The 68127-nt window shown below is 52.6% G+C and overlaps 4 protein-coding genes across 11 annotated transcripts in view; 2 read left to right on the forward strand and 2 right to left on the reverse strand.

The window, feature by feature from the left end:
* Positions 1-14024: 14024 nt before the first annotated feature.
* Positions 14025-22738, reverse strand: GRB7 (growth factor receptor bound protein 7). 4 transcript variants are annotated; one of them, XM_055579971.1, is made up of 15 exons: positions 22562-22738; positions 18059-18215; positions 17799-17952; positions 17461-17617; positions 17245-17366; positions 17076-17153; positions 16698-16835; positions 16247-16357; positions 16005-16103; positions 15632-15712; positions 15408-15524; positions 15166-15226; positions 14951-15038; positions 14754-14847; positions 14025-14561 (listed from the first exon to the last, which is right to left on the reverse strand). In XM_055579971.1, the coding sequence occupies exons 2-15, from the start codon at positions 18208-18210 to the stop codon at positions 14415-14417; spliced, it is 1599 nt and encodes a 532-aa protein (XP_055435946.1). In that variant the 5' UTR covers positions 18211-18215; positions 22562-22738; the 3' UTR covers positions 14025-14414. The 4 variants fall into 4 exon arrangements, with proteins under 4 accessions (XP_055435946.1, XP_055435948.1, XP_055435947.1 ...); XM_055579973.1 differs by lacking the exon at positions 22562-22738 and adding an exon at positions 22451-22517; XM_055579972.1 differs by lacking the exon at positions 22562-22738 and adding an exon at positions 20123-20568.
* A 4834-nt stretch (positions 22739-27572) lies between these two features.
* MIEN1 (migration and invasion enhancer 1) lies at positions 27573-28980 on the forward strand. 2 transcript variants are annotated; one of them, XM_055575984.1, is made up of 4 exons: positions 27573-27703; positions 27808-27905; positions 28339-28415; positions 28503-28980. In XM_055575984.1, exons 1-4 carry the CDS (start codon positions 27615-27617, stop codon positions 28584-28586), a joined length of 348 nt encoding a protein of 115 aa, XP_055431959.1. In that variant the 5' UTR covers positions 27573-27614; the 3' UTR covers positions 28587-28980. The 2 variants fall into 2 exon arrangements, with proteins under 2 accessions (XP_055431959.1, XP_055431960.1); XM_055575985.1 differs by lacking the exon at positions 28339-28415 and having other exon boundaries at positions 28466-28980.
* An 850-nt stretch (positions 28981-29830) lies between these two features.
* On the reverse strand, positions 29831-54303 carry ERBB2 (erb-b2 receptor tyrosine kinase 2). Its single transcript, XM_055575983.1, has 27 exons — positions 54005-54303; positions 47073-47224; positions 45746-45959; positions 44885-45019; positions 44531-44599; positions 44255-44370; positions 43989-44130; positions 42973-43092; positions 42599-42725; positions 39501-39574; positions 39323-39413; positions 38871-39070; positions 38341-38473; positions 38155-38245; positions 37413-37573; positions 35950-35997; positions 34211-34349; positions 34006-34128; positions 33612-33710; positions 33150-33335; positions 32876-33031; positions 32704-32779; positions 32247-32393; positions 31816-31913; positions 31428-31616; positions 30894-31146; positions 29831-30754 (listed from the first exon to the last, which is right to left on the reverse strand). The coding sequence occupies exons 1-27, from the start codon at positions 54075-54077 to the stop codon at positions 30399-30401; spliced, it is 3768 nt and encodes a 1255-aa protein (XP_055431958.1). The 5' UTR covers positions 54078-54303; the 3' UTR covers positions 29831-30398.
* An 11452-nt stretch (positions 54304-65755) lies between these two features.
* PGAP3 (post-GPI attachment to proteins phospholipase 3) overlaps positions 65756-68127 on the forward strand; it is a 14126-nt gene continuing 11754 nt past the window's right edge. For 3 of the 4 annotated variants that reach the window (XM_055575987.1, XM_055575986.1, XM_055575990.1), the window contains exons 1-3: positions 65756-66017; positions 67199-67296; positions 68097-68127. The exon at positions 68097-68127 is cut by the window's right edge and continues 122 nt beyond it. In XM_055575987.1, coding sequence (XP_055431962.1) covers positions 65837-66017; positions 67199-67296; positions 68097-68127 — 310 coding nt within the window. In that variant the 5' untranslated portion in view covers positions 65756-65836. The remainder of the gene's footprint in view (positions 66018-67198; positions 67297-68096) is intronic. The other variant, XM_055575989.1, reaches the window with a different exon arrangement.

A 68127-nucleotide genomic window follows, 5' to 3' on the forward strand; every position in this document is an offset into this window, starting at 1 on the left:
TTCGGAAGCAAGGATTAGCAGAAGAGAAAGCTAGGGAAGGCGAGTATTTCCACCAGATTAGTGGGAGAGTCTTTAGAGAAGACATCGTCTTCTGCACCTTAAGATAGTGAAACTAAAGCCCTTCCCACCAAGATGGGGACTCTGTAGCTATGACCCTGGTTTTCTCTGTGACTAATGGATTTTCTGAATGATTTCCATCGTTCTGAGGTCAGTTTTATGAGTGAGGTGACCCCTCACACAGGCTGCACATTCATTGTTGCATTTTGAGCCTTGGATTGGGACATGTCAAGTCCAGAGAAAATGTGTATGTGGAAACTCCACATTCTTAAATCTTGAAATGGAACTGGGTGGAATGTAGCAGTTGCCACAACACAGGTAAACACTTCTGCAGACACTCCTTATCCTGCTTAACCCTCTCCCTCGCTTGGGGTGGGGAAGAAGGTGAAGAAGAGCCTTAGCAAGATGCCTAGAGAGGAGGGCAGGTTAAGATGTACATCTGACCCTGCCTTACAATGAGGTCTTCGTCAGCTTCTGACAACACAGTTCTTTTCACAGCCAGAGTCCCTGTGACTGTGAGCTGTGTAGGTTTTCTCTCTCCTTCACTTTCCCCAATCCTCTTGTTAGCCAGGTCCCCACCGCACACCCAGGAGGCTGAAATCTGAGGAGCAACCAAACCTGTGAAAAATTCCCTTACAGCCAAGGTGGTAAGAGTGGAAAAGGAAGAGAGCTGTTCCCCAAACGTTCTTGATTGTTATTGGAAGTGTTGCCTGTGTTCCCTCCTTCAGTTCCCTGGTAGAAGTGTCTCCCCCATTACACTCCACACCAGCACCAGGAAAAAATGTTAATAAATCCACCAGTCTTTAGATTCCTTAAGTCATTCTTCCAAGAAGATATTAACCTTGACACAGATAAGCTAGCTAATGTTATGCTTTGTTATCCATTCTAAGCTGTTCCTGACTCAGCTTCCAACTTTATCAGTGACAAAATGTCTCACCTTTTAAAGGCAAGGTTTATTTAACATTTTGCCAGACCCAGAAGTAAAATGACCTCAGATTTCTTTTGCAAAGAGAGATGTTTAAAAACACAACATTTTATTCAGTTGAAACACTGTGTTAGTAACAAATCTAACATCAGCATAATGCTTTTTCCAAGGAGCTTCTGTATCACTGTTTTATTCCCCTCCTCTGCTTTTTTCCCTCAGCTAAATGTGAGGTTTAGAATGTTTTTAGGGGGAAAAAGCAATACTTCTGATATATATCCTAGGACCAGCAGTAAGACTGCAGTGTAAATGTTAAATGTTTAGTGTTTGAAGTCCTGACTTTAAAGTGTATGCCACTATGAATAGGTATGTTGGTCTCTAGTGGAGATTTGGAAACACTCAAGATTTGAGTCCTCGGAGGGTCCAGGCTCTTTGACAAAGAGAATTAGAAGTTTGAGCTCAAGAAGAGAAAAGAAAGGGGAGTGATGAAAAGTTTGCCCTAGAAAATGGACTCAGGCTGTGCAGAAGATAAGAGATATGCAATGATCTTCCTCATCTTTTAAAGAATTTTAAAGCTATTTTTGTGCTCAGACAGAAAGTACAGTTCAGAGACTCTCTATAGGCAGAGTTCAGGAAGCAGAATGATTGGGGATTTAAGTGCCTGTGAAAAGGACAATTTTGACCTGAAACCAAAAGCCAAACCTGGGCCATCCCAGGGAAAGGACTCGTCTCTAAGCCTAACCGACTGAAAAGGTCTGAGAATGATCAGTGAACCCAGGGTTGGAGACTGTGGACCTGGAAGAGCCTAGAAGAGAGGTCTAGACTTTCGACTTGTGTAGCTCCTAGCACAAGACTGTACCTTTGTTGACCCAAGCTGTATATAGCCTGTCCCACACCATGTCATCAACATGAGAAGCAGGTCTTTGCACTTTGAAGAAGCTGGATGCAAGTTTCCTCTGAATATTACAATAGTGAACTGTCATATGCTGATATTGAATTGTTATTTGAAACTGGAATGTTAATGTTTTGATTTTTAAAAATGTAAGGACATAACCATATCTACCTCCCAAGGATGTTGTGAGGTTTTATGTAATTTTGTCTATTAGGTAACATTACTTTGTTTTTTGGGGGGAAGGGGGTGGATTATGTTGGGTGGCTGTAGATTTTCCACATATTTCTGTATCTGGATTTAAAGACATGGAAAATATTCAAAAATCATACTAAGACCATGATAGAAATTCACTTGCTGTTAGAGGCAATTGATCCCAAACACACAGTTTGCTTCATATTGTTTTAATGCCTAAGAGTAAAGAATATGCTGAACCTTAGAACCAATGGGTATGAACCACACGGTACAGAAACTTCATGATTTTGCTGTCAGATAAGTAGACTGGCTTTGCTCCCTCACCATCTTATGAGCCCTCCACCATTAATTCTCCCAGCGATTTAGTTCCCTCAAGTGGTCCTCACCATCCATCTCTCCATCAATCCCACTCTAGAAAGCCCAAGAGCAGTCCCATGATGTCACCCACCTTCTCCCAAGCCCAAGTCACACATCTGTGGGGCCTACTTCATTTTCTGTATGTGGGGGCAGCTTTGCTTCTTCCTCTCCTAAGAAGACTGAGAATAGACCTTTTGACATGTTAGGAAAATGGGGCAGCCTTAAAAATGACTGATCCCATTGCCAGTGACTCATTTACACAAGGACTTTTCCAGGTTAGCAGACAAGGCCCTTTTCAGTGGGCCTGCTTCTGTGGGTTCACAGAAACCAAATTACTGTGGGTTGCAAAGAATTAGCAGGTCATTTGAAAAGCAGACATCCCTTTACCCAGACTGTGGTTTTGCATGCTCAAGTTCTCAGTCTGTAAGCTTTGGTGAGGGATCATTTTGGCTACTGGAAAAACCGTAGCTTATTTTTAATTTCTTGCTGCCAAAGCCACCACACGTGTGGTCTGTGGATGACCCTTGTCTGCAGAATGACGGGGTGGGGGAGGGGGCGGAGAAGGGAACGTGGTTTGGGGCTCAGGGTTGCCTTCCCACCAGGAGTGAGGGAGGGAGACCTTGCCGAGCAGTTTTGACACAGCCTGTGCTCACAGCACTCTCGTCTGGGTTTCTCAGAAATGCCCTCCCTGCCCAGCAGTGACCTTCCCTCTTGACCTGGAGTCTGACCCCTTGGAGCACTGTAGCGCCCTACTCCTCTGTAAAGACTGTACAGGTTCAGCTTCTGAAATGTAGCAATGCTCACCTTGCCAGAACCCTAATGAGTGCATTCCCGCATTGAAAACAACCCTGCTGATAGTTTTCAAAGTTTCTTTCTTATGTTTGATTTTTACATTGAAAAATGAAATAAAAAATACTGGTGTGTTTAATCCTCGAGCATGCCTGTCACTTGTTGTTGCTGTTGTCGGAAAATGGAATTCCTTCTGCCCCTAGGTATATTTTCTTAATTTAGCCCCTCTGGCTCTTTCTTAAAGTTCAGATACTTAGATAAGCAGAATTATCTTTGAACTAAAACATCTTGCCTGATGTCTTGCTCAACCTGCCGCTGGTGTCCTGCCGCTGGCCCCGTGTGCCCATGGTGGGACTCTGGGTCCACTGGCCCTTAGTTCACTAAGGGGATCTGAGGAGGTTGGGGGCCTGGACATGGCAAACAGACACACTGGGCATGGTGTCTCCCAGTTCCAAGACACAACCCCGCCCTCCCTTCCCAGCAGGGATCCTTCCTAAAGGATAGGCAACTCCTGATTTTTCCATCTCTGGGGTCTCAGACACATCCACTTTGGGAAACTCAACTTGCAGTTGAACTCAGCCACCACATTGAGATGTAGTCTGTAGATACTTGGAGGCCCAAGCTGGGTGCCGGTGGGGCTAACTCCTAGGAGAATGGTGCCGGGATCATGTGGCTCTCTTCCTGTCTTGATATCCTCTATTCTGTCTCAGAAAAGAGTCTGAGAGCTGGTCTGGCCTTCTGCTCAGCCTCACCCAGAGCACTGTTCCCTTCCTCTGGGGAAGAGGTGGGAGGAAGACGCTGCTGAAGGTCAGAACTAGCTAACTTGGGGCCAGGTTGGTGGCAGCTTTCATGGCTCTGTGTTCAGCACCATCTCCCTCCCTTCAGCATCACCAGACTGTCCTGAGGCTCTCCAGCTGGTTTTCCAATCTCAACACTAAGGCCAGGGAGGGAAGAACAGCTTTGCAGCCTGCCCGTGTTTGGGAGCATTGAATACATTTAAAAATGGCCACTCGGTAGCCTTGGAGAGGATGGTCTGTGGCCTTCCCCATCCTCACTCCCTTCCCAAAGCCAAAGCAGCTCAGAGAGAAAAGGAGGAGAGGGAGGCAGGGAGACTCCCCTTTGGCTGAGGAGCCAGCTGGGCAGCTGACTGGTGCTGGGGTTGGGGCTGAATGGACTTTCTTCCAGCCTGCGGATAGCTCCCTTTACTAATTCTTAGGAACTGAGTGGATGCTTTAGAGGCGGTGGGGTGGGCCTGGCCTTGGAGGCCACCCCACACCTGCACCCTCCCCCTCCCCCATCTCTCCACACAACCAGGCCATTCACCCTGGCTGCCGGCTGCTGCGGTGCAAACCTCCACCTGCAGGCAACTGTCACCCCAGGGCAGGCAGAGGGCCGAGGACCTGGCCTCCTGGCCTCCCTCCCATCCCCTGGAATCCAGAGTCTGAGGGAGAGTTGGGGGCGAAGGGTGAGAGTCCTGGGAAGGCCAGGCCGGCTGAGGGCTGGCAGAGGAGCTCCTGCGGCAGGACACACAAGGTCAGGCTGCAGAGCATTCCCAGTCAGACGGTTGTTTGCATAAAAGCCAAAAGCCACTGCACCTGGGGTGGGGAGGCCCTCTGGGGAGGTACTCCCTGGCTTGAGGGGAGAGGGGGAAGGAAGGTGTCATGGAAAGTCCCTGAAGGACACGGGGTGTTGAATTTGCTGCGGTTTTGTTTTTAACTCTGTCTTGACCTGTGAAGTAGGCAGCTGCCTCCCTTCCCCCCAAATAACAGACCTTCCCCCAGAATAACTGAACATACCCAAGGAAAGAGCCTGCAGTGGAAAGAATGGGGTTAGAGGGCCTGCGGGTGATGTCAAGCATCCCCCTTCCCCAGGACTAAGGGGGCAGGGAGCCCCAGAGCAGCCTTTTCCCATCACCTCGCCTTTCCCCTCAACCCCCCAGTGCCCCCCACCCCCGGGCCCAGAAGGGCTGCCTAGTCAAATAAACCACAGCCCTGGGGGCGGCTGGTGGATGGGAAGTAGGGGGGCAGATGCTGCCTCCTCCCCCAGGCTCATCCTTCCAGGGGTTCCATCCCCATGCCACCCCCACTGGAATCACATCCTCAGCACCTCCACCTCCCTCTCCTAACACAGTGTGTGCGCCCATGATGGGGGAAAGCGGGAGAAAGCAGGCCGAGTCACTGAATCCAGCAGAGACCTGAAGTCTCCAAAAAACAAATGCCGGCCTCACTGACTCCAGCTGAGTGTCCAGACTCCTGGGTTCCAACCTCAGCCCTGCCGCTCTCTGGGTCACCCTGGGCACTTGGGTTTCTCTCTCTGCACCTAGATTCCACCCCGACCCTACCCCGCCCAGAGTCAGGGGTTTCTGAAGTTCTTTCCAACAGACTCAGCCTGGCCTCAACCCCACTGCTCTAGCCAGGGCCTTCCCATTGAGCAGAAACAAGAATAGGAGAGAAAGAGGGTTTTGTCCGCTCTTCCGTCTCTCCCCCAAAACTCAGGCACTGGGAGGGAGGTGGGGCACTGGAGCCAGGAGACTGGAGGCCTAAGATTTTCCCAAGTGGTCACAGGAACCCGTTCTATAAAATTCCAACCCTGGCCCACAAGCTGGGGGTGTGGTGGGGACAGGGCAGTGGCATGGTGGGAGGCTCGGAATATGAGCAGAGAGGTTGGGTCTGAACCTCGGCCCTGCCCGCGCCGTCCTCTCTCAGGACCTTCTCTTAAATCTTCGTGGACCCAGACACCAGATTCCCGGGTTGGGGTTTCCTGGGAGAGGACAGCGAAGGCCGGGGCGGGGGCAGGGAGAAGGGGTGCGGTGCGAGGTGGGAGCTGAGGGGGGTGTGAGGGGAGGGGCAACTGCACTTCTGAGAAACAGCTCGGCGTCTCAGCCGCCCGCAGCCTAACCCCCTGCCTGCGGCTTCACAGCTCGCTCCTCCTGCCGCCCACGCCGCTCGGGGCCTCTCCGGGGGTCGGCAGCCCCCGCGGAGGCGGCGGCTGCTGGGGAGGAGCCGTAGCTCCGGGGACAGCGGAGTGGAACCCGTGGGGCGGGGTGGAAAATGGAGGAAGGCGTGGGTCGCGTGACACCCCAGAAGTAAAAACCCATCCTTTACTCGGGGTCCTGAGCGCTGGACCTCGGCGACCCGTGTGTCCCCCGCCTCCTCCCCCAGCCCAGGTACTCTCCCATCACACCCCAAGCAGGATCCAGAAGTGAAACTGCTCAGGGTCACAGCCCAGCGCCGCCGCTGCGCCCCGCCCCGCCCTTCCGGGCACTGCAGCCTTGCAGGATCTCCCAGTGCTCGGCGACTGCAGGGGAGGAAACTGGGGGAGGGGAAAGGGAAGTGCCCCGTGGGGCAGTCTGCAAAGCGAGGCCTTCTCTCCTGGGGGTGCCCGCTCGTAACCACGAGTGGGAACCTCGAGAGGCGCGGACCTTAACAACTGCAGCCGAAGGACAGGCGCCTGCACTTCCCGCCACCGCCACTGGGTGTCACTGCAGCCGCGCGGCTGAGCCGGCTCGGAGCCGTCGGGAGGACCCGGCAGATCCGAGCCTGCCGCGCCCGCGGGGTCCTGCCTGGCCTTCGCCCCTAGAGGCCCCGTGGTGCTTGGATGCGGTGTTCAGACCTCCCTCCACCCACCCGATCTCTCAAGGCCTTCACCCAGCCCACCGACTCTCCATGAAGAGCAAATTAATAATCCCCTTGCTCCGCGACGGATGGGTTCATTGCTGGGGCGCCGCGCGAGCCTCCTGCTGCTGGACCCGGGATAAAAGGCGCATCTTCGATGGCTTCGGCGGGGCCCGGTGAGCTGAAAGTCAGCCCTCCCCAACCCAGCGCGCCCCCTGGCAAGGCGGGCCGGCCTTTCCGCCGCAGAGGCGGAGGTGGCTCTCTGGAGTTCTCCGAAACCGCGAGGGTTCGGCCCGTCAGGCGCCAGAGATCCAGAGGAGGCAGGGGAGAGGGGAGAAGGAAGGGCGGGCGGTAGGTGCAGATCACGTGTTGCGGAGCCAGAGCTACTGCTGGATGGGTCCCCGGATGACTCCTACTCACCCAGCCGCCCCTTCCCACCCCTAGCTCATCCCTTGGATGTTTGGGACAGACCAGCTTGGGAGAAGGTAACCAAAAGGTGGGAACCTGTATGGGACTGATCTGATCCGTGTAAGAGGGCTGTAGGTGGGCCAAGGCTGGGAGAGAAGAGAGACGCTGGAATCTTTTGGAAAACTGAGATAGGAATGCCCACGTCTACTCTGCTGTGGATCTAACTCAGGGCACCAGCTGGGCACTAGATGCAGAGGAACATGCCCATTGGCTGCAGGTTTGTGGGGTGCAGGTGGCCCATTCTGTTCCTGCCTACAGCTTCCCCTCAAACTCAAAGGTCACAGGGCCCAGCTCCACTGCAGGGACCCTAGAGGGATCCATGGGATGGAAGGAGTAGCATTGACCTCCCACTCTTCCTCAGTCTCCCCCAAACCACCTCGCGGTAAACCCAATCCAAGTAAAAACAAACTGCTTACCATGAAAACACAGTTTTTGATAAACGGCCCTCCGGGTGCCCAGCAAAGAAAAACTGGCCCCTTCAGTGGGACAGACCTGGGCTTGTAAGAGGACGCTAGAGGCCATCACAGCTCAACCCATATGCAGTTGAATTTCAGGCCTCATTAGGGCCTGGTACAGCACAACACTTCTCAGCCCAAGTGGTACCCCCACTTCCCAACACCCCTTTCTGTATAAAGATCATGGGGGACCCCTGGGGGCCAGCCTCAGCCCCCAGGATCACCCACTCCCCTGAGGCCCTAGATTCCAGTCTTCAACACCCAACTTCCCTAAGATCCAGTTCCTCCTTCTCCCCCCACCAACTCCCCACCCCAGCTGGAAGCTCTGTGGGAAGAGACTACTGCACACCTCATACCCCAGCCCCAAAGCTGAGGTTCTCCCACTGACCCCTCATCCCACCCCTTACCCCACCCCACTGCTGGGCAAGTTGGACCAATCCCTGACCTCTGGGTCATCTTTTCTGCCTGCCAGACCAGATCAATGGTTCAGTCTTGAAAACTTTTTCTAAATACACCATGACGTCAAACTCCCAGATAGAAAGACAGTGCTCCCCCCAAAGCTCCCCAGCCTGCCCTAAAACCCCTACTGGAACCCTTGGACTCCCAGACACTTGTTAGAAAAGTGCTCATGTAGCTGGTTCAGAAGAAAGGATCCTTCCCAGTGGCCTTGGACTCCCCGGCCTGTCTCTTTTCCTCCCTCCCTCCCTCCTCAATGTGCCTGGCACTGGAGCAAGAGGAAGGAGCCAGGCAGGGCCACTGAGTCGAAGCTGACCCCTTAGGCCTGCACAGGGAGGTCCTCCACCCATGAACTTGGAGGCTGCCTACATTTCATTGACCAGGGTGTCTGGGGAGCAGGGAGAGAATGAACTGGCCAGAGCTTTGTCTGTCTGGACGACCCTCCCAGAACATCCTAAGAGAGGTGGGCTCCCCTAGAATCCTGGACATCTGTTCCCAGAGTCCAGAAAGTTGGCACCAGCCCTCTCTGACCTCCATACGTGAGCAGGCAGGGAGGCCCACCCTGTGGCCACACCCTCCCACAGGTCCAGGTGTAGCCAGGACAGCTCTAGACCTTGGTGCCCAGCTCACAGCAGCCACACTAGCCCCAGGAGCTGGTGTCTATGATGCGTCCATGATGTGCAGCAGGCCTTTCAGGGCCAGCCCCCTGCATAGGCCCCACATCACCCTCTCTCAGTGCCTGCGTCCTCTTCAGCAGGGGGAAATATGGGGAATTTCCTTTCCTTTCCCAAAGCTTTTTTCTGATTTCTGAAATGTTCTTTAATAAGCATGTTTTTAAAGATAATCAAACCAATAACTTAATATTGAAAAGACATTATCTGAGGCTCTAGCCTGTACTTCCTCCACCTTCTTCCACCAGCCCAGATTTCCTTATAACCACAGGCCTCCGCTATCCGGCACGGCAGCCCTCCTTGGCAGTCCCTTCTGCTGTCTGGCCTCTGCAGGTCATGCTGCATCCTTGGAGCTGGGGAATCTTGCCCTGAGTCCCTCTGTGAGCTGAGGGTCCCTCGTCCCCCACACTGTCAATTGCTGGCTCTCTTCCAGGAAGCCAGCGATCTCAGCCAGTCACCAAGGACGTCCAGCTGCTGATTTCCAGTATCCAGCTCAAGGCTGAGCCAGCTACCTCTAAAGGCCCCCAGCAGCCCAGGTCCGTCAGAGTGGCCAGTACTGAGAAGAATAGGGACAGAGAACAAAGGACAAGGCAGGGAAGGACTGTGTTCACCACTCATGAGATGGGCTGAGCCTGACCTCTGTCCCTAATTGTATCTATGACCTCAGGGGGCGGGGGGACTCTCCTTGAACCTCAGTTTCCCATTTGTAAAATGGGAATGATATCTACCTCACATATTCCAATTAGCTGATTGACATAGAAAGGCTTGGTCTCCTGCCCTGTGCCTCAGGCGATGAGAGGTCACTGTGTCCTATCTTTATGCAGCCTAAATACCTGGACATGCTTAAGAGGTGACTCGGGGACTTCTCTGGTGGTCCAGGGGTTAAGGATCCACCTTGCAATGGAGGGGACACAGGTTTGATCCCTGGTTGGGGAACTAAGATCCCACGTGCTGTGAAGCAACTAAGCCTGCACACCACAACTGGAAAGTCCATGCACCACAAGGAAAGATCTTGCGTGCTGCAACCAAGACCCAACCCAGCCAAATAAATAAATTTTAAAAAAAAAGTGACTCATTCTAACCCTTTAACTCTCATCCCAGCCTGGACCCCTTGCACCCATACTTTGGAAGTTGGTGCTGGGCATCCATGGCCAGCACATAAGCCAGTACCAGCCAGCTCGAGCCCAAGGAGCAGCCACTGATGAGATGGTTCTGGGAACCATGGCAGGTGGCAGGTTGCACTGGTCCCTGGCTCCTCAAATCTTGCTAAAAAGAAACAAAATCTTCACCCCTCTCATTTCTGGACTTGCAGTACTTTCTTCAGGGTAAATCCCCAGCAGGTTCCAGGCTGAGCATGGATGGATGAAACCTGTCTGCCCATCTCTGTCCGAAAGGCCTGACTCCCCGGCCTCTCCTCTCCTCAGGATTAGCCGAGGTTGGGGTGCTTCAGTCACAAGTGGCCGCTGGGCTTGCCAAGTCCGGTCTGATGGCTGGCTGTGGTGGCTGGTCCTTCTCAAAGTCCCCCTAGGAAAATACCACTTGCCAGCAGGAGGGCTGCAGAGAAGGAGGGGCTCTCCAGGGGAGGATCCCCTACCGGTGGTTTAGGAATTCCACCTGGCAGTCAGGCCAGCTTGGAACAGCCAGGACCTGGCTCTCCCACTGTGATTTGGGGCCATTCTGAGGAGTCCGTTTCCTCACCTGCAAAATGGGATACCACATCGTGCCCAACCAATTGAAAAGACAAAGCTTATACAAAATTAAAGAATGAATCGCATGTACTGATTCATTGTACCAATTCATTCATGTACCGAATCACACGTATGCTCAGTCATGTCTGACTCTTTTCGACCCCATGGACTGTAGCCTAACAGGCTTCTCTGTCCATGGGATTTTCCAGGCAAGAGTACTAGAGTACTTGCTATTTCCTTCTCCAGGGGTTCTTCCCGACCCAGGGATCAAACCCGGGTCTACCGCATTGCAGGCAGACACTTTACCCTCTAAGCCACCAGGGAAGCGACCCCATGGACTATACAGTCCATGGAATTCTCCATGCCAGGCTACTGGAGTAGGTAGCCTTTGCTTTCTCCAGGGGATCTTCCCAACCCAGGAATCGAACTGGGGTCTTCCACATTGCAGGCGGATTCTTTACCAGCTGAGCCACAAGGGAAGCCCAAGAATACTGGAGTGGGTAGCCTATCCCTTCTCCAGTGGATCTTCCCAACCCAGAAATTGAACCGGGGTCTCCTGCATTGCAGGTGGATTCTTTACCAACTGAGCTGAGGGAAGCCCATCACCAAGTACCGATTACCCAGCTTCAAACAGTGTCAACGCATAGTCATGACTATGCTCACACTCTCTCCCCTAACCTCTAGGTTATTTTAAAAACAAAGTTGAGAAGAGGACTTAGGCCAAGGGGTCCCTTCCAGGATTGCTGCTGCCAGTGCCGACCCACACCTCCACAGGAGACCCTCCAACACTAGTAGAATGCACTTTCTTAGAATCCGAAAGCTATAATATGAGGAGCTCAAAGACCCTAGGAGGAGATTCAAATGCTGCTGCTGCTGCTGCTAAGTCACTTTAGTCGTGTCTGACTGTGCGACCCCATAGACGGCAGCCCACCAGGCTTCCCCGTCCCTGGGATTCTCTAGGCAAGAACACTGGAGTGGGTTGCCATTTCCTTCTCCAATGCATGAAAGTGAAAAGTGAAAGTGAAGTCGCTCAGTCATGTCTGACTCTTTGCGACCCCATGGACTGCAGCCTACCAGGCTCCTCTGTCCGTGGGATTTTCCAGGCAGGAGTATTGGAGTGGGGTGCCATTGCCTTCTCCAAGATTCAAATGAAGGAGCATCAAAGACCTTTGGTGAAAAGCCTCAGCTGCATTTCTAAGCAGCATGAGTACCAACTACCAGCCATAGTAAATGAGACTGTTTTGGGTCTCCCAGTCTTTTCCAGTGGTCCAGTCAAGATCATACAAAGCAGAACTATCCAGTTAAGCCAGAAAATCATGAGAAATAATTTTTTAAGCCCCCCAAAACAAAGCTGAGGACCTCCTTGGTAGTCCAATGTTTAAGAATCTGCCTGCCAATGCAGGAGTCTCGAGTTTGACCCCTGGTTCAGAAAGGTCCTACCTGCCATGGGGTGATTGAGCCTGGGCGCCATAACTACTGAAGCCCACGAACCCTGGAGCCTGTGCTCTGCAAGCAGAGAAGCCATCACAGTAGAAGTCCACGCGCCAAACTAGAGCAGCCCCCACTCTCTGCAACTAGGGAAAGCCCGTGCACAGCGATGAAGACCCAGTGCAGCCAAAACTAAAAATAAATAAGACATTTTTTAAAACTTTTTAAAAAAGCTGAGACATCGTTTCACTCATAAGTACTTCAGAATGAATCTCTTAAACGTAAAGACTTAAAAAAAAAACCCATAACCACAATACCACTATCACTCTTTAAAAAGTTAACCATAATTCCTTAATATTATCAAATATCTCATCAGAGTTCAAAGTTTCCCCAATTGCTCATAAATGCTTCTTATAGTTCACTAGTTTGGATTTGAATCAAATAGGTCAACACATTACATCTGCTTGATAAGTGTCTAAATTTCTTGAAACCTAGAGATTTCCCATCTTTTCTTTTCTTGTAATTTTTTGTTGTTGAAGAAACCGGGTTATCTGTTCTGTAGTTTCCCAGTCTGGATTTTGGTCATCGTATCCCCATGTGTCATTTCACATGTTCCTCTGATTTTTTATAAAACTCGTCATTGGATGCAGGGAGCTTGATTTCTTGGCAAAAATAATGCCTCAGTGAGTTTCATGTGTCTGGAGGGAGGTTCTCTCTCTTTGTGATCTGAAGATTGAGCAGCATTTCAGGGGTTGCCAATCTGATACCTTTCTTATAAAGTTTTCCCATCATGTAGGAGCTGAAACTATAAAGCTCTTAGACAAAAAGATAGACTGGCATGGGCAGAGGCCAGACCCTGCAGGGTCTATCTGGGCTGAAGTGGAGGCATGGTGTGGGGAGGGGCAGGGAGCAAGCAGAGTGCTATTTGGAAATACCACTCTGGATGTTGAAGGACAGATTGGAGAGGAAGCCAGACTCGGGGCTGAGTGCTGTGGGATTCCACCATGGCTTTCTGGAGAAAACAGAACAACAAACAGTACAGAGAACAGTGGAACCAACTATAAGGACAGAAAGCAGATCTTCGGTTGCAGAGGGAGGAGTTGAACACAGGGACCCACTGGAGGTAAGGCAATGGAGCCATTGTGTGACTTGGTGGTGATGGACTGTGTGTTTGTCAGGACTCATTACCCTACCAGGTAGCCCAGGACTTGCCGAGGACACGGATGCTGTCTGACCCATCTCCGGCTCCCAGCCCCTGTTAGAGTGACCTCCGTGGCTTTAGGTCCCATCAGGAAGCCTCACCTGGATGATAGTCCCCTGTTTGTTCATTCATTTAACAAGCCATCCTTGGGCACCTACTATGAGCCAGTAGGTGGTACCGAGACTCTACTGGGTACCGAGACTCTCTGATGACCAAGAGCTCCTCAAGAAACATCAGGCTTGGGGACTTCCCTAGTGGTCCAGTGGCTAATGTAGGGGGCCCAGGTTCGATCCCTGGTCAGGGAACTAGATCCCACATATTATAACTAAAGCGGTCACATGCGGCAACTAAGACCTGGTGCAGCCAAATAAATTTTTTAAAGAAAGAAAGAAACATCCAGGTTTGGCTTCATATGGCCTGGATCCATCTGACACATTTTCAAGACTTTGACTGGTGCCCATCTCTCCTGGTGGGCTTCCCTGATAACTCAGTTGGTAAAGCATCCGCCTGCAAAGCAGGAGATCCCAGTTCAGTCCCTGGGTCAGGAATATCCGCTGGAGAAGCGATAGGCTTATTCTTGGGCTTCCCTTCTGGCTCAGCTGGTAAAGAATCCTCCTGCAAAGCGGGAGAGTTGGGTTCGATCCCTGGGTTGGGAAGATCCCCTGGACAAGGGAAAGGCTACCCACTCCAGTATTCTGGCCTGGAGAATTCCATGGACTGTATAGTCCATGGGGTCGCAAAGAGTCAAACACGACTAGCAACTTCCACTTTCACCTCTCCTGATCACCCCCCAGCCCCAGCTAGCTGGGCCTTGCCAGACAGAACTCACAGGTGTACCAAAAAATAATCTTTATTGTCACTAGTATAAAACAGAGATCAACTGGCCTCTCAGTCTGTACAAAATGTGGGTGTAAAGACCACCTGGGCTGCCTCCATTTCTCCCATAGTGTCCTGTCCCAGAGCAGCACCCAGGAGCTCCGTGAAGGGGAGAGGGCCACACAAGTGCCTTCCCTGAAGGAAAAGTTGAGGGTGGACTGGGTGGGGAGCACCTTCTGCTTGAAGGAGGCAAGGAGCAGAGGAGAAAACTGGAGTAGGGGAGCTCCCAGCCATTCATGATGATCCTGGCCTCACCTTCTGCCCACTCTGAGCCCACTCCGGGGCGGGCCGCTCCGGAGGAGGGGGGCAGCCTGGGGTGGGCCGAGATGTGACCGGCCCATGCAGTGGTCAGAGGGCCACGCGGGTGCAGCAGTAGCGCAGCAGGCAGGGCAGGATGCCGCGGTTCAGCTGGTGGAACTCCACGAGCTGCAGCAGGTCGGTGAAGCGAGTCTGGCCGTCGTCCATGCTGAAGTACAGGCGCCCCTCCTCCTCGCTCTGGGGTGTGGCCACAGCGGGTGGGAAGTCAGGGAGGGGTGAGGGCCTGGAGGAGCGCCCTCCTGGGCCAAGGCTGAGGTCCCCATTGCTTGTGCAGCAGCAAGGAAAGAGGGGAGACCCCAGGCACCCTGGGGGCAGGGTGGGGAGGATGGGCTGCTGGGCGTTTCTGCGGCAGGAAGCAGGGATACTCACCGGCAGGATAAGGTAATGTTTGACTTTCTGCACGTGGCACAGAGAAAGCACAAAGCCCTGTGGGTTCCGCTGACTCTCTCGGACCAGGAACAGGCTGCCAGGAGACAAGGCAACGTGACCGGAGGACACGAGGCCACCACCCGGACCCAGATCTGTTTCCTCCCTGGTCTGCTGCCCTGCCCAACCCAGTCCCTTACCCATCAACCAGGCCCTGCTGCCCGATGAGCCGCTGGCTCTCCTCGCGAGAAATGCGTCCATGGAACCAGGGTTGTGTGCGGTGGATGGCTGGGGTGAAAGGAGGCAGATGGATGGTCACTCCGGGGCGGGGACCGTCCTTCTCACCACCCGCAACAGGAATGCTCAGAGAAGCCATACCAGCCCCTGCCCTTGAGGACACCGGGCCCTTACCCACCTGCACTGAGGCTCGTGCCCGAGCTGGGGGTGGGCAGGCTGAGACGGTGGTTCGTTTTTTTCTGCAGAACAGTGGGGGACATGGGGGATCAGGGCACGGCTGGAGCATTACCAGCCCCTCAAGAATATAGAGCCTCTTTCTGCAGCTGGGTGCCTCCCCTCGCCCCTCGCTCTCCTCTTCCCGCTCCATGGAAGCCCAGATGGAGAGCAGTACAGACACGCAGCTGAGTGTAGCCCCCTCACCCGCCAGGCCTGGGCCTCCTCCAGGGCGGCGCTCAGAGCTTCCCGGGGGTTCTCAATGACACGCCCGGCATGGCCGGAGAAGTCCATGGCCACCAGGGTGTTGTCTGAGACACTCCTCTGCAGGTTGGACAGGACGGGAGAGGGGTCAGATGGGACCTCAGTATCCCTGGCATGGGGCCTGGGTGCCTCCCCTCCCCCTCCCACAACACCCTATGAACACTCACCGAAGGTGGGGAACCCCCACAGGGGGGGCACAGGTGGCGGCACAGTGTGTGCTGGTAATTCTTATACAGCTGTACCCCAAACTGCGAGGTGGAGAGAGAAAGAGGCCAGAGGTCACACAGATGCTGGGGGCTCCGCTGTGGTGCCCCGTCCAGACCAGGACTCCCCAAGAATCAGACAACATCCCTGCCTCTGGCTGAGGGGCTTCCTGAAGCCAGAGCTGCAACTCCAGTCTTAGACCAAGGATTCTGAGACAGCAGGGCTATGATGATGCCCTCTCTTTCCAGAGACTTCCTGGGGGCAGAACTATAACTCCTCCTCACGCCAGGGATCCCGAGAGCTGGGTCAGCCCCCCAGCTAGTGCCAGGACCTCACCTTGAAGAGGCGGAAGGCGGCTAACCAGCAGGAGCGGCTCTGCTCATCCTCAGTGCAGAAGAGGCGAAGCCCCTTGTGGCCATTTCGAAGCTTGTTTGGCTGCGGGGAGAGGAAACTGCCTGGTCCCACATCTGCCTTTAGAACCAGATGCTGTCTCCCGTCTCCGTGGGGCAGGGCAGGGTGCAAGGAGAGGAGGCTGGGGGTCCCAGAAGCAGCTCAGAAGCCCCACGTAGGATCCTCACCTTGATACAGAAGCCGAAGTCTGTGGGCATCCCGTAGAGCTTGCGCCCCTGGGTCACCACGTACACATTGGACTCGTTCACATCTGCTACGTACTGCAGGTGCCTCGGATCCTGCGCAGCACGAGTGAGCAAGACTTCGTACAGGCAGACCCTATGCCCCTCTCACCATCCCCTCTCAACCAGCTGGGGAGAGTCCAGGCCCAGAGAGGAGCAGAGAAGTGCCCCAGGTCACACAGCACATAGAAGCAGAGCCAGGACTTGAACTCAGTTCGCCTGCCTCTCCCACTGCTACCTTCTGGGGCAGGTGAGCTGGGAGGGGAAGAGAGGTAGCTGAGGGTCTCAGGGCCTGGAGGGTGAAAGGTCTAGGAGTTCCCACAGAGAAGGGGCAGCTCCCAGAAGCACCAGGGATGGGGTCTCCCAGGGGCCGGGGCTGTCACCTTTAAGACCTCACCTTGGAAGTGCCCTTGGTGGAGTAATACAGGCCAGAGCGGCGCAGGAAGCAAAAAAACCGTTTCCAAAGCTTGCGCCCTGACCCCCGGAGCTGCAGGAAGCCCTGGATCTCTGGGAAGCTGCCTGCATTCAGGAAGTTCTGAGGACAGGAGAGCAAGGTGAGAGCCTAGAGGTGGCCACACACACACACACACGCGCCTTCCTAGCACCTGCCTTGGTGGCAGGGGTTTACATTTACTGTCATGTAACAGAGGAAGAAACTGATGCTTAGGGCGGTGCTGGGCTTTCCACCCCATAGAGGGACGGCACGAGCTTCAGGGCCAAGAAGCCCTGGGCGATCCTGGGGAGTCAAGGCTATGAAATGGGAGTCGGCCCTCACCTGGATGACGTCCTCATGGGACATGCCCGTGTGTGCATCCAGACAGCTAGAGACCATCTTTTCTGGGAATAGGGAGTGCTGGGGGCAAAAGGAGGCAGGAGTCAGGGACTGAGGATCCGGGTCGGGGTTGAGGTTTCTGGGCCCAGACCCCCCTCTTACACACACTCACTGGAGTGCTCTTGAACAGCTCGTATTTGGCAAAGTTCTTCCGGAAGACGATGCGGCTGTCTCCACCAATGGGCCAGGCAGCCTGCACTTCCGCCACTGACTCATGGTCCTCCAAGGCCCGCTCTGGGGTCAAGGGCAAAAAGCAGGGGTCAGTGGAGGCCAGTCAAGTGTGAAGCAGTGCCTCCCAGGCCAGGCAGCCCCCTGCGCCCCAACTTACCCAGTGCTAGGTAGGGGTGGCACTCCACCAGCCCCCAGTTCTCGTCACTCAGGGCGTGAGATCGCTGCACCAGCATCTCGCACACATAGCGAGCCGTGGCACCTGTCGCCACCTCCACCGAGCGGCAGGTCCCGTCTTCGCTGTACACCTTTATGACCTGCACGCCAGGAATGGCAGGTGACGCAGGGAAGGGCAAAGGGTGGTTCTCTCCCATCCCCCTCTGCTCTACCCTCTGGGATCCTTGACCAAATCCCCTCCACCCAGCCAAGGCGGCTCTGTATCTGCCCCATCCCCTAGCACCCCATGCTCCCTGCCTTCTCTTTCCCAGGGCAACTCACATGGGGGCAGCTCGTGTCTCGAGGGAGCAGCCCCCTTGCACTGGAGGACCCCCCAAGAATGGGGCTCTGTGAAGAAGGACTGCAGAGCTCAGGGAAGGGGTTGGGGATGGAGGGCAGAGAGGTTGACTGCAGCTCCTCCTCTCGAAGAAGTTTCCTGGGGCGGGAGATGGAGGGGAGGAGTTGACGGTAAGCTTCTGTGCATTACTCCAGTGCTGACCGCTCCCCCCAGCCTCCCTCCGTCGGCGGACGCCCCATTTTACCTGCTGGTTGGAATGGGCAGAGGCTGGGACCTCTTCACCTCCCCAGACAGAGGGGCATCGAGAGGCGGGGGAGTCCCAGGAGGTGTCCCAGAGGCCAGGTACAGGTCTTCTGGAGAGCTGCTGAGATGGAGCGGAGACAGACCCAGCTCCATGACCTCTGAGGAAGAAGAGGAACAGCTGTTCTTGTGCCCTGGTCCTGGGGATAGGAGCCAAGGGGACCCAGACCTCCTTCACCCTTCAGTCGGGTGCCCCTCAGAGTTTATCCGGCCCCTCCTTGATCCCCCCTAACTGGGGTTCCCTGGAGCCTCTGGCGAAGGGCAGAATGAGCCCCTGTTACAAAAAGGGACTCTGAGTCCTGAGAAAGAAGCATTCCTGCCTCATCACAGGTGAGACAGGGAGCAGAACTCAGCGTTTGGACTCCCAGTCCAGTGCTCTTCCTTACCCCAGGTTGCCCAGGGGAAGAGCTGTGAGGGTCCCCTCACCACAGGCCAGGCAGCAGCGACCGACTCCCTGACCCACACAGCCGGGCTCAGTGTCACCCTTGCACTTCCCAGCGTGGGGCACTCACTCCTCTGGGCTCTGCCCCAGGTTTTCCCAGGGCTTTGTTGCCAGAGCCTGTTGTGGCAACGCCTGCTCAAGTGCTGAGTGATGCACAGAAGGAGAGAAGGAGGTGGGGAAGGACAGGAACCAGGAGGGCAGGAGGCGGGCTCAGCTGCAGTGGGAGGGAGAAGGCAAGCCTGGGGCCCGCGCCCCAGCGGCCCCCAAACCTTGTGTGCCTTCCTTAGACCCCTCCCTCTCCCCAACTTTCTTGAGGCCTCAACGCCTCAAGCCTGAGAAGCCTTCCTGGATTTTCCACACTCAGACTGAAGGGCTCCCTCTCAGCCCTGTGCTGGGGCCTCCGCACCAATGACTGTGCACCTGTCTTATCCACCCAGTGGTCTGAAGATGCCCAGCCATCCCAGGCAAGGCCAGGGTCTTACCCATGTTTTATTGCCCATAGGCACTACATGGCATCCAGGAGATGGGGATGGCCACCAGCAGGTGGAGGCATCGCAAGCCCCTCCTCCCCAGGAACCAAGACCCTTTAGGCTGGGCTGAGACCTGGGAGGGACCTGGGAGGACCTGCCGTTCTGTCCCCTGCCTGTGCTCCAGATACTGGGCCAGCACTGTTAGCTTGCCTAAGGCGCCCAAGATCTGCCCCCTCTCCCCGCACCCAGGATGAGGCAGGTCCCCAACCTTTAAGTGAGGACATAAGGAGATTTGGGGGACAGGTGAGTCAGGGTGGGGCAGGACACACTGCCTGGAGCTCTCCATTCATCCTTGACTCATCTCCACTACTTCCTGGCTTAGGAGAAACACAAACAACCCTGCCTCTACCCATCCCCTCCACTCCCCCAGCTTCCCCCAGAACAGGAATGGGGAGGAGGAAGATGTGGGTGGTGGGGGGGAGGCTGAGGCTCCTCTGATATCATCTCCTCCTCCCCACCTTTGGCCTACCTCCAGACCAGGTCCAGGTGCAACCTGCAAAGGGCCCTTGGTAGCCACCACCCAGCCCAGGAGCCCCCTCACAAGGAAGGAGAGAAGAAAAGCCTGACCGGGATTCAGAAGCCCATCTGGAGTGGAGCTGACCTCACAGGGGTGCCCCTGGGGTACCTAAAGTAACCCAAAGAAACGTGCAGTGCTCCTTCTCCTGTCCGGGGCCCCCCAGACTTCCACTCTGCTGCTGCTGCCCACCCTTAGCACCCAGGACTCAGCTGGCCCGGGAGGGTCTCATCCTCATCATCCCTGGGAGATGAGGGTCCTTTGAATTCATATACTCTCCTGGGCATTCTGATCAAAGGCGTACTCAGGAGCAGGAGTGGAAAGTCAAGACACAGAGGAAGACAGACACAGACAGGCAGACAGGGGAAGGCCAGGAGGGTGAGCCAGCCATGGGGCTGGGGGTCCTGCCAGGAAGGAAAAGATCCACCCACGGTAGAACACCAAAGAGACACCAGCACATCAACACCAAAACACAAGGCCCCCACTCCCACCCCCTAACCTCTGACAAACAGCCCTGCTCACTTCATTCCAGGGAGACTAGGGGAAGGGCTGCAGGAATCACCCGCTCCAGGAAGCCAGAGACCAACAGTGGCGTGGTCTGAAACCAGGAGGACTGGATCCTCTCCCATCCCAGAGGGAAGGGGAATCTGGGCAGCGTTTGGAAGGGAAGAGGGTAGATTTGAATCAGACTAGAGTCTGGCCTCTGTGGGGGGCGGGAAGGCTGACTCTGGATGAGTTTAGCCTTCCTATCCCATCACCCAGCTCTCCAGAACCTTCTAAGGCAGGACAGGACTGGGGAGTCAGGACCAAAGAGAGGAGAGGTGGGAGAAACCGGTCCTCACTGTCTCCCCTGGGCAGCCCCCTCCACCACCCCGAGAGACCTAAAACTTTCAACCTGAGGCCCTGGGAAGGTTATATTGAAGAAATCGACCCCCACATCAATCTGTTCCCTTAGTATTGCGACTCCCTTCTGCGACTTCCCCGCCCCCGTGGCTCGGGCCCCACCCTCCTTCCCGCCCTCCCGCCTCCAGCCTCCTTGTTTACTTCCTGAATCTTGCCCCACCTGGCTGGCCCGGAGGGCGGGTGGCAGGGCTCAGGGTAGAGGGCCGGTAGAAAACAAGGCCACCTTCGGTACCGGGCGGGGTGGGGTGGGGAGGGGCTGGAGCTGGGGCCTAGAGGTGGCGGGAAGGCCCCCGCCAGGCCCAGGAACCCCACGCCCTGCCCGCATCGGGATTTAGTTAGGAGGAAGGCTTTACCTGCGGGGGAGCGCTTAGGGTGAGGGCTCAGGTGAGGAGGCGGGAAACCCCTAGCTGACCTGGAGTTGGGGGGAGGGCCCCCGGACCCTGCGGCCCCGCCCCCTCCCGTACTAGGGGAAAAACATCCAATGGGAATGAGGGGGGCAGCTCTTTTAAAGTTTAATTCGGGAAGAATGTTAGAGTGTCTGTGGAGTTAATCATTACAGCCTGCTTGCCTTCACGGGCCCCCCACCCCCACCCCAGCAGGATGGGGGGGGGGGCGGGTGCAGAGGGGAGAGCAGAGTCCAGGACAGGCGGACCAAGAGGGGGCATTCTCGAGGCGCAGTGGGGTTGGAAGGCCTGGCAAGGGCAGGCAGGTGCGTTCTCCATCCCCAGCGTGCCAGGAAGACCCCGACTGGGATCCAAGTCTTCCCCAAGACTATTCAGACGGACAAGGCATTCTGACCCCCTCCCGCACTGCGCACCCACTCTCCCCAGGCCCTACTGCACTGCAGACCCCCAGCATCTAGCCCTTCAGCCTACCTAGACCACTTCTTTCTGAAGCCGGAAGGGACCACCCCCCTCCGGGGCCTGTCCCACCCCCACCTTCCCACCGGAGGGCTGTGCTGAGTAGCTCAGTTCAGTTCAGTTCAGTTGCTCAGTTGTGTCCGACTCTGCGACCCCAAGGACTGTATGTAGCTCGCCAAGCTCCTCTGTCCATGGGGATCCTCCAGGCAAGAATACTGGAGTGGATTGCCATGCCCTCCTCCAGGGGATCTTCCCAACCCAGGAATGGAATCGAACTGGGGTCTCCTGCATTGCAGACAGATTCTTTACCAGCTGATCTACCAGGCAAGCCTGTATTGCTGAGAGGATGCAATCCAGAGAGACGAAGCTCTAGCAATTCAGAGAGTCTGTCTCCTTTACTGCCCTCCAAGTTGGAGGGTGCCCCGCTGCCCCCACAGAGACATCTGTCTTTAATAAAGACTTGGGGGAACTCAAACTGGGGTCAAAGCAGACGGAGCCTGGGAGACACCTAGGGCTGCCCCCTCGGCATTGGGACACCCCTCCCAGCTCTCTTTCTGGGGATGTGGGGAGGGGCTAGTTTCAGCGGGAAATCCGCCGCCTCTTGGGGAGGAGAGAATCTGGATTCCTGCTTCCCTGATCCCATCAGCAGGTTAGAGTGTGTGTTTGGGGCTGCTGGGGGTGGGGTGGAGAGGGACGAAGGAATGGGGAGAACAGGGAATGAGAACACGGAAAGACTGAGGGCAGATAGTGAGGAGGGGGCAGGATAGGAGGCTGGAGGAAAAGAGAAAGTGAGGCCGCCAGAGAAACACAGCAGGAGGCCACATCTTTCTCCATGTTCTCCAAAGATCTCCACATCTTTCTCCCGGATCTACTGGTGCTCCCCGCCCCCAAGACTAAGTGCCGCGCTCTGGTCCTTACCTGGACCCTGGGTGTTGGCACACCTGGCTGGGGCCACCGATTTAGGAAGGGAGATGCCAAGCTCTTAACTACCTGTCCTCTCCCACCCCAAACCCCCATCCCCGCCCTTGGCCTGACATCACTGAAGGGGGGAAGGAGGGGGAGCCGGGCGGCCTCCTGTCTTGCCCACCTGGGCAGCCATCCAGTCAGCTCCTGGCCCTGAGACTGGCACAGCCTGGGGCCCTGGTGCGGCTGGGAGTGGGAGCAGATTGTCGTCTGCGACCGATGTCGGTCGCCTTACCTAGAGGAGCCCCAGCTGGAGTAGCAGGACACAGGGTCCGAAGTCCGGCGCTGTCTAGGAACCTCAGGTACCTGGGCTTGATCTCAAACCCCCTCCCTCTTCTCTACAGGTGGTAGGAGAGTGTCCCAACTTTGAACGTAGGAGTCGGGGGAGGTTGAGCTCTGTTGTCCAGGCTTCTGACCCAAGGAAACAAATTATCTTGGGCAGGTGGGGGCGGGGCCTGAGGGAGGGGCATGGGAGGAGGAAGCACCAGAGGAGGGGCGGGGACTCCCTGACACTCTAACCTGGCTGGGATTGTTTTTGTTCTTCTGTAGCAGGTGCCAGGGGAGAAACAGTCCAACTGTACAGCACCGAAAGCGAAGATCTAGAGTCCTCATGACCTGAGATGGAGGAGCAGGGACCTGGAAGATCAGAGAAAAGGGACTCACCTGCTCTTCCCCACGCCCCTTCCCAAACCTGGTCTGTTCATTGGCCAATTTAGGGGGCCTGTCTGCTGCTTAGGGTCTTACCCCTTGGGGCAAAGGGCACTCTATGAAAGAGGGAAGCCAGCCAGAAGGATGTCCAGCAACACGGCCTGCCCCTTGACCTCCAGCCACAGTCTGACCACCCAGGCTGCACCCTGGCCCCTCAGGGGCACCCAGCATATATCCTCCCTTCTAAGCAAAGTCCATGGTCTCAGGTTTTCCTTCTGAAATCGAAGGGGTTAGGCAAGGTCTCCCAGTAGCAGAAGTGGTTTGGGGAAAGCTTTGGTCAGGTGCCAGGGGACTCCCCTTAGCACTGGCCTTCAGCAGTAGGCAAACACAAGGTTGGAGAGAGGGCCTGGGAGACTGAGATCAAAGGCAGCAGCCGCCTTCCAGCCCAGCCCAAGTGGGTGACAGTTCAGTAAACAAATAATTCATAGGGGTGATAAAAGATCTGCCCTGGGGGACCTGGAGGAGTGACTGGATGCTCAACTTTCTCCAAACTCAGTTTTCCTTGAAAAAACCAGAGTGGACTAAGTGAAGAAGTGGGGAAAGAGGCAAGGTCAACTGGGCCACTGGATATCTTGTGAAAAACATGGTAGACAATTCATTCAATCAATCCTTCATTCACTCAACTAATATTTGCTAAGTACCTACTATATGCCAACCACATGCTTGGCACTGGGGATACAGTGAGCAACAAAACAGATCCCACCGTTATCTTCATGCAGCCCAATCAGGGAGACTGATGTTAATCAAAGAACCAGGACTTCCCTGGTGGTCCAGTCATTAAGAATGCACCTTACAATGCAGGGGACACCAATTCAATCCCTGGTCTGGGAAGATCCCACGTGCCATGGAGCAACTAAGCCGTGCACAACTACTGAAGCCCGCATGCCTAGAGCCGGTGCTCCACAACAAGAGAAGCTACCACACTAGAGAGTACCCCAGCTTGCTGCAACTAGAGAAAAGCCCAAGCAAAGCAACGAAGGCCCAGCGGCAGCCAAAATAAAAAGAAATCAAAGGATCACACAAATAATAAGAGATGACAGGAGACAACTATACTGGGAAAACACACAGGGAGTTAGGGAAGACTTCTCCAGAGAAGTGACAGTTGAGCAGAGGGGAAGTTGTCTGGATTGGAGGATTTGGATCGGTGGATGGGAAGGGGGAGCACCTTTCATGATGATGAAACAAGTGCCAAAACCCTTGACAAAAGGGGACAGAGCATGCAGAGGCAGAGCAGGATGGAGAAGGAAGGAGAGGAGTCCACACAGGTGTGGCTGAGCACGTGTGAAAGTTGTGGGGAAAGGCTTTGTACTCAACTGTGTCCCTCAAAGTCAAATCTGCCTGGGCTTGTGTAAAAACACACATCCCTGGGTTTCCCTGGTGGTCCAGTGGGTAAGACTCCTCCTGCCAGTGCAGGGGACACAGCTTCGATCCCTGGTCCAGGAAGATTCCACATGCCATTGGGCAACTAAGCCCATGTGCCACAACTACTGAGCCAGCGTGCCTAGAGCCCATGATCCACAGCAGGAGAAGCCATGGCAATGAGAAGCCTGGGACTCGCAAGTGGAGAAAAGCCCAAGCACAACCAAAGACCCAGCACAACCAAACATAAATAAATAAAATACAACTTTAAAAAACCAAGCAAACAACAACAACAAAGAAACAGATCCCTGGGCCCCTCCCCAACTACTGAAACTTGGTCTTTGGGGACAAGACCCAGGAATGTATGGTATTGACAAGCCCTCAGGTGGTTGTTCTGTAAACCAGGTTTAAGAGCCATCCATCCTGTCTGTCCAGACCAGCAGGAACTATGGGCAGAGGCCAGACCCTACAGGGTCCATCTGAGCTTAAGTAGAGGCCCAAAGGAGCAGGCAGATTTATATTTTGGAAAAATCACTCTGGATGTTGAAGGATAGGATAAGTTGGAAAGAGAAACCAGACTCAGAGGGCACAGTGCTATAGGATTCCATTTATATGACTTTCTAGAGGGGGCAGAATGCTAAGGACAGAAAACAGATCTGGAGTTGAGGAGGAGGGAGAGGAGTTGACAGCAGAGAAGCTTGTGAGGAGGTAATGGAGTTGTTGTGTATCTTGGTCCTGGTGGTAAGATGTACAACGGTGTGTGTCAGGACTGACAGAAAGGTACACTCCAGAGGATGTGTATTACTGTGTATAAGTTATATCTAAATTTCTTAAATAAAAAAAGAAATGACAATGAAAAAGAATAGATTTATAAATCAATAGGACAGCTTCAAGAGTCTAAGTAAAAATCCTTACATTTCTGGTCAATTGATTTTTTTTTTAAACTTTTTTTTTTTGATGTGGATCATTTTTAAAGTCTTTATTGAATTTGTTACAATATTGCTTCTGTTTTCTGTTTTGGTTTTTTGTTTGTGAGACATGTGGGATCTTAGTTCCCCAACCAGGGAGTGAACCCGCACCCTCTACGCTGGAAGGCAAAGTCTTAACCACTGGACCTACTGGTTAATTGATTTTTGACAAAGGTGCCAAGACAATTCAGTGAGGGAAAGAATAGTCTTTTTGATAAATGGTTCTGGGACAAATTGAATAGCCACATGGCAAAAGATGAATTTAGATCCTCCCTTACACAATTTACAAATATTAACTCAAAATAGATCATGGATTTAAAAGTAAGAGCTAAAACTATAAATCTTCCAAAAGAAATTATGAGAGAAAATCTTTCTACCTTGGGTTAGGCAGAGATCTCAGATACAAATGAGACAGCAAAGCATAAATGACAAAATAAAAAGTTGATAAACTACACTTCGCCAAAATTTTAAAATTTTGCACTTTGAAAATTAAATTTAAAAAAATACTTGTGGAAGACTGGAGAAAAATAATTACAAGCCATATATTAGGAACTTTGTATCCAGAATACAGTTGATCCTTGAACAATGCAGGGCTTAGAGGTACCAATGACCCAGAGTAGTTGAAAATCTGAATATAACTTTACAGTCAGCCCCCCCATCTGGTTTTCATCTTCAGATTGACACAAAACTTGTGTCGGAGAAGGCAATGGCACCCCACTCCAGTACTCTTGCCTGGAAAATCCCATGGATGGAGGAGCCTGCTGGGTAGTACTATGTATTTACTGGAAAAAATCCACATGTAAGTAGACCCACGCAGTTCAAACCTGTGTTGTTCAAGGGTCAATTGTATATAAGGAACTCCTAAAATCAGCACTAAAGAGACAAACAACCCAATTAAAAGTGCTTTTCCAAATTAAGATATATGAATGGCTCATAAGCACATGAAAAGGTGCTCAAGACCATTAGAGAAATGCAAATTAAAACCTCCTCACTCCCATCAGGATGGCTATAATGAAAGAGACAGACAAGTGTTGAGAAGGATATAGGGAAACAAATCATCATATATTGCTAGTAGGAATGTAAAATGCTACAGCCACTTTGAAAAAGTTTGGCCATTTCTTAAGTTAAACAAAAACTTTCCACACAACCTAGCAATTCTACCGGTAGGAACCTACCCACAAGAAGTAAAAACACATGTACATACAAAGACACACAAACATTCATAGCAGCATTATTCAAAATACCCCAAAACTGGAAACTCAAATATCCATCAACTGGTATTGAATAAACAAAACATTTCATCCATACACTGGGATATTTCTCAGCAACAAAAAGGAACCACTAGTACATGCTATAACATGGATGAACCTCAAAAACTTTAAAAGGAGTGCAAGAAGTCAGAAGCAAAAGACTACATAGTATTTCATTTATATGAAATATCCAGGAAAGGCAAATGGATAGAAAGCAGATCAGTGGTTGCTTAGGGCTGGAGCCGATAGCTGGAAAGATTGAAAATACGCAGGTGGGACTTTTTTTAAGTCGATGGAAATGTGTGGAGATGGCTGCACAACTCCGTAAGTCACTGAATTGTTTTAAAATGAATGTTTTAAAGGGATGCTAGAGTGGGTAACCTGAGAGTATCCTTTGGTGGAGCTCCAGGGAAAGAAGAGGCAAGGAGAAAGTCTCCATTTCTAGAGCTGCAAAACGGGAATAAAGAAGCCAGCTCGGTAGCGGGGTAGGATGAGACGGGGAGGTGGAGGAACTGGGTGCACGTGATGGCAGCACAGAGCCTGCGGAAAAGAAGCCGTAAAGCCTAAGGTTTCCGAAGGCATGAGACAGACATTAACTACCCAGACTGTGCCTGCAGTTCAGAGCTTAAGAGTAATTAGTACCTGAGTGTGTAACTGTGGAATGGTTTATAATGCCATCAGCAAGACAGGAGAAACGGCAACTATTCCATACCATCAGTCAACCCCAGGCCCTCTGCAGTCTAAGATATGTCAGTAGATTAAATAAGACCGTGAAGTCTAGCGGACACTAGATGTGGGGCAAGACCGGCGCTCCGAGAACTCGGGCCAGGAAAGGTGGTCTAGGCCGATCCGCCCAGCCCAAGCCCTCCAGCTGGTAACACGGTCATAACGCAGTAGCAGCCGCCTGCAGGGGGCGACCCGACGTCACGCGCGGCCCCGCCCCATCACGTGCCCGCGGCGTCGCGTCACACCCGGAAGCAGCGGCTGTAGGGAGCTGGCAGCAATGAGCGGAGATACAGGGACGACGTCCGTAGCGCCCCCTCCCGGGGAGACCGAACCGGGCCATGGGGTCCGCATTGTGGTTGAGTATTGGTGAGCGGCCCCTGCCAGTGACGGGGATCCTGGCCGGACGAGGGTGGGTGCACCGGAGGTACCTTTTCCGATATCCAACCGGACCTCCGGTATCTTCTCCCTAGCGAACCCTGCGGCTTCGAGGCGACCTACCTGGAGCTGGCGAGTGCCGTGAAGGAGCAGTATCCAGGCATCGAGATCGAGTCGCGCCTGGGGGGCACAGGTGAGGCTGCAGAACACCTGCTGAGTCAGTGTTCTAAATCCCAGCTCCATCACTTTCTAGCTCTGGCATTGGCTGCTTTATCGTGTCCAGCAGTACCTGGCACATAGTAAAATGTCCAGCCAGCTTGAGTCCCCTTCCATAGGTGAGGGGAGTCATATTTGAAGCCTACTGGGAGAAACGGGTGAGACCGAAGTGTTGGAGGGAAGGGAAACTTTCACTGAGTTACCAGGAGTTCAAAGGAAGGGCACATAGGTGATGCCTCCCTTGTTTCCTTGGCTTGACCCAGGGCTAGGAAATGGCTTCAAGAATCTCTAATGTGGCTGATGAGGGAGCTTGTGTGAAGTCTAAGGAGTGTGGAAGGCCCCCTTTTATGGAACTTCCCGCCTTTTGCCTGTACTCAGCATACAGTTCATTCATGTTTATTTAATACTAGGGGCCTTTGAGATTGAAATCAATGGACAGCTGGTGTTCTCCAAGCTGGAGAATGGGGGCTTTCCTTATGAGAAAGATGTGAGTACTTGCAATACCGGGAATAACCCCAGTTCAGCTTGCCCTTCCAGGGGACACAGCATCCCATTCCACATCTCTGCCCTCTAGCTCATTGAGGCCATCCGAAGAGCCAGTAACGGAGAACCCCTCGAAAAGATCACCAACAGCCGCCCTCCTTGTGTCATCCTGTGACTGGATGTGATTCTCGGTTCCTGCTCTCTTCTGGGATCCAAGCCTTGGTTGCCCCGCTTTGATCCTGCTGAGGGCTGCCCACTGCCTGTCTCACCTCACTTAGCTCCTGGCAGCTAAGAGACCCTGGCCTCCACTTTGCCCCTTTGGTGGGCACCAGGAGGGAGTAGATGGTTCTGTGGTCTTAGGGGTGGAAGAGAGATGCTCTCCATGGACATTTCCACAGCCACCTTACACCCCTTCCCTAAGATCAATTCAGTTCAGTTGCTCAGTGCCCACAAAAACCTGCTCCCCTCTCCAGCTTAGCCATACCTATCAGATGTTACCATAGTTCTAATTTATTTTCCACTAGCCCCAGGCAGTGTGAGCTATTGGCAATAAAGTGGCACTGCAAACACCTGTGCCCACTAGTGTGTTTTTATGTCGTTTGGGACTGTGGGGAGGTAGGAAAGTGGGACAGAGGCCAGCCCAACTTTGTTCCACCAACATGACTGTGCTGGCTGGGTGGGTTTTTCCTGGATTTGTTGTTCGTCACTAAGTCATGTCCGACTCTTTGCAACCCCATGGACTGCAGGATTCCCTGTCCCTGCTGCTGCTAAGTCGCTTCAGTCGTGTCTGACTCTTTGCGACCCCATAGATGGCGGCCCAGCAGGCTCCCCCGTCCCTGGGATTCTCCAGGCAAGAACACTGGAGTGGGTTGCCATTTCCTTCTCCAATGCATGAAAGGGAAAAGTGAAAGTGAAGTCACTCAGTTGTGTCCGACTCTTCGCGACCCCATGGTCTGCAGCCTACCAGGCTCCTCCGTCCATGGGATTTTCCAGGCAAGAGAACTGGAGTGGGGTGCCATTGCCTTCTCCATTCCTGTCCCTAGCTACTCTTAATTCAGTGATTTCCTTGCCAAGGCAAGAAAAATGAGTCACACAGTAGACAGTGCCTCTTGTTTCCTCTGTCCTTCCCTGACTCCCCCTACCTAGAGAGAGGAAATTACCCCATTCTGGTGGGTGGGTGGCCTTAAGAGTTCTTTTTTTTTCCCTAAGAATGATCTTTTCAAAGGGCTCTCAGATCAGAATCCCAACTCCCAGTTTCCCCCCAACCCAAGAGCCAGAAAACTGGAAGTAGGCTCCTAATTCAAGCTTTCCCAAGATTCCTAGCCAGTCCCTCCAGGAAAGATGAACTGAATGTAAGTTAGGAGGTAAGCAGTAAAGGGACGGCTCCAAGCCACCCCTAGACATAGGCTGGTGTCCAGCTGTTTTCCAAAATATATTTGCAAATGGAGAAAGTGAGTGTGGAGGACATCCCTCCCCCAACCCCAGGGACTGTCCCCCTCCATTACCCACTCTCCACCGAGTCCTTATTTCATTTTTAAAAAAACAAATAAACAAAAAAACATAAGTAAAAACAAAACCAAAAAAGCAGTCTGTACAAGGACTGGATCTGGGTGCTGCTGCTGCTCCCTTCTTCCCAGGGACAGAGCTGGGTCTCAGGGACAGTCTCTGAATGGGTTGCTGTAGTTCCTAGACACCCCCTTGGGGCCTTCTTCACGCTCGGCCCAGCCTCCCTCACACTCGGCCCAGCCTCCCTCACACTCGGCCCAGCCTCCCTAAGTCGTTCAGTGCCAAGGATCTGGAAGAAGTCAGGCTGGGCCATTCTCAGCCATCTAGGAGTTGAAGTAGGAAAGGAGATTCCTGGCATGGCAGGCTCCCCTGGACATGATCCAAGGGCCTGCTCCCTGCCTGGTGCCGATGTGGGCCAGAAGTCAGGCCTTCCACACGCCCTGAGGGTTCAGTAGGGCCTCAGTGGCCCTGGGCTTTTGGCTCATACTGGCATGTCCAGACCCAGGTACTCAGGGTTCTCTGCCGTAGGGGTCTCTTCAAAGGTGCTGGGTGGAGTGCCCCGCTCTGATGGGTCCTGGTCCCAATAATAGAGGTTGTCAAAGGCTGGGCTGAAGGCTGGAGAAGAGTGGGACTGAGGGGCAGCCCTGCCCCGGGGTGCCAAGTACTCAGGGTTCTCCACGGCAGCCCCAAAGGCAAAAACGTCTTTGACAACCCCATTCTTCCCAGGGGAGAGCGTCTTGGGCCTTTCCAGAGTGGAACCGGCAGGTCGAGGAGGTGGCAGAGGACCCTCTAGGGGCGAGGGGGGCTGTGGGTGAACCTCTGGCTGGTTCACATATTCTGAAAGCACAAGAGAAGGAATCTTGTGAGGGGGTGGAATCTGTGTGTCCCAGCTGCTACAACTGCCCTGCAGCAGGCCCTGGGCAGAGCACCCCCAACCCCCACCTCCCAATCTCTCGGCTCGAGCCTGACTTCATACCCGGCTGGGGGCTGCAGGTCAAGGGGGCAACGTAGCCATCAGCCTCGGGAGAAAGGGGTACTGTGGGGTCCTCGCTGTACCGCTGTAGAGGACTAGAGTCATGTTGGGGGAGGGGCTGCAGCCCCTTGGCCGCCCCCATTCCCAAGTCGCCATCAAACACATCAGAGCCTGCCCCTTCGGAAGGTGCCAGCGGAGATCTGGGAGGCTCCTCCTCAGAGGGCTCCAGCCCCAGTGTCAGCTCACCACCGCCACTCTGAGGACAAGAGAAGGTCAAAATGGAGGTCATTCATGGATCTGAGATGGAGGCTCCATGGGAAGTGACAGGGTCCCAGGAGATATATCATCTCTGATGTATGACAGAGGCATGGCAGAAAGAATGGGATCACAGTTGGAAAGCAGTAAGAATCCTTAGGGAAAATGGGGCCTCCTTCATGAGAGGTAATGGCTGGAGGACATCGGAGGAAGGAACCCTAGTCCACTGGAGTCAGGGGAGGTATCCAACGACACCCACCACCATGTGATGGGAGCACTGACCCTGGTGGATGTGCTGCGGTGCCTGCGATGGGCTGTGCCTGCAGCACCCGGGGCAGGGTCTGGGCAGAAGAAGCCCTGCTGGGGCACCAGGTACTCCTCCGCATCCACCAGGTCGCCCATGTCGTCATCCTCCAGCAGCGAGCGGTAGAAGGTGCTATCCAGGGGGCTAGCAGGGCCCATGTCTTCATTCTGGGGAGGAGGGAGACAGCGTGGCAGCCTCTCCCCAGCCCAGTACGCAGCCTCCTGAGGGTGGCTCAGGGAGGGCTAGAAGTCTGATGAGTCAGGCAGGAGCTTAGAGGCCTGGGACCCAGGAATCATTCTCCCTTTCCTCCCTTCTAAGGGAGAGTGCTCTTAGCCATAGGCAGGGATGGGGTGAAAGGTTCAGTACCTGGATGACCACAAAGCGCTGGGGGTCCCTGGCCATGCGGGAGAATTCAGCCACTAACTCCCGGAACCTCGGCCGACATTCAGAGTCAATCATCCAACCTGGGGTGGGCAAGAGCCCGGCATCTCAGTTCTGGCTGCAGCCTGCATGCAGCACCCCTCACCCTCACCCCCAGTCTAGACAACACTAGAGTCCAAAGCCCTCTGATGATAGAGAATCTACTAGTTTCCCCTTTTTATTTTGCATCAGTCTTTTTTCCTAGCTGGCCCTCGCTAGCTCCTCTGGACTGGTACTGTACAAGGGCAGGGAGAGCCTTCTGAGACTCCATTAACCATATCACCATGTTCTTGGCCCCCTCCCATGCCCCTTGTAGGCCCATCCGCCCAGAACCACCCACCCCTCGTCCAAGCAGCCAACACAGCTCAAGAACGCACATTTGACCATGATCATGTAGACATCAATGGTGCAGATGGGGGGCTGGGGCAGCCGTTCTCCCTTCTCCAGCAGGTCAGGAATCTCCCGGGCTGGGATCCCATCATAAGGTTTGGCCCCAAAAGTCATCAGCTCCCACACAGTCACACCTGGGGCAGAGATGGGGTAAAGCGGTGGGAGGACCAGAGGCAGCTTTAGTGTACGGAGCCTCAGAGGCTCTGCCCAAGAGCCTGGCACCATGGGGGAAGGAGGAAAGATGCAGTGCCAAAGGGCAGGAGATAACTTGGTCTTCCCCCAATCCCTGGGAAGTGCACAGACTCTGGCAGCCTGAGGCACTGGCTGCCACTTCCTTCTCATATTCATACTAAAGGTGTCCATTAGTTCACCCCATCCTTCCACCCACATTCTCCCCAGGGCCATGGCTCCTTGTCCACCCTCCCTACCCACCCCATCACATACCATAGCTCCACACGTCACTCTGGTGGGTGAACCGCCGCCGGAGGATGGACTCCAATGCCATCCACTTGATGGGCACCTGGTAGAGCAGAGAAGGAAGTCCTCCAACCAGGTCTGAGTTCTCTCAGGGGCCAGACCCCACTCCCCCTTGTCTCACTCGGTTCGCTCGTCTAACCTTGCCCCCATCCGCGTGGTACTCTGTCTCGTCAATGTCTAGCAGCCGAGCTAGCCCGAAGTCTGTAATCTTCACATGGTTGGGACTCTTGACCAGCACGTTCCGGGCGGCCAGGTCCCTATGCACGAGCCGCACATCCTCCAAGTAGCTCATCCCCTGGGGTCAGAGGCACCAGTGTGGACCTCGCTCTGCCAAAACTCTCCCAGGAAACCTCCCTATTCAGAGGCTTGCTCCCCAAGGGCACCTGCAGAGCCCTGGCCCCCAAAGTGCATACCTTGGCAATCTGCACACACCAGTTCAGCAGGTCCTGGGAGCCCAGGCGCCCACGGTGTTCTCGAACGTGGTCTAGGAGGCAGCCATAGGGCATAAGCTGTGTCACCAGCTGCACTGTGGATGTCAGGCAGATGCCCAGGAGGCGGGACACATATGGGGAGCCTACACCAGCCATCACATATGCTTCCTGGAAACAAGGGCACGCACTGAGAGGGTATAGGAAACCACTAACCCCCAACCACCACACACCACACACCACACACCGCTCCCAAGGGCTGAGCCATGATAACAGGACCCTCGGCCAATCCAATCCCATTCATCACAAACCAGAACCATGGCCCACAGACTAGGGAGGGTAAGAGTAGAGATTTGGGGGAATCACAGGGTGTCCCCCAAAACCCCAGTGAAGAGAGAGAGAGCCCAGTCCCCCGTGCCCCCAGCTGGAGAGGGTGGAAGGGCTTACGTCCAAGATTTCCTTGTTGGCTTTGGGAGATGTGTTTTCCCTCAACACCTTGATGGCCACGGGGATTTTCACATTTTCCCCATCGGGGATCCAGATGCCCTGGGCAGAGAGGAGGATGTGAGCAGGAGAAGGACCGGCCAGATCCAACCTGCAGCCGTCCTTCTTGGGGCCACTATTTGTGCTCCCAATTCCCTCCCCCACCCTTGGGCCAGCCCCATTATTTAGCAACAACCTCACCATTTAGACCCACTGGCCACTCCCAATCCCTTATCCTTAACTGCGGTACTCAACTGCGCCACCCCCGGCTCCTGGCTGTGGTCCCAACACACCCTCCGCCACACCCTGCAGCATCCTCTAGGACCGCCCACCCGGGGACTTTGGCCCCACCCCTGACCTTGTAGACGGTGCCAAAAGCTCCAGATCCTAGCACCTTCACCTTCCTCAGCTCTGTCTCTTTTAAGATCCGCATCTGAGCCTGATTGGGCATCGCTCCGCTGGGCGTCAGGGGCTCCACCAGCTGGGGTGAGGGGGTAGTGGGTCAGTGCTGCGGGTGGGGCCGCAGACCCCAGGCCTCGCGAGAGGCCCTCAGTTCGCCTCACCTCCGTCTCCTGCAGCAGCCTCCGCATCGTGTACTTCCGGATCTTCTGCCGCCTTCGCTTAATGAGGATGCCGAACACCAGCCCCACAAGGACAACCAGCAGAACGCCCACCACAGCGGCAATGATGGATGTCACAGGGCTGGGGGCACGAGCCAGGATCATGGATTGGGGACCGGTCTGGGGCAGGGGGGATGAAGGGGTCCCACGGCGGGGCGCGGTGGTTGGAGAGGAGGGAGAGGGGGCTGACTGTCACTGGCATTTGGAAAGGGAAGTCAGAAGGGTGACCCACAGGCTCCCGTCCTGTCTGACCTACTCTAAAACCTACCTTGGCTCCTTACCGTCTGGGAAATAAAGTCCAGACTCCTTGCTAGGATTCAAAACCCTCTACACCTACGTCTCCAAGTTGCCTATGCTCTTGCCCATGGCTCTAGCCCAGGATTCTCAAACTTCCTGACAAAACTCACCAGGGAGCTGGTCAACCTGTGAGAGTATGGAGCCCCACCCTCCAGAGATTTTGACTGTGGTATGAGGTGGGGCCCAGGAATGTGCACACAGTGATTCTGATGTTCTAGCCAAAATTTTCACCCATAGGTCACGATTTCCACATCTCCCGGCCTTTGTTATAATACTTCTGCCTGGATCACCATTTCTGCATGAGGTCATCTTTCAAGACTCTGCTTATCCTGGGATAGAAGGCTCTCCTGGGCACTGACCCTACATCCTTGTCACCCTTGTTCCCCTCCCTTGCTTAGCCAAGGGCTGGCTTATCACAGACCTCAAATGGACCCTTATTTCATGGACAAATGCTTACTTAGGATACACTCCAATCTTTTTCTCCCTAAAACCCTTCCCAAAACACCCCTCTGCCTAGAAATCAAGTCCAACGATGGCAGTGATAGACATCACAGGGCCTGTGGCCTCCTGGTAGGGGAGAGCCTATGCCCTCCAGATCCAGCCCTGACTCAGGCTTCACCCCCTACTCCTTCCTCTGTGCTTAGTCAGTTACCCACCACAGCAGAATCTTCAGCAAACACATCCTAGACTTTCTGGACATCCCTCACCATGCTGCCTGGTTGCTTTCCTCCTAATACAAGTGACATTCCCGCCCCTCTTTCAAAACCTAGCTCATGTGCCTGAAGCCTCCCACTGATCCCAGGGAAGTATTCACTGTCCCTCCCTCAGTGCTGCAGCTATGCTCTCTTCTCGACGTGCCTCGAGTCCCAGGGAGTTGAAGGCTGCCTGTGTCCCTTATGAGACACCTAGCTATACAGGGTGGGGAGGTGCTGGGTGTCTTCCTATTCCCTGACCCCCAAGCAAGCTGAGCAGGCCTTCCATCCACTGCATGTGTGTGTGCACATACGTGCTCAGTCACTCAGTCATGTCCAACTCTTTGCCACCCCATTGATTGTAGCCAGCCAGGCTTCTCTGTCCATGGGATTTCCCAGGCAAGAATACCGGAGTAGGTTGCCATTTCTTACTCCAGGGGATGTTCCCAACCCAGGGATTGAACCCTGGTCTCTTGTGTCTCTTGCACTAGCAGGCCAATTCTTGACCCCTGCACCACCTGGGAAGCCCCTCCATCCACTAGTTGAAGCTAACTGAAAGGAGCATCCACAGTGGAAGAGTGGGCTGGGGAGGACATGTGTCATGTCAGGACATGACACCTAGCAGCAGTGACCACCCAGGGGTCAGTGGGGGACTGAGGGCAATGTGGGATGCATTCTGGGGACCAGGCTGACCTGGCTCTCTGCTCGGCGGGGCAGCCCTTGTCATCCAAGTCCACACAGCTGCAGGAGAGAGAGAGTCCCGTCAACAAGGCTGGGAACCACCTCCTACACTCACTCCAGCCTCACAGGAGCCCAGGAGGGGGGTGTGACTGGGTTATGATCCCCACTTGACAAAGGCAGAAACTGGGTTCGAGGTCACCAGGGCTCTTTCCACCATCCCATGGGGGAGTCCTCCAGTCTGTAAACCCATATCCTTTGTACCTCCCTGTGGTAGGTAGGAAGTGGCGGCACCCAAAGGAGCATCGAGTCCAAGAGCTTGGCCATCTCCTCTGTAGAGGATGCCAGTGTAAACTACTACTGTAGTTGGGCAAACTCCTGCTGTCCTCCTAGCGGTTCCACCTCTGGGGATAAACCCTAAAAATGCCAACACCTGTACACTAGGGGGCATGTACAAGATGCTCACTTATACATGGAGCTCAAGTGCAATAAACTGCCAAAAAGAAAAAAAAGGAAACACGTTCAGTCATACTCTCAGTCAGGGACACAACTAAATAACTCCATACTGCAGACTGAGTAGTTTAAAAAAAAGGAGGTAGATTGATATGCATTCACAGGAAAGGGCCTCCAAGATACATAAAGGGGGGAAGGTGCGGGGGAGCAAAGTGTATATGAGTCAAATGAAATTGCTGAGAAACAGATGAGCTTAGATGAAACTGTTGTTTCTTGATCATTTTTGATTTCCAAAAACAGCAATCTTATATGACTCAACCTAACATATACGTAAAATGCATTTATGTAAACATGTGCAGAAAAGCCTGGAGGAATGCACATACCAGAGTGACCTGGTAGTTCTCCCCAGGGAGGGGAGGGGCTGGGTGGGTGGGGCAGTGGGAGAAAGGGCACTTCTGCTTTACACTGTTTACTTTGATACTGCTGAAAATGTGTCTTACAAGAATGTATGCACGTGTTCCACGTGTTATCAAAAACAACCAAGTAAAAAAATAAAAAGAACAGGGCGGATCACTGTATTAGGACATGAAAAAGCATTGCAAGAAAAACTGCAATGTTACGTGAGAAAAAGCAATTTGCAAACAATAGGTATGGTCTATGCTCCTATTTTTGTAAAAAGAAATATAGACTAGAATGTGCACAGATAAGAATTGGAGAATAAAAATAATATATAAACATATTTTCTATATTATATAATAATACATATGTTAGCATGTGCACATATAAACTGGAGGGAAAATATGGCAAGTTATTAACAGTGGAATAGAACTGTTAATACTATTAATTTATTCTTTATGCTTTAATTAAAAAATTTTTAACAATATGTATTACTTTTGTGATCAAGATAAAAAAGTTAAGGGCCTTGGGGTAAGCAAAGGCAGAGATGTCCCACTTTTTACAATAAGAGCCTCAGAGAGGCTCCTGGAACAAGCCCTTCTTTATATGGGGAAGGCCCTCAGACTCACGAGTGGGTGCAGTTGATGGGGCATGGCTGGCATATGCCCTCCTCATCTGGAAACTTCCAGATGGGCATGAAGGAGAGGTCAGGCTTCACACCACTGGGGCAGCGAGCCACGCAGAAAGGAAGATCCTTGTAGTGGGCACAAGCCACACATTGGTCAGCCTCCTGGGAGGGAAGAAAGGGTTTGTGGGGGGCTGGCACCGATACCCCTGGGGCAGCAAGATCAGGCCCCTGGGTCCCCTTGGTGCTTCCCATGGCCACTCAGCAGCACTTTTCACCTTGCTTTTAGAACAGCTCCAGACCTGCTATGTCTGCTACCCCTGTTCTGCACCCAGCTCCCCAGTGCTCAGGCACAGTGCCAAACCCTATTTTAAGTTAATTCTTACTGTATCCCAATGCGGTGGGTACTAGCATAACATTGATTTCACAAATGAGCCAACTTAGATTGGAAGTGACACCTGGATTTGAAACCAGGTAATCTGATGCCTGAGTGCCCAGGTCTAACCACCTTGACACAGCCACAGCCAAGCACACAGGCTTCCCTGGGCCTTCTGCATGGTCGGAAGGGTCTCAGGGTCCACAGTTCTTGCCGTTCCCAGCATCCCAGCCTCCTTCCACTCTCCTACTGTTCAGGGCTTGGAGCCCTCCCCAGGGATATTTTACTGGACTTGGCCAGGTCCCTGGCAGCTCCCCCCACCAACCGCGCCGTTTCCCACCACTCAGCTCTGAGCCCACAAGCACCTCACCGAGCCAAAGCAGGTCACTGAGCCATTCTGGGGATGACACTCGGGGTGGCACGGCAGACAGTACCTGTCCTTCACGTACTCCCGGGGGAGCCTGAGGGGAGCACAGCCAGTGAAGGGTGTGCTGGAAGGAGCCCCTGTGCACCTCCCGCCACCTCCTGGCCGCCCCCTCCTCCGCCCTGCGCGTACCCCTGCAGTACTCGGCATTCCTCCACGCATTCCTGGCCCCGAAGGAACTGGCTGCAGTTGACGCACTGGGTGGGCCCGGGACCCCAGCAGTGCCCTTGGGCGCACAGTGGGTAGCACGCCAGGCCCTCGCCCACTGCAGTGAGAAGGAAGGGGTCAGAGGGGACTCTTATGGGAGGTTCCAGGTCCCATGGAGGTGGGGCCGGGGGTGGGGGGTGGGGGCACGGGACTGAGTTTGTTGGGCGTGGCTCTGGGCTAGAGAGGCGGGATAGCTGCCCGAGCACAGCAGGGAGAAAGTTCTGAGGTTCCAAGAACAGAGGAAAGGGAAGGGAGGTATGCCAAGGCAGCGTGGCCGGACCCAGCTAGAAGCCACGCCAAGAGGCCAGGCCAGCCAGAGCTGGGTCAGCGATGGTGCACCTGGGACGGGCAGAGCGCACGCACAGGGAAGTCCCAGATTGCTGCCGCCAGAGGCCCCTGGGCGCGCCAGCGCGCTGGCAGACGCGGAGCATGCAGCACCGGGCTCTCTGTCTTACCGCACTCATCCTCTGGCCTGTTGGCGCTGTGGAGCAGAGCCTGGTGGGGGTTCTGGAAGAGCTGGTCCCAGGGCACCGTGTGTACGAAGCAGAGGCGGGCGTTGCGGTGGATGAGAGCCAGCCCGCTGCCCAGTTCCCTCAGGGAGCGCAGCCCCAGCCAGCTGATGCCCAGCCCTTGCAGGGTCAGCGAGTAGGCACCACTGTGGGGCGGGGGGGAGGATGGGTGCTCAAATGCAGGGGGGCAGCGCACCGCTGACCACCCCCATCAGCCAGAACTGCCCTCGCCTTCCTCCTGTCCCCAGCACACGCTGCAAACTCCCATGGAAAGGTTCCTGCTGGAGTCCCCGGAGAACAGGAACCCCCTTCTCTTCACTATACATACACCCAAAACTTCTCCAAGACCTCCCTGGGCAGCTCCTCTCTCCGCAGGGACCCCCTCCCCTGGTGCTCACTCATGCAGAACTCGTCCCCGGATTACTCGCAGGTTCTGGAAGACGCTGAGGTCAGGCAGGCTGTCTGGCCACGCTGAGATGTACAGGTAACCTGCAGGCACAGGGTGAGGCTAGGGTATGGGGCCAGGATGAGAACCCCCAGCCCCATGAGAGCAGGCTTCAAAGAGACAGGGCCCACCTGTGATCTCCTCCAGAGACTCAAACACTTTGAGCTGCTCAGCCTGCAGCGGGGCGATGTTAGAGTCTGGGTCCCTAGAAGAAGGATTAGGGGAGGAGTCAGCAGGGCCAGGCGGAGAAGGCAATGGCACCCCACTCCAGTACTCTTGCCTGGAAAATCCCATGGACAGAGGAGCCTTGTAGGCTGCAGTCCATGGGGTTGATGAGAGTTGAACACGACTAAGCGACTTCACTTTCACTTTTCACTGTCATGCATTGGAGAAGGATATGGCAACCCACTCCAGTGTTCTTGCCTGGAGAATCCCAGGGACAGGGGAGCCTGGTGGGCTGCCGTTTATGGGGTCGCACAGAGTTGGACACAACTGAAGCGACTTAGCAGCAGCAGCAGCAGGGCCAGGAAGGGGGGGGGGTACAATCTGCTCCACAAGCTGGCCCTGTCACCCTCCCCCATGTCCCCTCCACTTAAACCCTTTGCCCATCAAGGCTGGCTGTTCTCATCCTGAGCTTCAAAGCCCAGGCCCTAGTTTGGCAGGATCTATCAAAATAATATGTATATCCTTTGATCTAGAAATTCTACTTCTAGGAATGTGCCCTAGAGAGACACTGGCCCCTGTTTCCAGAGGCATGTACAAGGGAGAACTGTTTGTTAGAGGGAAAATAAAACACCTAAGGAAATTAAAAATTTTTTAATGTTTTAAATTAAATACCTAAATATTCCATCAGTAAATGAGGAGCTGTTAAATGTAACCCTGATCTATTCAGACTATTGATGAAAAACAACATTTAGGAGCATGTATTGGATTAGCCAGCAAGTTTGTTTGAGATTTCCCATATGATGTTATGGAAAAAACTTGAATGAACTTTTTGGCCAAACAAATAGTATTTTCTGGGCACAGTTATAAGAGCTTTGCAAATATTAACTCATTTAAACTTTATAACAACCTTATGAGGGCGGACTATTTCCGCCTCCATTTAACAGATGAGGAAGCTGAGACACAGCAAGAAAGACCACATGACTAATAAGTGGTAGAAGCCAGGTCTCAAACCCTGGCAGCCTGGGCTCTTAGCTGCTACTGTTTGCTGCCACCTGCTTCATTGCTGTTGAAAGAACAAGGCAGCTGAACATGAACTAACTGTCATACCCAGCTCTCCAAAGCCACGGGCAGACAATATTCACAGCAGGCTCACATTTTAAATCAACCTGCCCCCCCGAATTATTAGAACTACATTTCTCTGTGCATGTAGGTCTATATACGTATGAATGGTCTAGACGAACACACACAAACTGTTACCAGTGGTCTCCTCTGGAAAGGGGAGTAGAGGTGGAGGAAGTGAAGAGAATTTTCTCCTTTTTGTAATACATACTTCTACTGAAGTATAATTCACATACAAGAAACCACACAGATTTTTAGTGTGCAGTTTGATGAGTTTTGTCAAATGCATCCATTCACATATCACGTCCACCAGGGATATACAGAACCTGTCCATCACCCTAGACATGTCCTTTGTGTTCCTTTCCAGGGCCTCACCCCGGCACAATCGCTGTTCTGACTTGTTACCACACAGTGGTTTTGCCTATGTTGGAACAAAGGGAGTTACACAGCGTGGACCTCTCATCTGACTTATTTCACTTTTCATAATATTTTTAAGATTTTTTTGATGTGGACCACTTTTAAAGTCTTTATTGAATTTGTTACAACAGTGTTTATTGTTGTTTATGTTCCTTTTTTTTGGCCAAAAGTCATAGGGGACTCTTAGCTCCCCAGAGATGGAACCCGCACCCCCCTGCATTGGAAAGTGAAGTCTTAACCACTGGACCACCAGGAAAGTCCCAGCATAATGTTGTTCTGTGTATCCATAGGCTGTTTCTTTTATTGCTGAGAATTTCACTGTATGGATATACCGTTTTTTACAGTTAACCCTTGAACAATGCCTGGGTTAGGGGCACCAAACCCCTCTATGAAGTTGAAAACCCCAGTATAACTATATAGTCAGCCCTCTGCATCCACAGTTTCAGATTCAAGCAACCCCAAATTGTGCAGTACTGCAGTATGGATTTACTGGGGAAAGTTCATATTTAAATGGACCCAAGCAGTTCAAAGGCTTCCCAGGTGGTGCTAGTGGTAAAGAACACACCTGCCAATGCAGGAGGTATAAGATACATGGGTTCGATCCCAGGGTTGGGAAGATCCCCTGGAGGAGGGCATGGCAACCCACTCCAGTATTCTTGCCTGGAGAATCTAATGGACAGAGGAGCCTGGCGGGCTATAGTCCGTAGGGTCTCAGAGGCAGACATGACTGAAGTGACTTAGCATACACACAAGCAGTTCAAACCCATGAGGCCCAAGGGTAAGCTGGGTTTATTCATTCAGCTATTGATGTTGTTGTTGTTTAGTCACTAAGTTATGCCCAACTCTTTTGCTACACCGTGAACTGTAGCCTCTAGGCTCCTCTGTCCATAGGATTTCCCAAGCAAGAATACTGGAGTGGGTTGCCATTTCCTCCTCCAGGGGATCTTCCCAACCCAGGGATCAAACTGGCATCTCCTGCATTGGCAGGTGGATTCTTTACCACTGAGCCACCAGGGAAGTCCAGCTATTGATAGACATTTGCCTTATTTTCAGTTTGCGGCCATTATGAATAAAGCTACTGTGAACTCACAGAGAATTTTACTTTATCTGGATGGCGTGACCTCCATACAAGTAAGTGCATGTTTATAGATAACATGTCATTTATGAGAAAAATTCCAGGTATTTCCCGGTGGTCCAGTTAGGACTCCTCCCTTTCATTGCCAAGGGCCCAGATTCAATCCCTGGTCCGGGAACTAAGATCCAGCCAGTCACATGATGTGGCCAAAAACAACAAACAACCAAAAACCAAAAACAACGAGAAGAACCTTCCCCTGCCCCCACCCACCCCCCCTTCTCCCCACCCCCACCCCACCCCAGCCAAGCTGGTCTTCCACCAGCTTCCTTTGTATCCTGGGTCTCCCTCTTCTGTCTCCCACCACCCCCTAGAAACACTGCCACCTCAGGATTCAGTGACTGCCCTAATGCTGTCTCAGGCTGTGTGTCCACCCTTAACTTCGAGTATCCTTACCCTGCAAAGCTCTCTGGCAGAAACGCCAGGCTCCCAAAAATCTTCTTGCAGCCAGCAAACTCCTGGATGTTGGCACTGGTGACCGCCCTCACCTCCCGCAGGTGTTCCATGCCCAGACCATAGCACACTGTGGGGAGGGGGCAGGGGCATTCAGCCTCCACATGCAGCGCCAGGAACTCAACCTCCCGGATCCTGTCCACAGTCCCCTCCTGGGTCCACATGCCCCCTCCCCACATTGACAGGAGACACAGGGGAACTTGTGGGCCAGGGGCAGAGTCAGTGGGAGAAAAGGACTGGGTCCCAGGACAGTCTGAGGAAGGGTGGCGCAGTGGGCTAGGCCAGGCTGGCTGTTTCGGGGGGCAACCACTGGGTACCTGGGGCACAGGGCTTGCTGCATTTCTCACACCTCTGGGTTCCATCCTCAGCTGTCACCTCTTGGTTGTTCAGGGGACAAACCAGGGTGCAGGATCCCACATCCGTAGACAGGTAGTTGTCTGAGGAGGTCAAGATCGTGTGTCCATGTATCCTGGCCTTTCACCCCCACACCCACCATGAGCCGTGTCACCATGCCCAGGCAGTACAATAAGAATTATATCAACTGAGACTGAAATGCCCTTACAACATGCCTGAGCCCTGGACACTCGTCCTTTCCTCATGAAAGCCTTATGTGATAGGCACAGTTAGATTACCATTTTGCCAAAAGGGAAATCAAAGCACAGAGTTTTCTGTAAATTACTCAAGGTCATTGTGCTAGAAAGTGGAGGAGCCAGGATATGAACCCAAATGGCCTGACCCTACAGTTTGTACTCGAGCCCACCATAGGGAAGATATGACCAGCACCCAAGAGCCCACTGCTGTCTCCCACAAGAGGAGGAAAGAAGTCCCCAGATCCAAGGCCAGTCTCTGAATGCTTATCAGTAAACAGGGGAGCTAATAAATCAAACTCAGATCCATCTGACCATAGAGTAAAAGTTAACATTTAGGAGTGCTGAGTACTGGCCAGGCACAGTTGTAAGAGCTTCACAAATATTAATTCATTTAAACTTTATAACCATCTTACGAAGGCAGGACTATTTTTGCCCGCATTTAACAGATGAGGATACCGAGATGCAGCAAGAAGCTCACATGACTAGTAAGTGGCAGAGCCAGGCCTTTTTTTTTTTTTTTTAGAGCCAGGTCTTGAATGCAAGCCTCCTGAGCATGGGCTCTTAGCTGCTACTATTTGCCACCACCTGCTCCGCTGCTGTTTAAAGAACTGGGCAGCTTGACACAAACTGCCATGATGAGCTCTCCAAAGTCAGTGGCAGACAATACTCACAACATGCTCCCATTTATATAAACCAAACTCCCCAGCAAAATTACTAAGACTGTGTTTCTCCCCAGCACTTACAAGGACAGGCCGTCACACAGCTGGCACCGAAGGTATAACGCCCCTCGGGGTTGGGCATGGACTCGAAGGTGTCCGTGTTGTAGGTGACCAGAGCTGGGCAGTGCAGCTCGCAGATGCCGCTGTGGTTGAAGTGGAGGCAGGCCTGGGGGACAGGCAGCGGGTGGGCACTGGGCTGTTTGGCCCTGGCGTGCAAAGAGCCATAGGACAACACTGGATGGGATGCCCTCCCCTTGCAGCCTGAGGGCTGGGGCCCAGAGGGCACATACCAGGCAGTCAGAGTGCTTGGGGCCAGTACAGCCAGCAGCGCACTGCTCATGGCAGCAGTCGGTGGGCTGTGGGCCCTTACAGCGGGCACAGCCACTGGCACAGACGGTCCGCGTCACTGTTAGGTGGAGGCAGGATGCGGGCTGGGTGGCAGTCTAGGCACCAGCCCCACCTTCTGGGGAGACTTCCTGCCCCAGGGAAGAGGCCGAGGGCTGGCACAGCCCCTCCCGTGTCACTCAGCCCCCGCCCTCCAGACCCTGTGCCGCCCTGTAACTCACAGCTCTGACAGTCCTCAGAACTTTCTCCCCAGCAGTTGGGAGCTTTACAAACTGGAGAACAAGGTGCGCCTGGAGGAAGAAACAGAGAGGTAGTGAGAGAGACCAAGACCAGGACATGCAATGCACAGTGAGGGACAGACCCAGGCAGGAAAAGAGAACTTCAAAGCCAGAGGCACAATCTAGAAGCAGAGAAAAACAGGACAGAGAACCACGGAGATGAAGAGACGCAGAGAAAGGGGAGATGGGTGCTGTTAGTGCGGCAGCAGAGTGGGGCAAGGAGTAAGCCAGGAGTTTGGGGTCGCTGGGCTGCATGAGAAAGGGTGGCGGCTGCAGGCAGTGGGGAACGAGGCTTACAGGCCCGTGAGCGGTTGGTGTCTATCTGCTTGAGGGGCAGCTGGTTGTTCTTGTGGAAGATATCCTCCCACAAAATCGTGTCCTGGTGGCAGAGCTGGGGGTTCCGCTGGATCAAGACCCCTCCCTTGAGGATCTCTGTGGGGTGGGCAATAATCAGGGGCTTCTTCCCCCATCTTGCATCTTCTTATCTCCCCTGGGGCCTGCCTGCCTTCTAAAAGTAGAGAAGGCCTCTGAAACACACCCCGGGTTCCTCGGGGAGCAGAGAACACCCCTTCAGCATCTTTGAGCCTTATCAATACCACCCACAAAGATCCAGGGAGGAGTGACTTGTCCATGCCACCGCCTCCTCTCCTCCACCTCTGCTGTGTGCACATGGCTTAGCAATTAAAAGAATGTGAAACCCAGCCTCACCACCACTAACTAGCTGTGTGACTTATCCTCCGTAAACCTGTTTTCTCATTTGTAAAATGAGAACATTGATGTTTCCCTTGCAGGATTATGGCAGGACTGATGGGATTATGCATGCAAAGTACCGGGCACTCAGAGTCTGAAACTCTGTCTGCTTCAGGGCTGCCACGTACAGTTACACAGGTTGTTCACTGTACATGTGCATTCAGCCAAGAAGTGGGCAAAAATCCAGCCTGCATCCTAATCATCAAACTATGCGGGCTGGTGCAAGCTGTGACTTCCTGGGAAGAGGGGAAATCTTCTTGAATCTTCACAAGGACGCCTTTCCTAGCTCCACCTGCATCCATCCGGAAGGGACCCCAGTTCTGACTCACACAGTCACCCCTTGGCTAGTAGGGACCCCTGGCCAGCTCTCAACAACCAGCAGAAAGTTTCAATGAGAAAGATGGCCACCTGTGAGGCTTCGCAGCTGCAGCTCCTGCAGCCCTCCTGGGGCTGTGCCTGCAGCAGGGGCAGCACTTTCCAGAAAGTCTCCATTGTCCAGCACGGCCAGGGCGTAGCGTTCCTCAAAAAGCTGGGTGCCTCGCACAATTCGCAGTCTCTGCAGTGGGACCTGACTCACTCGATTGTGAGCGATGAGCACATAGCCCTGCACCTCCTGGATTTCCTGGGAAGGGACAGAGGAGGAGAGGGCTGAGGCAGGTCGGGCCCTGGACCACTACTACGCAACCCTTAAGACCTCCTCAAGGTCCCCTGTGCTTGGGGATCTTGGGCAAGGGCCCAGCTGCCAAGAAGTCTGCCTACCACCTCCCCAAACCAGGTTCTAGGACCAAATTCTAGTATGATTAAGAAAGAAAATGAGGGGGTGGGGGCAGCACTCTGTAAATTGTGAGCAGGTACCCCACCCTCTCTACACCTCAGCTCCTTCATCTGTAAAGGAAATGCCTGGACAAGGTGATGTCTGGGATTCAACGGACTAAGCATCACACACCTGGCCCTGCTCTGGGACACAACCCAGAGGCTGGCTTCCACTCGCTCTCCTGTTCCTGACCCTTTCACATATATTTCCAACATGATATCTTAATGGGCTCTCCAGGAGGAGTCCAAGTACTCCTATGGCTCCCAATGTAGTGTTAGTCACTCAGTCGTGTCCAGTACTTTGTGACCCCATCGACTGTAGCCCACCAGGCTCCTCTGTCCATAGGATTCTCCAGGCCACTCTTCACTGGAGTGGGTAGCCAATTCCTTCTCGAGGGGATTTTTCTGACCCAGAGATTGTATCCAGGTTTCCTGTATTGCGGGTGGATTCTTTACCATCTGAGCCACCAGAGAAGAACTCATGGCTCCCAATATACAGATAGGGAAACTGAGATCCAGTGAAACCAGGGGCTGGACCACATTCACAGGGCTTGTCAGTGGCAGAACTGGACTCAGAACTTGCCAAGCCTTTCATTACTCCAGGTAGGAAGGGGACAGTGGCTGGGACAGTTGGACAGAATGATCACCAGAAGGTGATCATTCTGGTGAGAGAGCAAAAAATATAGCCCAGGAATAGCTGCATTCTACCCAGAGATGTCCACAGGCAGCCACACTGTAGACAGAGAGTCAACTGGTCTTAGTGTAGGATGGATGGGGTGAGACATCAAAAGTGACTTCCTGGTTCAGGAGCCACAACGAAAGAGAAAATGTAAGGCGGGGAACCTTCTACCACCCATCCGCAGGCAGAGGGCTCAGCCCAGCAGGAAGCAGGGCCTGGCTGGGTCTTGCCCATGGGCCTCACCTGCAGGAAGGAGAGGCTGGCATCAGCAGGCAGGTAGGTGAGCTCCAGGTTACCCTGCACCACCTGACAGCCTTGGTAGAGGTGGCGCAGCATGTCCAGGTGGGTCTCGGGACTGGCCGGTAGCCGCAGCTTCATGTCTGTGCCGGTGCACACTGCGGAACCGAGAAGATGGTCAAAGGGCCTGCGCAGTGAGCTTCTCCAACCGGCCACGTGCAACAGCAAAACAAAGTGTGCAAATTTGGGAAAAGCGGGGAAATCAGGGAAGAGGTTCCCCCCTGCCAACTTGGCCCATCCTGAGCCTCCAGAGGGGGTCCCACTGGGCCAGCCTTAGGGAGCTTGCCCATTCAATCCAGGGTGTTGGCTGGCAAAGAAAGCCTTCTTTTGTCCCAAAGGCACGACTCAGGGCCAATGGGTAAAAATCCCCCAAGAGAGGCGATGATGAATCATGAATCCTCTGGATACCCCCTGCCCCTTTCCCGAGCAAACAATGCCACCCACATCCCAACCTCCTGGCAAGGCTTACCCACCCCCGCAATGCCACCCAGAAAGTGGGGAAGGAGAGTCAGCTCGAGTCATAGCTGGGGCCTGGGGACCACCAATGGCCTGGTCACTGCAGAGACTTCTGGGATTTCCCCAGGCAGAGAAAAGGAGCGTCAGATCCCAACTCTGGGTATCTGGACCCAAGCTGCAGACACTGAGCCAGAGTGCTGCCTGCTCCAAAGCCTCCTCTGCTGGTACCTCACCCTTGCCACCTCTTCAGGGCAAGACTCCAGAACCAGCTGGCAGAATCTGTGCCACGAAACTCCTGCCACAAGGGCACTACGTCAGCCCTGTGTACCTCCCACTGTCAACCACCAGCCAAGTGGCATCAAGACGAACTGCTACCCAGCCCACCTGGACCCCAGTCCAGTGTCCCTGAGGCCAGAAGTACCCACTAAGTCCAGGGACACTAGAAAGAGTGAACTACCCCTGGTAAGGGGGCGCTCTGGCAGAAGCTGGCACCATGCCTACCAGCAGGGGGGAGATTAAAGGGCCCAGTGGAACTCGTTTTTCTGCTCTGGTGAGAAGATGAATCACCTGGCGCGTCTTGCCCAGGAGGGTGTGCCGGAGGAGGTGGGTGGAGGGCACCCCCAGATCCACAGATCCACAGGTGCCTGAGCTGTCTGGAATTCCTGTTGGTCTCCACTCCACCTCCCATGGACTACGTGCAGATTCAGGGAGACAGCACAATGGCTAACTATGGGGTCTGACACCAGGGCTTCTGCTTTCCCCACAACTTGGAGCCTAAGGTCAAATCCTAAGAGGTAATAAGAGACACCCTCTGCCCCCAGAAATTAGAGGAAAGACTGGGGGAACAAGCCCCAGGGGTCTAGCCTGGGTCAACAGCCACAAGTGGGCAGCAGGAATACCCAGAGTGGTCTCTCTTCCCACCCCTCTGGCCAGGGAGGGAAGAAAGCAAAGAGGGAGGAAGGGGAGGGCCCAGAAATAGAACTCAAGGGTCCCTCCCCCCAGACTCCCAAGAGAAACAGGATCCGGGGGTGGCAGGCCAGGCCCAAAATAACGCCTGCTGCCAGGACCTCCCCCGGCCTCGGCAGCTTCAGCTGCTTTGTAGGCACAGCTGTCTCCAGGTCTGGACCCCAAGGCCCTAGCCCAGGCCAGGGACAGGGACCGGCAGAGCTGGGGCAGGGGCCGTCTCCACCCCCTGCGGCCTCTGCAGCCTGGAAGGGACACACCAGCTGCTGTAGCCGGGCAATGGGAAAACAACAACAGGAACCCTGGGGGCAACAGGGTCAACTGAGCATCTACCGTGTGTGGAGCAGGCACTCTGGGTGGAGCCTCAGCCCCCAGAGGCTGGGATCTACAACCCCGATTTTGCAAAGAAGGAAACTGAGGCTGCCAGGAATTATGCTTCCACGATCATAAAGCTGTGAGCAATAGAGGCACAATTTGAATTGGAGTCTGTCCGACTTTAGATCCCACATTCCTTCCACTAGGCCTAACTGCACACACGCCCCACCCCACACCCTGTGCAAAGGTAAATACACACCAGCTCTGTTGATGCTACTGATTACAACAGGCTCCAGGCCTGAGTGGCTGAGCTGGGTGGGAGGGCCAGAAAGAGAGGGAGCCCCGCCCCACGGGTTTGTTTGTGGCCGTTTAGAATCTGATTAAGACTAAGTGCTTGTGGGAACTTCCCTGGAGGTCTAGTGATAAGACTGAGCTTCCAATACAGGGGGTGCGGGTTCGATCCCCGGTTGGGGAATGAAGATCCCACATGCGGTCAAAAAATAAAGACTAATTGTTTGCAACAGGTGGTAAAGTTGGGACTCTGAGACCTACTCCCTGGAGGCCTGGGGACTAATGACCCCCAACCTGACATGAAACCAAGAAGCACTTCTACACCCCCATCTTCTCACTCATATCCCTCTCCTCAGTCCTCACCGTGGTCCCCATATCCACTCTACCTCAGTGATTTCCTCCAGAGGAGGAGGCCATGTCCCACACAGGAGAGCTTTGTCTCCAGAGCACCTGCCCTTCAGGAGCCAGATCTCTGGAGCAAAGACAGCGTGAGGCAGGACCAGACCAGAGCCAAGGACACAATGAGCCCTGGATAAGTGTTTGTGGGATGGCAGAATGAATGAACTCCAAGCAAGAGTCTCCAAACCAGCGCTTTCCTGGTGGTCTGGTGGTTAAGAATCCACCTGTCAATGCTGGGGACATAGGTTCAATCCCTGCTCCAGGACGATCCCACATGCCACGGGGCAACTAAGCCCCTGTGCCACAACTACTGAGTCCGCAGGCTAGAGCCTGTGAGCCACAACTACTGAAGTCCATGTACTCTAGAGCCCATGCTCCACAATGAGACGCTACTGCAATGAGAAGCCTGAGCTCTGCAACTAGAGAGTAGCCCACTGCTCGCTGCAACTAGAGAAAGGCTACACGCGACAACCAAGACCCGACACAGCCAAAAATTAGTTTAAAAAAAAAAAAGAGTCTCCAAACCAACAGGGACCAGCTGAGGTCTCTGTGCTCAGCCCTCTGCCCAGAGGCTGGTCACAGTCCCCAAGTTTCTCTAACTGAATATCAGTGGTCAGGTCCCAGCTCTAGGGGGCTCTCAAGTGGGTTCTCTCCTTTTCACCAGCCTTCAGCCTCACCTGCCTCTCTTGCTCACCAGCACAAAAGCCAACACTTCTTTTTTTCCATGAACACTGCCTGCGTCCCCAAAGCTCACCTGCCTCAGCCCCACAGGGCCAGAGCCCATTCCAGTGACACCAAGGTTCACCTAGCACACACACCTGGTGGATCAGACCGGGGCCTGGGCTCAGCTCATTAGGCCAGAACCCTGGAGGGGCTGCTCACAGTGTAACCCTGATCAAGTCCCTGGATTTCCAGGGCAGAGGTCAAATCAGATCCACCTGTATGCCCAGCAGTACCTGTGACATAGCAGGCGCTCAGTGAATATTTGCTGACCTGACTGGCTGTAAGGCGCAGATGATAAACAATAACAACTCTTACTCTCTGCAGAGAAATTACATGAAAATTAAATGAGATAATGAATCAAGAAACAGTGTGCAAACATGACAAGCCTTTGTCAACAGAGCTGGGGCAACACAACCATTGGCTATAATTCTCCCACTCCTTAAGAGAGCACACACCCCTCTCTCTACCTCGCCTCTCATCCCAGGGGTGGGGAGAAAAGGTGGCCTACTGAACGATGGAGGTGTCAACATGGAGGGGCTTCCCACAGTACAGACGGGGGCGGGGGGCGGGGGGGAATCTCTTTGCCGATCATGCTAGCACCAGGGGCAGGAACACCCAGCCTGGCCCTATACCAGCCCCAGCGCCAGCCCCACACTGGTCCCTCCATCGCCTGCAGCCCTGTCCGTCCCACTGGGCCTCTGCCCCACTCCGGCCTTCCATCCCCTGCCAAGCCTAGAGGGCACAAGAGGAGGGCAGACACGGCCTGGACATGGAAGGGAAGAATCCCAAAGCCAAGAGGGAAACTGGGGCTGGGGGCGCAGCTCACCCTTATTTTCACCACAATAACAAACAGCACCTCTGCCCTAGTCTGGCCACCTGACTGCCCCTGAGGCTTTGCGTAACACTTTGATCAACAATTTTTTTTTTTTTTTTTGGCTCTGTCTGGCCTTAGTTGCAGCATGCGGGATCTTTCCTTGTGGTGTGTTGTTTTTTTGTTTTTTTTTTTGCTCTGTCTGGTCTTAGTTGAAGTATGCGGAATCTTTCCTTGTGGTGTGCGGGCTTCTCTCTAGTTGTGGCGTGCTGGGGCTTCAGACTGCAGGGGCTCTTGGGCTCACTAGTTGCCCTGAGACATGTGGGAATCTTAGTTCCCCAACCAGAGATCTGAGGTGTGTTCCCAGCATTGGAAGGCAGATTCTTAACCACTGAAATACCAGAGAAGTCCCTCTGATCAACTCTTGATGACTCCTCATCAGAGTCCAAAAATGCCCTGGACATTACTGGGTTGCTGAGAAGCCTTTGGCTAAGTCACTTTGTTCCTCTGAACTTCAGAGAAGTTTCTCATCTGTGCTCCTGCTTCATAGGATTGTTGCAGAGAAGCAATGAAACTGTAATGGATGAGAACTTAGCAAATAAAAAGCGTGCCGCACTTTTCTAAAGTTAAGTCCATAAAGCAGGAGTCTGGGTAATTCCAAACCAAGAGAAAATGAAAAGCGCTTTGTATTTGACTTTGTAATACAATGTATTTTCTCTTTTGGCATTTGAGCCTAGCTTTCAATTATTATTTTTTATTGAATAGTAGAATGAGGTTACTTTCTCTAAGCATAGCAAAAACAAGGAAGGAGGCTGTGGGGGAGAATCCTTCAGGAATTAAACTATGGTCTGTCCAAGACGTGTTTACTGCACTTTATAAAACCTTGACTGTAAGAAAAGAAAATCCCAACCCCCTGGGCTTTTCCCCCATCTCCCTTTCCCCCTCAGCCCTGGCATATACTGGGAGTGCTAGAGGCAGCTGGGTGGGTCTCTGCCATTTTAGCCATTCCCCTGCCCAGCATGCCTCTCACAGCACCCAGCACTGTGGGCCGAGGCGTCAGGAAGCCTCGAGGAGCCCCCAGTACCCAATACTGCAGCAACCTAGCTGCGCTTCACCTGCTCAACTCCCAGGCCCAGGTGAGGAGGGCAGCGGCTCGGCCTGGCAGCCCAGACTTGCCTCACTCTTCTCAGCCAAAAGCCCGCCTGGCAAACAGGGAAGGGATGGGGAGGCTCCTTGCTCAGAGAGAAGGCGGCGTGGGGCCACCTCCCGCTGTTTACAGCAGCTCTAGAGGGAGTTCCTTGAGAGGGCAGAGTTCAGCAGGGTGACCGCCGTGAGGCCACACAAAGCCCAGATACACAAACACAGAGACCACACAACTCAAGAACACCCTGACACAGCAGCCCCTCAGACAACACAGCAAAGCTCTGACAGAGGGGCCCTCGGGCACACACAAACAGGCCAACACCCGCCCCTTCTCCAGACTCCCTGATCCGTAGAGACCAGCCACCACTCCTAGAACATTCTCATTCTGGCTTCCCCACAACCCGGCGATGCAGGGCCCAGTGTCCCCCAGAGCTCACGGTAGATGGACACAGTGCTTTCCAAGGGGTGGCTGGGGGTCGAACTGCCTGGATCCCATCTGTGGTTGTTGTTCAGTCACTAAGTCATGTCCGACTCTTTTGCGACCCTATGGACTGTAGCCCACCAGGCTCCTCTGTCCATGGATTTTCCAGGCAAGAATACTGGAGTGGGTTGCCAGTCTTCCTGTCCCAGGGATCGAACCTGCATCTCCTGCATTGGCAGGTAGATTCTTTACCGCTGAGCTGGTGGGGAAGCTGGAATCCAATCCAGGACCCACCAATTACATGCTGCCACTTCACCTCTTGAAGCCCAGGTCTTTGCCTGGAAAATGGGAACACTGGTAGGACTTCTCTTATAGGGTTGTTCTGAGGCTAAAAGGAGGGAACCTAGGCAAACATGCACAGCACCTAACAGAGGGTGCATTTCCCATACGTGTTAGCTTTAATCATTATGCATCTAGGTGGACAGATGGGGAAGACACATAGTCCCCCCCTCTTCCCCACACACAGCATAAAGGAAAAGCAGACGAGCCTGGCGCCCAGCACACCTGCGTCTCTCCCTGTTCCTTAGCTACCCCCTCTCCCTCCCACTGCCCAGGAGTCCCTCCCTCAGAACCCTCCCGCTTTAATGCCCCAGACCAGAAAACACACGGCCACCCCCTCCCCCGTGGCCCACGCTTTCCAAGTGACAAAGCACACAGTCCCTAAGTCGGCCCTAAGGAAACTTGTTCAAAACAAACTTCTCCCCCTTCCCCCACCCCCGGCTCCGGTGAGGCAACGCTGCAGTCGGACTGGCCACCCTCGGCTCCCCGGCTCCGACTGGGCAGGTTCCTTTCCCCACCTCCCCCTTCCGCACCCCGATCCTGCCCGAAGCCGGAGTAACTCAACCCACTTGGCCGAAAGGGGGAGGGGAGGGGGCCGGGCAGAAGGGACCCCCAGGAATCCAGCCCAGTCCAGTCTGGAGGCGGAGGTTGCCAACTGGAAAGGCTTTGAGAGAGGAGCTTGAGGGGCTCAAGAAAGGGGAAAACACACACATACCATGCAATTCACCCTTTGAGGGAAACTTTCTGAATAACTTCAGAGAACTTTTATGACAAGTTCGCGGAGCCTGCAAAGCGCCGGTCCCATCTAGAGCCGCTCCGGCGTAATCGCCCTCTTACCCCACTTTCTCTGGCCCCTCCGAGCCGAGGGCCTGCGGCTCCTAGCGCCCCCACTATCTGAAACCTGGGATCAGGGAGCTCCGATGCACCCCGCTACCCGCGCCTGCCCGGGGACATCGACAGGGGTCCCAGGCGGCAGGGTCCTGTCGCCGCTCCCTGCCCTCCCCATCCCAGACCCACCTTGGGTGCCCGCGGCTCCGGGGGGCAGGAGGGCGAGGAGGAGCCCCCAGCGGCACCAGGCCGCCAGCTCCATGGTGCTCACTGCCGCTCCGGCCCCATGGCTCCGGCTGGACCCGGCGGGGAGGGCGCCGGGCGGGCAAGGGGAGGGGGCCGGGCGCTAGCGCCGGAAAGGGCACCGGGCGCTGGAGCGGTCGGCGGCCTCAGGGGCTCGTCTCGGCTCCGTGGGCACGACGGAGGGGAATCTCAGCTCCACAACTTCATTCTTGTACTTCCTCAAGGCAGCCCTCCTCCTCTCCTCCTCCTCCTCCTCCTCCTCCTCCTCCTGTGATTGGGAGCAAGCGCGCTCTCAGCTCGCCCCCCCCCAACCCCCACCCCCTCCAACCGCATTCCAGCAAGTCCCTGGGAGTGGCAACTCCCAGCTTCACTTTCTCCCTCTCTCCGCGCAGGCCTGGGTGCGTCGCTCCCAGCTCCCGGACGCCGGCAGCAATGTTCGCCCGTTTCCATGGAGGAACCCCACCCCACCCCCCAAGAAGAACCCCCCCCTCAAAGGAGAGGAGGGTGATCGCGCCTCCCTTCCCCTAGAGTCTGGGGCAAACACTTTAGCTTGCCATCCTGAACTTTATTTTAAATCGCAGGCTTATCTTAAAACATTCCTGGCCGTTTGTATCCTACTCCATCAGATGCCTATTTGTTTTAATACCAAATAATCGTTTTCCTAGCACATCCTCAAGTGAAAATGTTAGTCAAGGAGGGGGATGTTTTGCCTTTAATCTGTGGCATCCAGGACTCACTGGCATACCTTTCTGGAATCTTTTAGGTATCTTTTCCAGTTTGAAAAGCATGGTTTTAAGGGAGTCTACAAGTTTGGAGACGGAGAGGGCAATGGGGGAGCCTGGTGGGCTGCCGTCTATGGGGTCACACAGAGTCGGACACCACTGAAGCAATTAGCAACAGCAGCCGCACAAGTTTGGAGAAAGAGTCAAATTGGAGAAACCTACATCTCAATCCTTCAAAGAGCATCCTTGTTACTTTATGGGGCACTCAGCACCCAATTCATCTAAGATTCCTTCTCTGTCCTTTGTCTTTTATTAGCCTGCTCCTCCATTCGACCTCCCCACCGGGCATTCCACCTGGAGCCCCTGACTCAGTTGCTAAGATCCGGTGGGGGGTGGAGTGGGGGTGGGGATGGAAGGAAAGCTAGGTTTTTGTTGGGAATGCCAACAAAATATTGCATGAGATATACCTGCCCTAACAAATGACTTGTTGTTTATCTGAAATTCAAATTTAACTGGAAATTCTTATTTTTATTTGCTAAAACTGGCAACTCTAGTTGGAATGCTGAAATGTTCAGCCTACAACAGGACTGTGCTGCTCAGAGGGGATCAGAGGCACCTACTGGGGGTGGAGAAAGAAGGACATTAGCATCTCTTAAACTGCTTCCTTATTCCTAGCGTGGTTCTAGGCCAGCACTTTCATGGTAAGGTCCAGAGAACAGGGCAGTCTGGGATCAGGATGACCTCAGTTCAAATCTCAACTCCACCATGTGTTAGCTGTGTGACCTTGGGCAAGTGACTGAACCTCTCTGTGTCTCAGCTGGCTCACTTGTAAAATAGTATCTGACAGACTGCTGCTGCTGCTGCTGCTGCTAAGTCGCTTCAGTCGTGTCCGACTCTGTGCGACCCCATAGACAGCAGCCCACTAGGCTCCTCTGTCCCTGGGATTCTCCAGGCAAGAATACTGGAGTGGGTTGCCATTTCCTTCTCCAATGCATGAAAGTGAAAGGGAAGTCGCTTAGTCGTGCCTGACTCTTAGTGACCCCATGGACTGCAGCCTACCAGGTTCCTCTGTCCGTGGAATTTTCCAGGCAAGAGTACTGGGTGGCATGCCATTGCCTTTCAGTTCAGTTCAGTTCAGTTCAGTCACTCAGTCGTGTCCAACTCTTTGCGACCCCCTGAATCGCAGCCCGCCAGGTCTCCCTGTCCATCACCAACTCCTGGAGTTCACTCAGACTCACGTCCATCAAGTCAGTGATGCCATCCAGCCATCTTATCCTCTGTCGTCCCCTTCTCCTCCTGCCCCTAATCCCTCCCAGCATCAGAGTCTTTTCCAATGAGTCAGCTCTTCCCATGAGGTGGCCAAAGTACTGGAATTTCAGCTTTAGCATCATTCCCCCCAAAGAAATCCCAGGGCTGATCTCCTTCAGAATGGACTGGTTGGATCTCCTTGCAGTCCAAGGGACTCTCAAGAGTCTTCTCCAACACCACAGTTCAAAAGCATCAATTCTTCAGCGCTCAGCCTTCACGGTCCAACTCTCACATCCATACATGACCACAGGGAAAACCATAGCCTTGACTAGACGGACCTTTGTTGGCAAAGTAATGTCTCTGCTTTTGAATATGCTATCTAGGTTGGTCATAACTTTTCTTCCAAGGAGCAAGCGTCTTTTAATTTCATGGCTGCAGTCACCATCTGCAGTGATTTTGGAGCCCCAAAAAATAAAGTCTGACACTGTTTCCACTGTTTCCCCATCTATTTCCCATGAAGTGATGGGACCAGATGCCATGATCTTCGTTTTCTGAATGTTGAGCTTTAAGCCAACTTTTTCACTCTCCACTTTCACTTTCATCAAGAGGCTTTTTAGCTCCTCTTCACTTTCTGCCATAAGGGTGGTGTCATATGCATATCTGAGGTTATCGATATTTCTCCCGGCAATCTTGATTCCAGCTTGTGTTTCTTCCAGCCCAGCGTTTCTCATGATGTACTCTGCATATAAGTTAAATAAGCAGGGTGACAATACACAGCCTTGACGAACTCCTTTTCCTATTTGGAACCAGTCTGTTGTTCCATGTCCAGTTCTAACTGTTGCTTCCTGACCTGCATACAGATTTCTCAAGAGGCAGGTCAGGTGGTCTGGTATTCCCATGTCTTTCAGAATTTTCCACAGTTTATTGTGATCCACACAGTCAAAGGCTTTGGCATAGTCAATAAGGCAGAAATAGATGTTTTTCTGGAACTCTCTTGCTTTTTCCATGATCCAGTGGATGTTGGCAATTTGATCTCTGGTTCCTCTGCCTTTTCTAAAACCAGCTTGAACATCAGGAAGTTCACGGTTCACGTATTGCTGAAGCCTGGCTTGGAGAATTTTGAACATTACTTTACTAGCATGTGAGATGAGTGCCATTGCCTTTACTAGGGGTTAAAAGAGATAATACTCCTGGCACGTAGTAAAAGGAAATCAACCCTAAATATTCATTGGAAGGACTGATGCTGAAGTTCCAATATTTTGGCCACTTGATGCAAAGAGTCAACTCATTGGGAAAGACTGTGATATTGGGAAAGATTGAGGGCAGGAGGAGAAGAGGGCGACAGAAGATGAGATGGTTGGATGGCATCACGGACTCAATGGACATGAGTTTGAGCAAACTCCAGGAGATCATGAAGAACAGGCAAACCTGGCATGCTGCAGTTCATGGAGTGGCAAAGAGTCAGACACGACTTAGTGACTGAACAACAACAACAAAACTGCCCAATAAGTGGTCTCAGGTTTAGTTATATTGGGCACATCTAGGTTCTGTGGGGCCTGAAGTTATGAAATTTGAGGAACTCTCTTGCCTGGAGAATCCCAGGGACAGAAGGGCCTAGTGGGCTGCCGTCTATGGGGTCACACAGAGTCGGACACGACTGAAGTGACTTAGCAGCAGCAGCAGCTCTTTAAGAAAAGGAAAACAAAGTTATGAGTACAAAATCAGACACATATATGCAAATGAGGAGCCTGAAACTTACCCCACTTTATTTTATTTATTTTTTGGCCATTCCCTGTAGCAAAGAGGGATGGAACCCACGCTCCCTGCAGTGGACTCAAGGAGTTTTAGCCACTGGACCACCAGGAAAATCCCCTTACTCCTCTTTAAGACCATAGTAAGTCCACCTCTGGCCCTAACCAGTAATGTTCAAACTGTAGATCAGTAAACACTGGGTTGATTGTGAAACTAATTTCAGTAATCAGGACAAAACTTTTTTGTTGTTGAGAAATAGAATGCAATCGAAAAGTTTCACTACAGGTAAGTGGGGTAAGTCATGTGTGTCCTGGGTGATGAGGTACAATGGATTTATTCTTTGGAATACAGTCATATATGTTCAAGAAATACTGCTGTGTGGGGGGACACGGTGACCCTTCAGAATGGGCATCAATAATATCCCTGTTTTCTCTAGGGGTGAGGAAACGGTGGCTCAAAAATGTTAACAAATTTGCCCAAGACATTGTCAGGGCTAACAAGGGAAAAGTGGAACAGCCAGCACAACCAGCCCCTCATTCTCACCCCATGACCCAGCCCAGGCCCTAGTCAAGGAGCTTCTCAGACCTGCGGCCTCTCAGCCCTTCAGAGAGAGGAGGCGCTGCTCTGGCTCCAAGAGTCATTTGCTGGCCACACGCAGGAGGGCTTGCACCTGCGCCAGGCACCCAAGCTTGTGGCTTCAAGAGCATCAGGGTGTTAGAGTCAGGGTTGAAGACACCCCCTGGCCCCCGGGCCCCGTGCACCCTGCCATGGGGGAGGGTTCGTCCTGCCAGCAAAATTGCTGTGGTGCCACCTTCAAGCGAACCCCATTGTGTGCCACCCTCTGTCTCAGAGCCACACTCCTCATCTCTCTGAGTCCTCGGGCACCAGGAGAGGGGATGTCCTTCCCCATTTTGTAGAAGAGGAGCCCTGAGACTTTGGCTTTATCCATTCAGCTCCAGAGCCTGGAATCAAGGGTGCTTGAACCCACTCTCCCTGCGGGTCCCCACCAAGGAGTCAAAGGAGGATCCTCCAAGAAATCCGGGGAACAACTGGTCCCTCCCTTCACAAAAATTCGCCTCCCCACCCCCTACTCCTGCTCTGGCCGCACAAGCCCACCCTCTCTGCATCTCAGATCTCAGGGGGAAACGGGCTGGAGACAATGCCCGGTCCTGGAGGGCTGCTGGGGGAGGGCGGAGCTACCGGGGGTGGGGGGTTGGGGGAAGCCAGAGTGGGGACGGGGGAGGAGCGGGGGTCAGAACTTCACGCCCCGGGAGGAGGCTCCAGAGGGGCTGAGTTTCCCAAAGAGAAAGAGCCCATTCAGAGCCAGGAAGGAAGGGGAGAAAACCTTGTCTGGTGTTTGACAAGAAGGGAGGAAGGGGGGCAGGGGTGGGCGCTGCTGATTCGCTTCTCCCCTCAACTGCCCCTCCAGCAGGGCCTGGCAGGACAGCCAAGGAAAGGGGATGTCTGAGGGACAAAGACAGAGGGGGGGCCTCAGGGGGAGCAGGGGGGCTGGGGACTGCTGAGGTTGCTGGAGGAACCTGAGAGTTTGCCAGAAGGGTCTGGTGAGGGGCCTGGGGAGTGAGAATTGCAGAGGAAGAGGGTGACTGAAGGACAGAGGGCAGCGCGTCAGATCTGCCTGAGCGGGTCTTTGGCTGCAGGTACTGGGTCCACGGGCAGTGGAGGTGACCACCAGCACTGAAGAGGCAGGAAGGGGCTCTGGCTCAGGGAGGTGACCTCGAAGGGTCAACAGGCTGGGGGCTGGAACCAGCAGCCTGTGAAATACCAGTCAATCATTGACCAGCCGCTGACACTGGGGGCACAGGAGGCCTTGTGTGTGTGTGTGCGTGTGTGTGTGCGTGTGTGTGTGCGTGTGTGTGTGTGTGTGTGTTGGCACCAGAGGCTCCTCCTCTCTGGCTACCTCAACAGCCAGCCAGGGGTCAGAGGACTGAAAATAAACAGAAAAAGGGAGGAGACGCGGGCCACAGTCCGAGGTCCAGGTCACAGACTGGGGCCTGCCCCACAAGGCCTCTAGTCTGGGGCAAGGTTTGCTCAGGAAGTGTCTGTATGAATTGGTTGGTCGGAAGGAGTCCCCCAAAAGTAGGCACAAGGCCTCTCTGGGGCCACAGGAGAGTAATTTGGAAGTTTCTGGTCAGAAAACCTATCCTTAACTTGCAACCTAACCTCTGGGAGGCCAGTCTGTTAACCCCTGCCCCCAGGTTAGCAAAGGAGCGGAGCCTAGAGGGACACACCAGACACGTGAGACCCTGGGCGTGCTGATCGCCTCCCTCAGCCCCTCAGCCCCTCTCAGGAATGCAGGCCAAGGCCTGGGGAGTTGGCCTCCCTCCCTCTCTAGGCTGCCTGGGCTCTCATCTGGCTTTGATGCAGGTGCATGGAGCAGCCGTGGCTTCCGTCTTGGCCTGGGCACGCACAGCTGTCACGGCTTGTGATCCCGTGTCCTCTGCTGTCGGTGTGTTTGTGCTGACTGCTTCTATGTGCCTTAAGTGCATCTGAGGGGCTGTCCTCACGTGGTAACTGGGCTGTGTGGCCTTGAATAAGGCTTCACTTTGCCATCTGAAATATGAGAGTTGCACTGAATGGTTCCTGGTCACAGTGTTTTAGGGTTTGGTGTGGGAGTAGTGACCCTTTCAACCCCTACACTTGTCCCTTGAAAGCACCATTGAGTCATCTTTTTGGCAGATTCCAGATTCCTTGTTTCACAAGCACTGGGTCTTCCTGCTCTGTTCAAGCCTGAGGACCCCATGCTCACCCCACTTGCTGCTGTAGATACAGATGGGGTGTGAATGAGGACATTCTTGCCTCTGGCTTTCGGTTTGTGGAAGAAGAGACTAGGAAGCTTTCAGAAACATAAAGCCATGGCAATCATGAAGTCTTGATATGGGGGGGATAACTCCAGTTCCAGATGATTTCATTGACTGAACCCATGCCTCTCTTTCCTTGCACTTTCCATACAATCATCTTTTAAAATCCATCAGTTCCTCTTCCAGTTCATCTAATCTTTTTCCCAATGCCAGCACCAGCTGGTCTAAGCTTCCATCAGTTCCATAGGCAAAAGCATGGGTCTTTGATCTTGGATCTTGACCCCTTTCAATCCTTCCTTTCTCCCACACAATACCAAAGTAAATGTTTTCGACATAAATCAGATCATTTCATTAGCTCCAGTGCTAAAACACCTCCTAATGGCTTCCTGTTGCCTAAACTCTTCACCTTGACCTGAGACCTGCCAGAACCTGGTCTCTGGCCTTCACTTTCGTCTCAGAGCCTTCCAGTCATGCAGCTTTCTTTTCTGTTTTTCAAAGATGCCAAGCTTGTTCCTGCCTTAGGGCCTTTGCACCGGCTGTTCCCTCAGCCTAGAACAATCTGCCCCCAGGTGTTAGCATGGCTGGTTTCTTCTGGTCAAGCAGGTTTCAGCTCAAATGTCACTTTCTCAGAAAGGTCTCTGACCACCTAATCCAAAGTGGCCTCCTCCTCCTCCCTCCTTTGCCTTCTTCCCTCATTCAGGTTGTTTTCCAATTATGTTACTCAGTGTTTGTGACTATGTGAAACTGAGTTTTTACATTATACCTGTTTTCTAACTGATGACATACAAATGGCACAAAGTTTTCAAAGTACAAGAATAAAAAAAAACATCTCTCACTTCCTTGTCACCCAGATACACAGTTCCACCTCTCCCCAGAGGCAACAACTATTTCCACTTTCTAAGTATAGTCTCTAAAAATAACAAACATAATATATATACTCTTGTTTTTCCTCACACGAGTTAATGTGTAGACACACACATATTGTTCTGTGTCTTGCTTTTTTATACTTACCAAAAATATCATGACGGTTTTTCCATGTCAGGATATTATAAATCTGCCCCGTTCTTATTAATTTCTGTTTTGTGTTCTATGATAATTATCTGGATCTCCCTCAATTTATGTAATTCATTCCCTATAGCTGGACATTTAGTTTTTTCTCTTTTTTTTTCTGCTATTGAAAATAATGAATAATGCTGCCTTGACTAGCTTTGTACTTTACCCCTTTTTGCACTTGTGCAGGTATACCTAGAGACTGTGTAGATGTAGATATACCTATGAGAGAAATTGCTGGTTAGAGAGTCTATGGAAATTATTGGATTAAAAGGTATGTATATTTTACACAGTGCTAAACAGTCCTACAAGGAGATCCAACCAGTCCATTCTGAAGGAGATCAGCCCTGGGAATACTTTGGAAGGAATGATGCTAAAGCTGAAACTCCAGTACTTTGGCCACCTCATGGGAAGAGCTGACTCATTGGAAAAGACTCTGATGCTGGGAGGGATTGGGGGCAGGAGGAAAAGGGGACAACAGAAGATGAGATGGTTAGATGGCATCACCGACTCGATGGACGTGAGTTTGAGTGAACTCCAGGAGATGGTGATGGACAGGGAGGCCTGGCGTGCTGCGATTCATGGGGTCACAAAGAGTCGGACACGACTGAGCGACTGAACTGAACTGAAACAGTCCTACATAGCGATCATACCAATGTGCTCTTGGTATTAGCAGTTAAATTATCCTCGTCTTTTGTTTAGTATTCATTTATTGCCTGTCTTCCTCCTCTGACCATGAGAAAGATGGCACCTTGGTCATTGCTCTGTCCCCAGAGACTTGCACATGGTAAACTGCAATACCTATTTGATAATTAGGAGGAATCCTCACTGTAGACGATCCCTCAATTTTTTATTCTAAAAATATGGTCAGTGTGCCTATGAGCCCTCAGCACACTGTACTGTGTGCTTTTGTCTTTCTCCTCCCTAGACTTGGAAGGATTTCTGATTCATCTATATTTTTCCTAGTGCAATTGCTAACACCCAGTAGGGCTCAATAAGGCTGAGTTGAAGGAATGAATCAATGACTTTGCAGGCTGTGACTCACATAAAAAACCAAATCCAAGTTAGGAAACAGATTAAGATGAGGGAGCTCTTGAGCAAGGAAAAGAGGATCACTGGGCTGAAAAGTAGGGAAATGGAGAAGCCTGGTAATTGTTTCTTCTGGCAGGAAAAGTTCTCAAGAGATGTCCCAAAGAAACAACACCTCATCTCCCATCGGGACAACATGACAGACCTCTCCACTTTTAATCTAGGATTGTTTTCTCCATTGGATAGCCATGAATTTTCAAGGACCTAAAAAATGTTTGAGGCATGAAAAAATTTTCAATGCTAGCTCCAAAATACGATAAGAAAACTGCATAAAAACAATTAATATTTTATTAAAGATGTTCAAAATATAGCAATATATCAACTATTTACATAAACTCAATTCAGTTTATATATAGTTATTTATAAATTTTATTTAATGTGCATGCTGCCACATTTTAGGATGTTTGATATAATATAGGATGAGGCTTCCTAAATTGGAACCTTGAAAGTTTTAAGAGCTCTGTTTCTCAAAAGGAGAATCCGTACTCTGTCAGTATTTCATCTTCTTTAATCCTAAATTTCCTCATTTTTAAGTGAGAATCTTAGTAAAAATATTCATCCAAGCATTATAGTAAGGACAAAATAAAATATTGTATTATAAAAGAACTAGTCTATCACACATACTTCAACTATTTTTAACTTTTAAAGAGAGCGAGAAAAAAGAAAGAACTGATCCATCAGATGCAAAATAGTGTTAGCACTCGATTATTTTCAGTCAGCTCCTGGAGGGCTGAGTGGTTGTTTTGTTCATTTCAGTTTCCCAATCAGTATCAAACTGGGTGCCCAACTCCAGGGGACACTATTCATGTCATATTGAACTGAAAAAGGTACCATTTGCAGAAAATATAATGTGAATGGGGCACCCCTGAGCACCATTCACAGAACATAAAATATGAATGGTGCCTCCTGGAGCTGGGCCTTACCTTGGTGCTAGGGCTAGGGGCTCAGGAAATGTTTGCTGACAGAGTGAAAGAGTAGAATCCAGGGACTTCCCTGGTGGTCCAGTGGCTAAGACTCCGAGCTCCCAGTGCAGGGGCCATAGGTTCAATCCCTGGTCAGAGCACTAGATCCCACATGCCAAAACTAAGACCTGGTTCAGTCAAATAAATTAATTAATTAAAAAAAAAAAAAGAATAGAATCCAGAGAGTGGTGGAGGAAAAGACAATCATCACACACACACACACACACACACGCTAATTATGCTTCAATCCCTGGGTTGGGAAGATCCCCTGGAGAAGGGAATGGCTACCCACTACAGTATTCTTGCATGGACAGTTCCATGAACAGAGGAGACTAGTGGGCTATACAATCCATGGGGTTGGAAAGAGTCAGACAGGACTGAGCAACTAACACTTTCACTTTCACTTCCTATTCCCAAAGATCCTCCTCTTAATTTTTCTTTAAATAGGATATCTCTCTTATCTCAGCGTAGTTTGAATCATGCTGGTGATTTGATAGCCCAGCTTTGGCACCCAAATTCTTATGATGAATTACATTGTTCATTCACTTAAACAAACAAAAACACCAAAAAACTCCATTTTCAGTCTTAGCAAGTGCCTTTGTGTGTGTGTGTGTGTGTGTGTGTGTGTGTGTGTGTGTGTACTCAGGCGTGTCCAACTCTTTGCAACCCCATGGACTGTAGTCCACCAGGCTTCTCTGTCTATGGAATTTTTCAGGCACAAATGCTGGAGTGGGTTGCAATCCCTTCTCCAGAGGGTCATCCCAATCCAGGGATCAAACCCCTGTCTCCTGCATTGGCATGCCAATTCTTTACCACTGAGCCACCTGGGAAACCATAAACCAGTTTTAATAAAATTCAAAAGAAATGACCCCAAAAGGTTTCTCATTATCACTTTGTGTGGTCCATAGTCATCTAGATTATGCACATATCTACCTTGACTCTATCACGTCCTTCCTTTGTATGCTTCCCATTGGGGACGTGTTCCTTCTATTTGAAAACTACCTTTTAGTATATCCCTTTCACTGAAGGTCTGCAGTGACAAATTCTCTTTGTTTCTGTTAGAAAATATAATTCGTCTTCATTTTTGAGTCATATATATTTTTATATATCAAATCCTAGGTTTTAACAGTTAATTTTCCTTCTGTGTTTTAAATATTGGCTCCAATGTCTTCTGAATTTTATTTCTACTGAAAGTCAACTGCAAGTCTTAGTATGGCTTCTTTCCATTCAAATGTCATTTTTCTTTTTTTAGCAGTTTGTTGATGATAGATGTGAGCTCCTGCTGGGCCTACCCTGAGGCAAATTCTGTACTAGTGCTGACAGTAGAGGAGTAAACAGGACAGCAAAGTCCCTCCACAATCTTGCCTGGAACAGAGACCACCATACGTTATATTCCCTCCACGTGTTATTACTCCTAGAAGCAGTGTTTCAGTTGAGACTAAAAGAATCAGCAGGAGTAAGAATGATACGGACGAGGGGACTAGGGAAAGCCAAGGGCCATTGCCTCTTGGGGGAAGTCCGGAGCAGAGAAGTGAGGGAGATCAGCAGGCAGGAGTCAGATTATGCAGGGCTTGTGGAATTATGATTTTATCTTGAGGCAAGTAGGAGCCAGTAAGGAATTTTAAGGAGAATGATATGGTCAAATTTCAATATTTGGAAATGGAGCATGGGCTGGAGGGGTGTAAGTAGAAGTAGGGGGATGTGTTAAGAGGATACTTTGAATGCCTGGATGACAGATGATTTATTTAACTACAGTGGTGGTGCCAGTGGAGTTGGAAGATAAATGGACACTTCTAGGTACATTAGAGTGAGGAAATCCGATTAAACTGGGAACAGAAAAACAGCCCTAGCTCAAACAAAGAGGCCCTGAAGAAGAAAGAAGACAGATGATAAAATACCACTTTATTTTGCTTCTTAACCTACCCGGTGTCTCCCTTACCCTAACCCTGTCGCCTTGTTATAAGCAGATAACATTTAGGCGAGGGGTGGGGCAGGCGCCGGCAAAAACCCGGGAACTTGTATTTAAACTGGGGCCGACGTCAGCGGAGAACAGATGAAAGAACACAAGGCACTTCCGCTTACTCCGGAAGTGAAAGCTCGTAAGTTCCTCCGCAGGCGGAGAGCCAGGGTGGAAGGATGGCCGGGCGGACTGCGCGGCTGGTACTGCTGGCAGGAGCAGCCGCGCTAGCAAGCGGCTCCCAGGGCGACCGCGAGCCAGTGTACCGCGACTGCGTGCTCCGGTGCGAAGAGCGGAACTGCTCGGGGGGTGCACTGAAGCACTTCCGCTCCCGCCAGCCAATCTACATGAGTCTAGCAGGTAAGCCACACCCCGCGGTAGGCCCCGCCCAATGACCTTGGCCCCGCCCCCTAATACCACTCTGTAATGATGTACCTTAGTTCCTCCCTCGGGTCCATTATGGGTGTGAATGAGTGGAGCCCCAGAGTGATGATAGCCTGTCAGCCAGGAGCTTCGTTTACTTTTTATTTATTCAGTCAAATGGGCATTTACTACCGCCTGGGTACAAAGTACTGGAATGACACTGAAATCAGACCAGGGTCTTGCCACTGGGGGCTCATAATGCAAGGAGACGGTATTTCGAGCCCCCAAGGATTCTTAGATTAAGTAGCATGTAGGGGAGGAAGGAATCGTTTCTGACTTTGAAGAGCTAGGGGCACTGATTAGCTTGGACATTCCTGAGAGGAAGGTCTTCCCGATAGATGCATTAAATTTAGGCCTGTGGCCATAGTGGGCACTTACAGTGTGACAGGTGTCAAAATAGTTATTTTTCACAACAACCCTTAGAGGTTGATTCTCTTAACCTGATTTTTACAAATGAGGAGACTCAGAGAGGTTAGGTGTCCTGTTCAAAGTCACACAGCCAGTAACTAGTAGAGTTTTCAGTTCTGGCCTGTTTGACTACCAGTTTGTTCTCTTTACTGCCTTTGTTTACCAGACAGAAAGAACAGAGAGTGGAGGCCCTGGGTAGATATGGACACATCCTGCAGCTTGGTTTACTCAGGGAGCAGGGTGCCTGAAAAGGAGTCGTGGGAAATAAAGTTTAAAAGGCAGTGTGGGGCCTCCAAAGTCAGAGTGAAGAACCTGAGCTTAATTTTCATAGGCGGGGGTTAAGATGACAAGGATTTCTTCCTGGGGAGTGAGAGAAAATCCTGTATTCAGGAAGAGCAAACGTGAACCCAGATGTCCACAGATGGGTCCATCAGATGTCGAAATCTCCGTCTTGGGTGAAAGGAGAAGAGACATCTCTATTTGCTCACTGTACACTCTAACACACACACACACACACACACACCTTTCCCTCGTGTGTATGTTGCACCATCACTCATCCATCCAAGCAGAAAGTTAGGATTTTCAGATTTCTTCTGGTTTTCTCCAGCCTGCAGGCCCTCTTGGCTTGTGTTTGGGTTTGAGCCCCTTTAGGGCTATCTCTGTGCCTCCCTGTGCTGGGGAATCCACCAGGCCATATTTATCTGTTTCAGGTTGGACCTGTCGGGACGACTGTAAGTATGAGTGTATGTGGGTCACCGTTGGCCTCTACCTCCAGGAAGGTCACAAAGTGCCTCAGTTCCATGGCAAGGTGAGCTGGAGGGTCAGGTTAAGTATATGGTGGGAGTAAGATGCCTCTAGTTGGATCGCGCTGTTGAAGCAAGCCAAAGTGTGGGGTGATGAGTGTGTGTTTCCTGTCCTCAAAACATACTGGTTTTCGTATCATCAGATGGGAACAATGTGTCTTGCCTCTGGATTTGAGGTAACAAGATCTGGGAGGTTTTGGGGTCTCCTCAGGGAGTGGTGCTGGGCTGCTTAGAGTGGTTGAGATGCCCACCTTGCTACAAGGACAAATTCCCAGAGTGTCCCCTTGGTATTGTCTCTGTTGCTTCTTCAGTAGGGGTCTGGATTTAAAATAAAAATACCCCCTCAGATTGCCCAGTGAGGCACAGAGGCTCAGCTTGCTGATACCCTTTGATCCAATAAGATCTTATTCTAGGCTGTTGTGGCTGGTAAGAATTATTCTCCCCAGCTTGTCACAGAGTAAGGTGAGGCTCAGAGGGCTGTGGTCAGTGGTAGAAGATGGATTAGTTCTTGTGTCTTCTAGATGACAGGTCTGTGCTGCTTCCACCAACCATACTGAGCCATCAGCACTGGCCCGCCTGGTCTTCCCAGTGCTGTGAATGCTGGCCAGGATAGAGGGATGACTCTCAGCCAGGGAGCGCAGGGGAACTCGTTGACCTGAAGAGGGACTGCATCTGAGGCTTTGGCCCAGGTCCAGAGCTGAGGAGCTGGCTGGGGACCTGGGGATGCAGCAGGTCAAGCAGAGGTCGGTGGGGCCAGCTGGGCATCGCCTGCCCCTCAGGCCCCCTCCATGTGCTCCTTTTTCAGTGGCCCTTCTCCCGGTTCCTGTGCTTCCAAG

The sequence above is a fragment of the Bubalus kerabau genome, chromosome 4, assembly GCF_029407905.1.
Source record: "Bubalus kerabau isolate K-KA32 ecotype Philippines breed swamp buffalo chromosome 4, PCC_UOA_SB_1v2, whole genome shotgun sequence".
Classification (NCBI taxonomy): Eukaryota; Metazoa; Chordata; class Mammalia; order Artiodactyla; family Bovidae; genus Bubalus; species Bubalus kerabau.

Coding starts and splice junctions, on each gene's coding strand:
- GRB7 (XM_055579971.1), bottom strand. CDS start 18,210: ATGGAGCTGGGTCTGTCTCCGCTCCATCTCAGCAGCTCTCCAGAAGAC. Junction 17,953..18,058: donor CTGCCCATTCCAACCAGCAG/GTAAAATGGGGC, acceptor CTCCCGCCCCAG/GAAACTTCTTCGAGAGGAGG. Junction 16,104..16,246: donor ACTTCGGCTTCTGTATCAAG/GTGAGGATCCTA, acceptor CTCTCCCCGCAG/CCAAACAAGCTTCGAAATGG.
- MIEN1 (XM_055575984.1), top strand. CDS start 27,615: ATGAGCGGAGATACAGGGACGACGTCCGTAGCGCCCCCTCCCGGGGAG. Junction 27,906..28,338: donor GTCGCGCCTGGGGGGCACAG/GTGAGGCTGCAG, acceptor ATTTAATACTAG/GGGCCTTTGAGATTGAAATC. Junction 28,416..28,502: donor GCTTTCCTTATGAGAAAGAT/GTGAGTACTTGC, acceptor TCTGCCCTCTAG/CTCATTGAGGCCATCCGAAG.
- ERBB2 (XM_055575983.1), bottom strand. CDS start 54,077: ATGGAGCTGGCGGCCTGGTGCCGCTGGGGGCTCCTCCTCGCCCTCCTG. Junction 43,093..43,988: donor CTGTGTGACGGCCTGTCCTT/GTAAGTGCTGGG, acceptor TGACCTCCTCAG/ACAACTACCTGTCTACGGAT. Junction 39,414..39,500: donor GTCTCTGGAGGAGATCACAG/GTGGGCCCTGTC, acceptor CTGTGCCTGCAG/GTTACCTGTACATCTCAGCG.